The following is a 72,089-nucleotide window of genomic DNA, read 5'->3' as shown; positions in this document are numbered from 1 at the left end:
TTCACCTCTTGGCGGACTCACAGCACACTACTGACCCCCTGTGGCCATATTTCAAAGTGCCATCGTCAACTTAAATCCAGCTGCTTCTGTGGTCCAAACAGCAACTGCAGGAAAGGTCCCCTGAGTAACATGCTCCCTGTGCTCCTGTGTCATCACTGGGAAACTGGTTGTCATTGTACTGGCATGTGGAATCACTGAGCTAATAATCCCAGTTTTGCTCTGCTCGAAAGCCACAGTCCACAGCCTGATGATTTGCCCAATTCTACCCACAGCACGACATCTGTATTTTGTTTGATTATATTTCATTGAGCTCCTTTTATATTTGGGCCTTCCGACCAGAACTTTACTTTACTTATGTTGTCTCATTTAATCATTGCAATAATTGTGTTATACCCATTTTATAGTTGAGAAGTTTAAGTTCAAAGATCAATAATTCCCACCACCCCCCCTCAAGTGAGATGAATAAAAAGAGATTTTGAAAAAAGGAGTCAAATCTTCCTGCCCATTGTCAAGGTCTGCTAACATCTCCATGAAGGCTCCTATGACCATGGCCCACAGAAATCTCACCCCTTCTGGACTTTAGTACTTAGCATATTCTGCTTTGTATTATCTTTGTGGGTGTGGTAAAAACTTCGGGTGGTTGCTGGATGGGAGGGAATGTGGGTTTGTAAACCCAAAAGAGAAAATCTCTCCAGGGCTGGGATCTGCACATGTGCAAGGAGAGAACAACAGTGACAGCTGATACATAACAACAGCTGAGCCCGTGCTGGGGACAGAACCTCTCAAAATGCTCTACATGCTCTAATGATTACATCTTTATATCAACCCTGCAGTCTAGGTATTGTTAATATCTGTGTTTTACAGGTGACAAAACTAAAGCACTGAGAAGTTAAATAAGTTGTTGTTATGAGTTGAATTGTGTCTCCCGCAAATCCATATGTTGGAGTCCTACTCCCCAGCACCGCAGAATGTGATCTTATTTGGAAATAAGGTCATTGAAGATGTAGTTAGTTAAGAGAAGGTCATACTGCAGGATGGTGGGCCCCTAATCCAATAGGACCATGTCCTTATAAAAAGAATGCCATGTGAAGAGACAGACACATACACAGAGAGAATGCCATGTAAAGCCTAGATTTCTGTTGCCATGAGCCAAGAACATCAAAGATGGCCAGCAGTCACCAGAAGCTAGAGGAGGGGCCTCAAACAGATCCTCCCTCACGGCCCTCCTCGGGTACCAACTCTGCTGACACTTGAATTTCTAGCCTCCAGAACTGTGAGATGATACATTTCTGTTGTTCTAAGCCTCCCAGTTTATGGTACTTTGTTAGGCAGACCTAGGAAAATGGGACAGAGCTCGTTGGAGAGGGCAGGAGTTCCCCTCTGCTTCTCTCTCCTAGGGATCTGCCGCAGTCCAGCATTGCCTGGGCAGGTGGGGAAGTCGATCTGCCGGCAGGTTCAGAGCAGGCCCACGTGGCTCTCACGGGGAGCCATGTCCTCCACTTAGACTCCCATCGGTCATAAAGGTATCACTTTTGCTTCAATGTCTACCTTTCTGTTTCATTTTTTTAACTTGTTTAGAATTGGTACAAAAAAGATGGGCATTATCTCTGGAGGACCTCAACAACTGGCAGCCAGGATAGAATCTGCAGTCCATCATCAGAGACTCAAAGAATCTTTTTCCTCCTGCCAAATACTGTGCAGCCTCTACTGCCACTCCTAGGGTTGTCTGCAGAAAAGCATGTGGGCTTTACCTGGGTGTTTGTGAGAAATGGGCTGTATTGGCTCCACCCTACATTTACTGGAATGGAATCTGCATTCTAACAGGATCCCAGGGTGATTAATACACACATTAAAGTTTGAGTAGCCAGCTTCCAGAGAGCTAGCAGCAAATATTAACAAGAGCAAGTACTGCTCTCTCCCAATTCACTCTTACATTGTAAGTTCGATTTGTCATTGTTTTATTCATGTTTTATCATTTTAACTAACATTGATTATTTGGGGATAGTACCTTACAACAAATTTCTTCGCAGACATTCTCAATAGTAATAAAATTGTATCATTTTTGCAAGCACATAGCACAACTTACATTTTAAAAGGAGAAAATAAAATATTTTGATAAAAATTCTGTTTTACATATAGAAAAATAAATGAACTCTATTGAACAAATTCACGTCTATTTTCTAGAGTAGTGGAGTTCAGTATCTTGGTTTCCAATCAATAGTTTAGTTTTGCTCTAACATAGAGAACCATCAGAGCTCCTCTAAATGGAATAAAAACTTACGCGTGAATCTTTATGACAGTCTTGTTTACATTTTCGGCCAGAGGTTCACCACTTTTGACAGAAGAGGGTGAGAACCAAAGAAAGATGAGGCATTTATTTCTTTTTCTCAGTAGAAGTCAGCCTGAATTTTACTGCACACATGTAGAGATCATATTATTGGAAGATAATACAGTAATACTTCATGTTTGTGCCTTCCCATTTATTATCTTGTCTCGTTCTCGCACTAACTGTCAAGGTGGGTGACATTCAGCTTTTTCTACAGATGAACAGAGTCAGGCTAATGCGGTAACTTGCCAGAGATGCAAGGAGGCCAAAGCAAAACAAGGATGAGCAGTGCATTCTTCCAACTCCACGTCCACAGTTACCGCCAAACGGGACCTAGATGGGGTTCATCTGAATGTGCTCTGTTCTACTGAGCTAGAATCTGGATACCGATATATAAAGACTAAAATTGAGAGAAAAACTATCATGTGTTAGCACTGCTGCAATTGTTTTACCTTTGAAGATTTACTGAAAATGTACAAGTATTAACACATTTAATTCTCACAACAACTCAATAATCTAGTTAATTTTATTATTCCCCTTATATAGCCATATACTTTGGGTTCTAAGAAAGTTTATCAATATCACGTCAAAAAATTTGCTTCCATGAGATTTCAAAACTCGACTCTTATTACTCGAATAAGTACAGTTTTGGTTGTGAATGATTTCAGACATCAAATGACATACATCCAATGGTGTATAGGTAAATGTCTCAGTTTTCTGGGGAGAAAAGGCCCTAATTCGTAGACCTTGCCGATTTCTAGTATAATGCTTTCTCTCATGGCCAGTTTCAAGTTGACGTTACTAAACTTAGATAGGAAGAAATGAGGGCAGTCAGCTCTTGCAGACTGATCCTGACACTTGACTGGTCCAGAGCCAGCAATTAGCGGATCCAGACCCAGCAAATACGACCCATTATTTAGCAGGTATTCTTCACACTGCTTTGTTTTTAAGAATATGATACGAGAATTTTGACAAGTTTTTGAATTACTATTACTTTTTCCAAATGTTTTCCCAGAGTGAATTATACTAGGTCTCCAGACAGCAAGAAGACCCAGAAAGAGAACACTGTATGTAAGATATACAGTGATCCATAATTGTTGAATAAATGTCTGACTTTCTTTACATCTTGAAAGTCAGTATACTATAATCATAATTATATCCTAATTTAGATAATTATTTAAATAAATAAATGAATAGAAGAAATCCCACTTTCAAACCAACTGTGAAATCCAGTCTGACAATGAGGAAGCGTGGATTGGTATGAGGACCTCCTGAGACAGAGGCAATCATAAAATCCACTTGGCTTCCATTATTATTTAGTGTTGAGACAATGTCACATTACTTGCAAATGCTTTTTAACAACTTATTATTCTGGAGCACTTTATAACCAAGATTTTAGGGCATTTTAATTTAAAAAAAAGATTTTTATTTGAACACACTTAGTAGAATTTTAAATTTGGATGTCTAAATCAAAACCCATTCTTCTCAATTCTACCACCTCAAAAACATCCCACCTTCACTCTGGAGTATGAAATTCAAATAAGGACAATTCCACCTATCTGAAATGTGTTTCCACTTTATCTGTTAAATAAAGAGTTTACTATGTGGCCAATAACATAAAGGATTATAAAGAAAAGTAGATTAAATAATCTAATTTAAGAGCGCAAAATTTTTTTTCAGGTGCCAGAGGGGGAAAAAAAGTGCAGCTGTACTTATTACCTCTATCAATAAATTAGAAAGTGGAATTTGCCATTGAATTACAACATGTGTTAGAATCCAAAAAGACACCATAAAGTCCCACTGAACTTAGGAGCTAGAGTAATTAGGAAAGCTGATATTGAAACAAACAGGAAGAGATCCTCAGAGACCAATTCAAAGTGGTCGATATGTTTTTACAGAGTTATAAAATCATGCAGCATTCAGTTAGATTTCACTTTCATTCGTCTCCAGTGAAGCCATGTCCTAACCAGGAAATTCATATCCAGTAAAAGAAGCAGGGAAACACTACAAACTATTGATATTTAAATCAAATATGTGAAACTAGAATTTAAAAAATCAACTGTGGTAGACAAAGAAATGAGATAAAAATGATTCTAACTCTACATAATTGATCCTAAAAACTTTGGTACAGATTGCTATTGCCAAATTTCACAACATATGTATATGTATGAATAAACCACACTGGTGTCCACTTTCACTATTCAGTTGTAAAAGTAAGTAATAGTAACTGTCAATTCTCAATGAATTTGTCCACGTGAATTAGCCATTTCGGGAACTGTCATAGGAACACTTTAATCCCAGACTCATATTATTCTCTACTATTTTATATGTTATGAAACATCTTCTCACCATCCATTGTTATCCTCAAGAGAATAAATTAATTTAGACAGTAATCTAAGCCTGTGTTTCCCAAACTTCATTCCAAGCAATATTTATAAGATGTTCTATAAAAAAGAAGTTATCAAATAAAGTTGAATAGATATTGCCTGTAAGTTCTCTCTTGATGATTCACAATGTGCCTTAGGTTTCTAAATTTCTGAGAAGTCTGGCAGTAAAAAACTTTTTCGATCGTGGATGATTTTGTGCTTCTTGTGACTTTTTTCCATGTAATGTTTGTTAACACCCCATGGAATAAGTATTCACAGACACATTTTGGGAAAACTTCTATAAATAAAACAAAAGGGAGATAAACCAACAGATAATAAATTCCATATCTACACTTCAAAGCCAAACTGTAAAGTAACACGATCATGCACATCTCTGGGCCCTGGGGTTTGTTCAACTCATTCCCTACTTTTGCAGTCCTTTTCCCAGCACCTCGCCTCTCTTCTCCAGTTCTCCCTGCAGCCCCCTCAGTCACCTGTCAGCATTGTTTTTAAGGACAAAACTTCAAATGTCTTTGAGCTTTGATAAAAATCAGTCCTCTGTCTTTAGTCGGAAGTTAGCAGCACTTGAAAAATTACATGTGCCTAAGTAGGACAATATAGGAATATGTCTAAGAAAAATAGAGTAAAAACATACAAAGCGATTTTTTTAAAATGTCATTTTGGGTGGCAGGGGTATATAATGGTTTTTGATTAAGCAAATGCATTAGAACTATAACTTTTTCCCTGTAAAATTGCATTTGCTCAAAACACCATTAGGCCATTGTTGAGGCTGGTCAAGAAGTAGAAAGTAAAGTAGAAAAGAAAATGATGAGAGCTGGCCTGATGAGTTACCGAAAGTTTCTTCCTGACAGCAAAACAACAATGAAAATAATCTCATTTCAGAAAATACTGTGCATGGTGATGGCTGTTATCTAGACTTATTGTGGTGATCATTTTGCAATATGTACAAATATCGAATCATTATGTTATACACCTGAAACTATAATAAAACGTTACGTCAGTTATATTTCAATGGAAAAAAAGAAAAGAAAATACTAATAAAAAGTTGTACCTCCATATTTTCCCTCACAGTATCCAGGATTTTTAGACATAGGACTTCCAGGGTGGTAATCTCCAAGTTCATGGTGAAATTATGTTTAAGGTCTATCTCGTCCACTAGGGTCAAACCTTCCTAAGGGAAAGAACAATGTCTGTTTGCTGATCTCTGTGCCCTCAAGACCAGTACAGTGCCAGCACTTAGAATGAATCAATAAAACACTTGTGAAAGTTAGGAAAGGAGGAAGGGAGGAACGGAGGGAGGGAAGAAGAAAGGGAGGGACAGAGGGAGGGAGGAAAGGAAAGGAAAGAAGGGAGAAAGAAGGGAGGGATCTTTTCGAGGTTTGGCTGTTTTCCCAGAGTGACAATGGATGCCTGGTCTTCCAGTGGCCCCATAGATTAAGGATGTAATCTGTGGCCATGAGCTAGGAAATAATTAGGAGATCATTAACCCACATAGGCATTATATTGTGACACTATTTCCATGGGCACTGTATTCTAATCAGTCTCTACAATTGTGCACTCACATTTTCAGAGAAGAAAAAAAATTCTAGTTCTTATACTCAATGGACTCCTTCTGGATCTTATACCTGGATTGAGTCATGTGCTCATATGAGGTTCTATGAGGAGAGGAGTGAGATGAGCAGAATTGAAATTTGGTATTTTTATGTTGTTCACATGCAACTAAGAAATTAATATTTGATCTTTATGATTTTCACAGAAATCTCATTATGGTCTTAATAATCATGACATCCTTAAGGTCATACAAGCTCTTTATTGGCCTGGCCTGGGTGTTTCCTGTCAGTTAGCATTCAGTTAACAAGGTGCATTTTTAAAATTAGTGTTTGATTATCAGGGGAGAAGGGAAATAAAGGGAACCTAGTCATTCCGCTTCACACTTTCCCTCTCTTCCATTCAAACCATGACTAGGCGACCCAATAGAGCTGCCGTATATTTTCCACTGTGACTTAGCTGAATCTGCAGAGTGGAATTGAGGAGACATCCTAACAGGATACAAGGCTGAAAGCATCTAATCATCATTAACCTGCAGGCATGCTGCATGAGATCACTGATAAATTTTCATAAAACCACAAGAGCAAGTAGAAGATAACTATGTGCTTACTCTGGTCAATTTGAAGCAAGAAAAGTCACAAATTTACACACTTTTATTATAATGCTGGGCAGAATGTTAAAAAAATTGTGCTGCTTCAACAAAAGAGAAAAGGGCTCAGGTATTCTCATACTTCTTTTCTGAGCTAGATTTGAATGGGGCCATTCCACCTGATTGTAATTCCTGTAGGTAAGCAGATGGTCAGGCAGCACACCAGGAATTATAATAATCTATGTGGGATGTTCCTAAGACATGAGTTAATGCTTTCAAACCCATAAAACTTGGGATTTTATGGAGATGAACCACATTATAGAACAACATGCAAGCATGTGCTCATCAAAATTACCTCAACTGAACCAACAGCTCAGCTCATTTGCACCTCCTGACCTTCTGGAACTAACCTGTGGGATGCAGCCTCAAAGCAAGTTCTTCCTTTTAAGGATTAAAACTAGATATATAAAAATACACACAACTCACAGTGATAGCATGCATTTTCAGGTTCAGATTTCTTGATCTAACACAAACATGGGAAACAAGAAAAACTGAACTGCCAAAAACAAGAAGTTTTAATTATAATCCATTGCTTCCCTAAGATTCCAGGGGACACTACCAGAGATGACTAGGAAAGAGGTACAAGGGGGAAATAAATGGAAAAATGCACAATACCATTGGCTCTTCATATCCACAGTTTCCAAATCCATGGATTCAACCAACTGCTGATGGGAAATATTTCAGAAAAAATTGCAGAAATTTCCAAAAATCAAAACTTGAATTTGCCCCACATTGGCAACTCTTTACACAGCATGTACATTGTATTAGGTATTATAAGTAATCTAGAGATGATTTAAAGTATACAGAGGATGTGCATAGGTGTATGCAAATACCATGCCATTTTATATAAGGGACCTGAGCATTGTGGTTTTGGTATCCACGAGGGTCCTGAACCAATCCCCCCATGGATACTAAGGGCGGACTCTAGTAAACTGATCTCAGTGGATTATACAAAATTAATTGAGAGTCAGCTTTGGGGCAGTGAAAAGAAAGCACAGCTTGGAATCTAAAAAGCTAGGTGTGAATCGTGACTCAGACACTTATGAGCCAGTGGCATTAAGAGGTTATTTAACCGCTTTCTGCCTCAGTGTCCTCGTCCTTAAAATGGGGATAGCAATACCTACCTCACAGCACAGTTGTGAAATAACCTATATTAAGTACCTGGAACACAGTGCACAAACAATGAATGTCTTTCATGTTTCTTTCTTCTTATATTTTGCTCTTTTTAATAATAATATTTTTATTTTTAAAACATCTTACTGTTTTCTATGCACTTTTACATAGATTTTCTTAATCCATCTCACAGCAAAATATGATATACACATTAATTCTGTTTCACATATGAGAAAACTAAAGCTCATTCTGGAATGCAGGCTGTTTACTTCTAGTCCTGTGCTAATCCCTCTAGGATGAATATTGGGGTAGCTGAAATCATATGAGGAAAAAGGTCAAAACAGTGAGCAGTATGCAGCTTCATACCAAAAAAAGCAAATAACCCAATCCACAAATGGGTGGAAGACCTAAATAGACATTTCTCCAAAGAAGACATACAGATGGCCAACAAACACATGAAAAGATGCTCAACATCACTCATCATCAGAGAAATGCAAGTCAAAGCCACAATGAGGTATCACCTCACACCGATCAGAATGGCCATCATCACAAAATCTGGAAACAACAAATGTTGGAGAGGGTGTGGAGAAAAGGGAACTCTCCTGCACTGCTGGTGGTAATGTAAGTTGGTACAGCCACTACGGAAAACAGTTTGAAGTTTCCTTAAAAAACTACAAATAGAACTACCATATGATCCAGTAATCCCACTACTGGGCATATACCCAAAGAAAACCATAATCCCAAAAGAAACATGTACCATAATGTTTATTGCAGCACTATTTACAATAGCCAGGACATGGAAGCAACCTAATGCTCCATCAACAGATGAATGGATAAAGAAGATGTGGCATATATACACAATGGAATATTACTCAGCTATAAAAAGGAATGAGATGGAGCTATATGTAATGAGGTGGATAGACCTAGAGTCTGTTATACAGAGTGAAGTAAGTCAGAAAGAGAAAGACAAATATTGTATGCTAACTCACATATACGGAATCTAAAAATGGTACTGATGAACTCAGTGACAAGACAAGAACAAGGATGCAGATGCAGAGAATGAACTGGAGAACTCGAGGTTTGGGGGGGTGGGGGGTGAAGGGGAAGCTGAGACGAAGTGAGAGAGTAGCATAGACATATATATACTACCAACTGTAAAATAGATAGCCAGTGGGAAGTTGTTGTATAACAAAGGGAGTTCAACTCAAGGATGGATGATGCCTTAGAGGACTGGGATGGGGAGGGTGGGGGGGAGTCGAGGGAGGGAGGGAATATGGGGATATGTGTATAAATACAGATGATTGAACTTGGTGTACCTCAAAAAAAATAAAAATAAGAATAAACAGTGAGCAGATTCTAAGACCAAAATATAATAATCTAAGGTTTTTAGCGATTATTAGGTCAAACAGACAAAAGAATATCATGGCAACCTAGGTGACATTTATTTCATTTTTTACTATATAGTTGAGGCTATAGGAGACTAGGAATAAATATCTAATTAAGAATTATAGAGCACACAATATAGGATTTAGGAAGCTTGTGGGGAGCTGTGAAATGATTTGTTTAAAAATCCATTCTTGTTTGCAATTACTGTTAGCAGAAGTCGACAAATAATATACACACATATAAATTTATGACAGTTACTAAACTCTCTTGCCTTTCAAAGTTAACGTTAAATAGTAAGGATGCATCCTTTTTAGCAACTTAAAAAACAATAAAGTAATTCATAATATAGTTAAATACTACTGTGGAAATATCTTTTTTGTTTGTTTTTGTCTAGTTTTCATTTTATTACTGTAATTAACACACAAACGATCACTAGAAGTCTTCATTTAGAAATAGAGTTTTAGAACTATTTTATGAAAATTTCAGAAATAAAAAGATACAACAAAGAAGCAGAATTAAGGGTTCAACAAATTTTGGATAAGGACAGAAATAAAGGTTAGTATTTGGAAAAGGGCATACCCAGCACTGTGTCTGATGGATAGTAAGCTTTTTTCTGCCAAGGGAACAAGTGTTTTGGAGTTGGAAGAATAAAAGGCAGAGATAATGAAGCAACAAAAATTATATCTGAGAGAAGAGCAAGTAGCAAAGTAGGATCAGGGTAGCAGGTTCATGTTCTAACAGAGAGAAAAGAATACATCACTAATTTCTTGAACCCCACCGTATGAAAACCTGGCTGAATTGCTGTAAGGGATGCTGTGCCGTACCACTTGCATCCCCACTTCAGAATGAAGTCTTTCTTTTCCAGCTGCTAGAAGTGTTGGTTGTCACAGCTGAGTTCCTCCCAGGGAACTGTCCTTGGCTGAAGGCAGCTCCCTTACACAATGTTGTGCTCCCCTCTCCTGGAGCAGTTGGTATCCAGTGACTGATGGATGTAGGGGTACAAGGCCCAGGAGCCTCTTCCCTCAATTGGGACAACTCCTCCCAGCTCCAAAACCCCTCATAGGATTGGCTGGAGTCCCTCTTGCAACTACTATTTCACTGTTTAACCTCACCCCACCAACACTGCCTCCCTTTCCCTCTTACCAGTGTTGATCGTTGGAGATCTTACCTATTAACCACTGCCCATAAATCTCCATTTCAACGCTTTTCCAGGGGACCCAACCAAAGACAGTTGGTTACAGAAATGGTCCTAGGAATCAGACTCTAACTTGGGATTTTGGAGATAGGTTGCCTGCTGGCCAGTTGGCAGTGAGGACCCTATCAAGAGTCATATGTGGAAAACTGATAATATCCTGGCACATTGTAGCAGTCAATCGTCAAAATGTTCAGTGGTGGTGAACTGGATGGGATAACATGAAAGACAGTGCACAGGCTCAGGCATTTGAGAGGTACCATGGAGAGCACTGTTATCAGGACTATGGAATGGGGAAAACCTAGAGTATTCCGGGGGGACTGACTTCACTGCAGAAGTGACTGGGAATTCAAGCCACACTTAAGGATGAGTGTGTGTGTGTGTGTGAGAGAGAGACAGAGAGAGAGACAGAGAGAGAGACAGAGAGAGAGACAGAGAAAGAGAGACAGAGATGGGGAGGGGGTGGGGGGAGGCAGGGAGGGATGGTTACCAAAGAGACTTCCAGCCAAAAGGATCAGCATCTACAGAAGCTCTGATACAGAAAAGTGCCTGGCAGTGAGAGGAACTGGGAAATGAATCTCTAGAGAGTGGAAATGAAACAAGGGGAGGAATGGCACCTGGTGAGGCTGGAGGACTAGGCAGGGGCTAAGTCTCAGCTGTGGTAAAGACTGTTGTTATCTTAAGAGCAGTGATACATCATTGAAGGGTTTGACGAAAGAAAGCTAAAAGGTAATGTCCAAGCTCATGCTGCTCACCACACCACAGGCCAATAAATTGAGAGACAAGTTGTTGGGGCGAGGAATTGCAACTTTATTTGGAAAGCCAGCAGACTGAGAAGATGGTGGACCAGTGTCTCAAAGAACCATCTTGCCTAGGTTTGGTTGCTAGTTTCTTTTTACAGAACAAAGAGGACAAGGTGAGGAGGTATAGTAAAAAGAAAAAAAAAAGGGGGTGATAAATTGTTGCAAACATTTCCTGTTTCTTGCCAGACTCTGGAGGGGATGAGTTAATTTCTTCTCTCCTGCAGCCATTCACAGGTGGGCTTGGTCAACATGTTTCCTGTGAGCTAAACAAAGGTATTTTAGCTTAATGCTCAGCCAAGGGAGGCAGGGTTCCCAGAGATGGGCCATCATGTCTACTTTAAGCTACAGGCAACATCCCTTTAGTGATTAACTTGTAGCAAGAGCAATAGAATACAAAAGTTAAGTCAAACAAAATGATCCAATGTGGAGTCAGATTTGTTCTTCCCTATTACAATAAGATTTGCTTTTTAAAAAAATCTCTTTGGCCATGTGAACAGATTGGAGAGAGCAAAAATGGATATGAAGAAAGCAGGCTCTCAAAGGCCATTGGAGTGGCCCTTACGAGGATGAGGTGGCAATCAGTAGAACCTTGTTTACTCAGTGAACTATCAAAACACCTTCTCCATGATGAGAAGACCAGATGTATCTCCACTCACCGGTTGATGTCTATAGAAACAATTGGGTGATTTCCCTTTAGCTTAAGATTTTAATCTCTATTTGAACACTAGAATGTGGGCTCCACTGTAACAGGGACTTTGTCTGTTGTATCACTGCTATGTCCCCAGCTCCTAAAATAGGGCTCAGTACTTAGAAGGTGGTACTCAAGAAGTATTTGTTCAATAATTGAACAAATGGGTTTAATAGGAAATATTTGTAATGGGAGTGTAACAAGTTCCTATATTCATACCTTGATATGAATGATAAAAGTGAGCATAGGCTCAAAGGGGGCAGGGGAGAAGCAATGGATAAGGAGCTTGTAGCAACTTGCCTTCTTTACTCTATTTATATGGCTCTGTGAGTATGAGGCAAACAGCTAATACCTGTGGCTTAAAAATCTTAATGGGACTGGCTATAGATGTACTTCTGAGTCAAACTGTAACCTTGTGATGTTCTTTCAAAGTGAGAGCAACTGTCGTGTTTTGACATTATCTGGTCACTAAGCCTTGTTTTTCCTTTCCTGTTTTTTGGTGGGTTGTTTTGTTTTGGTTTTAATTTTGGAATTTTAGTGTTATCTTTGAATGTAATCTAAACCAACTATGAAACCCAAATGACTTCCAGTCCTTGCTTCCAACCGTGGGTCTGTAGAAGAGTCTTGACTCTTGACTGAAAGATAAATGGCAGCTGGGTTCCTTCTGGCAGCTGGGTTCCTTCCCCCGAGCACTGTTTTCAGGCTGAGACTGCAGCTGAGAGCGGCACTCGAGATCACTCTTCTCTTCCAAACCTTTCTGTACTGCTCAGAACCGAAAATCATTTTTATGTAGGAGCAGTAAGTGATCCCATATTGAGGAGACCTGTACAGGTGGATCTGTGCCCTCTGTCAGGGTTGTAAACTGGGACATTGCATATTCATATGTAGAGAGACCAGAACACCCAGACTCCGGAGCGTGAAAAACAGTGACATCCAGTGGCTGGCCGGCTGCATTTCCGGTGTGCGGTGCACACTGATTGGGAAGGACTGAGCGCACTCTGTACTCCAGATGCTGACTTCTGTTTTTGTCCTACCAAGCCTGCAAACCCTGTGAAACTCCAGGAAGATTCTGATTGCAGACCAGCCAGGTTCTACCAATAATATTTATCCTTCCACATCTTCTTTTTTTGTTTGTTTTTGTTTTTGTTTTTTTACTTTCAGGATTGGCACTCATCATTCCCTAGACTTGCCATGTCTTAAATTGTATCATAAAATTAAATAAATGTTAATGTTCAACCCTTGAGAAAATGTAAAATTCCAAAATTACATTTTTTTCCTAGTTTTGAAAATAAGCTTTGTCATTCATTCAGCAAATGTTTTTTGTGCACCTACTAGGTGCCAAGCAGTAAGTACAAGAGGCATTCTTACCCTCCTGGGGAAGACAGACAGTAATGTACACAAACATGTACACACACACAGACACACACATATAGAGATCCCATAATGTCTGGTCATGGTAAATGCTAAAAAGAAAAATGAAGCAACATAAGGGCATAGATCTTTATAAGAGAACTGCTGTTATTTTGGATGGTGATCATACAAGTTATCTCTGAGGACATTTGAGCTGAAATGTGAATTGAAGGGTCAGATCATGTATATATCAGCGGAAGAGCATTTCAAACACAGGAAAAGGCAAATGATAAAAAAAAAACTACTGTGCAAAATTCATATGCCAGAGAAAATTAAAAATTATGTCAGTGTTGAAATAAAAGTAATTATATATGAAAGCAATTTTTATTCTATTTTTAAAGATAAAAAGAACCTATAAGCCTAAGCTCAACTTTCTTATTTTATACAGGAGAGGGCAAAAGTTAATTACAGCCAATCTTTGAAATAGGAATTCAGACCAAAAGTAAAATAGCATTATATAATAACAAAATGCCACTATTTAAAATCTTTGTTTCAAGGTAGAGGCAAGGAGTCAGGAATGTGGATAGTCATATGCTTCATTCAGTCCCCTGCTCCAAGTTCGCTCAACAGGAACAATATCACTCAGACCTCCTAGGGCTCCCAGTGGTAGCCAAGATAGCTAAGGATATTATACACACACACACGCACGCGCGCGCGCACACACACACACACACACACACACACACACACACAGAGTGGAGAAAGCGTTTCAGGTTCATTATGGTATTTGATAAAGATACTTCAGGAAAGATAACCTTTTTCTTTTTATTTCCTCTTTTTTGAAGTATAATTTACACTTATCTCAAAGGGTACAGCTCGTTTACTTTTTTACATATGTTTGAGTTTTTACATATGTGGAAGTTTAACCACCACCGGGATCAAGATACCAAACAGTCCCAACTCCTCAGAAATCTCTTTGTCCCCTTCCCGCTTACCCCCAAAAGATAACCAGTATTTTGATTACTGTCACTATATATTTATTTAGCCAATGTTTTGAACTTTTAAAAAATTATTTATTTATTTACTTTTATTGGCTGCTTTGGGTCTTCATTGCTGCACGCAGGCTTTCTGTAGCTGCAGAGAGCGGGGGCTATTCTTCGTTGCAGTGTGCAGGCTTTTTATTGTGGTGGCTTCTTTTGTTGTGGCTCATGGGCTCTAGAGCACAGGCTCAGTAGTTGTGGTATACCAGCTTAGTTGCTCCTTGGCTTGTGGGATCTTCCCAGATCAGGACTCAAACCCGTGTCCCCTGCATTGGCAGGCAGATTCTTAACCACTGCACCACCAGGGAAGCCCTGAACTTATGCATGAAATCACACAGTATGTACTCTTTTTGCGTCTGGGCTCTTTTGTTCAACATTCCACCTGTGAGATTCATTCATGTAGCTGTAGGTAGCTGTAACCCATTTGTTTTCACTGCCGTCTAATGTTCCATTATATGAACATGCTGCAGTTTGTATGTTCTACTATTGACAAACTTTTGGGTTATTTCTCATTTGGGTGGGGTTAGTATGAATAAATCTGTTATTAACATTTTTGTACATGTTTTTTGGAGAAAATAAACATTCATTTTTGTTGAGTTTCTATCCAGGATTAAAATTACTGATTCAGAAACTAGGCCAGCTACTTAATTTGCAGGGCCCAATACAAAAGCTCAAAGCCCCTTATTCAAAAAGTGGGAGAAATGTGCTATTAAAGATAGTAAAATATAAAGCTTTTTCCTTTTACCCAAGTCTCTCTCAGCTGACAAGCTGTCGTAGTGTTCTTTTATTTGCTATTTAATGTCCTGTAATTAAAAAAAATAAAATGTTTAAATTTTAGCATAAATTTCACTATTCACCTCTATATTGTGCAATGGCTGTTTTAAATGGAAATATAAAAGCTTTTCGTTTGTATGCAGGATACTGAAATGACACAATTCATGCTTTGTAGCTTACACCTGCGTATGTATTTCATTCTTAACAAAACAGTGAAAGTGCTGTGGGAAACTAAGTTAAACATTTTTGTTTCGCTTCTTGGTGCATACCCATTACATCAACACTTCCTACCCTCAGCTTATTGGTGAGAAAGCAGGTTCAAAGGGGAAAAGAACTATGGTTTGCCCTGTCTTTCCTTTCCTTCCATGTTATCATTGCTAGCATATGTGTTTGGCTAACTCAGGGAAGTAACATGAGTAAGAAAGGATATGATAGAATTCTTTGGATTTTTGTGTGTTTCCTTTTTTTTAAATAAATTTATTTATTTATTTATTTATTTATTTATTTATTTATTTTATTGGCTGTGTTGGGTCTTTTTTGCTGTGTGCGGGCTTTCTTTTTAGTTGCTGTGAGTGGGGGCTACTCTTCGTTGTGGTGCGCAGGCTCCTCATTGCCGTGGCTTCTCTTGCTGTGGAGCAAGGGCTCTAGGTGCGTGGGCTTCAGCAGTTTCAGCACATGGGCTCAATAGTTGTGGCTCACAGGCTCTAAAGCGCAGGCTCAATAGTTGTGGCACACAGGCTTAGTTGCTCCACGGCATGTGGGATCTTCCTGGAGCAGGGCTCCAACCCGTGTCCCCTGCATTGGCAGGCGGATTCTCAACCACTGCGCCACCTAGGAAGCCCTGTGTGTTTCTTAAAACAACATTGTGTTCTTTCTTTTCAATGCCAGTTCTGGTTCTAGCAGAACCGAGGCTTCCCAGAGCAGTCATCATCCCCCACTTACCTCGTACACTTTTGAGTTTCATTGAACTCCCAGACGTTAGGTTTCCACCAGAATACTGTGCTCATGGGCATGGTGAATGCTACCCATGACTGGGGTACTGAGGAATAGCACAGTCACACTTCCATCCCTGCTCAGTTGCGTGCTCCGCAGGTTTGCAAGACCTCACTTACAAAAAACAAGTTTAAAGGGAAAATCAGTAAGAATTTCAAAATGCTAACAGCAAGGCATCAAATTGTGCATACAGCCCTTCTACGTTATGGGCCCTGAACATCTGCACAGGTCACCTGTCCATGGATGTGCCCATGAAATTTTCCGAAGTATCTTCACCAATTTAACTTTGCCACCAGTGATACATGAGATTTCTGGTTGCTCCAAGTCCTCATCAACACTTGGTATTATTTAACCATTATAATAGGAGTGTATTAGTATCTCGTAGTTTTAATTTGCATTTCCCTGATGACCTATGATGTTGAGAAGCCTATTTTTTATAAACTTATTTATTTATTTATTTATTTATTTATTGGCTCTGTTGGATCTTTGTTGCTGCACATGGGCTTTCTCTAGTTGCAGTGAGCAGGGGCTACTCTTCGTTGTGGTGCGTGGGCTTCTCATTGCTGTGGCTTCTCTTGCTGCAGGGCACAGGCTCTAGGCACACAGGCTTCGGTAGTTGTGGCACGTAGTCTCAATAGTTGTGGCTCATGGGCTCTAGAGCACAGGCTCAGTGGATGTGGATTCTTAACCACTGAGCCACCAAGGAAGCCTGAGAAGCCTATTTTTTTATTTTTATATCTTCTTTTGTGAAGTACCTGTTAAAACTTTTGCCCATTTTTATAGTGTTGTCTTTTTTTTTCTCATCAATTTGTGGGAGTTATTCATATTTTCTGCATTCTTTTGATGTATGTATGTATTACAAATATCTTCTGCTCTCTACTTATTCTTTCATTCTCTTAATGGTGTTTTTTGATGAACAGCAGTTGTTACTTTCAATTAATTCTAATTTATCAATTTGTAGCTGTATAATAAGTCCTAATATCTTTGTATAAGTTGTTTAGTTTTGTTCTTCTCCAAGATTTATCTTGGCTATTGTAGGCCCTTTTCAAATAAAAAACTCTGAAATGAACTTTGTGCTAACCTAACATTTTCAAAAGTTTTAAGATTTAAATTCCTTAAATCACCCAGCGGAAGTTTCAATGCTACAACCGAGTAAAGCCAGACTAACTCTGGATTTGGACCAAAGAGGTTTATTAATGTTGTGCTTTGTCTTTTCATACCAGAAAAAAAGAATCTTTAGCTTCTTTTCACATACTCTGGCTAATTAGCATGCCTGGCAGGTGCAACTACCAGCTGAATTATTACACCAACAGTTGTTGCATTGAGAACTTTTTTGATGATCATGAATGCCAAGGTCATTCAACATTTGCAAGGATTTTCATCTTCTTTATTACCACCATGCTTTATGGTACTGACTGAAGTAACTTCTGTGGCTTTTATAAACCCTTCCATAAGCCATTGTTTCTGTTAGGAGTACTGTTTCCATTTTCCATAGTTGTTCTCAACCTCAAAATATTGAGGTCAAAAAAAAATTACAAACCCCTTAGTTAAAAATATTCTTTTAACTAAGAAAAGATGACCAAAAAAGAATTACAAATCCCTTAGTTAAAAATATTCTTTGAGATAAATATCATATGATATCACATATGTAGAATCTAAAATATGATACAAATGAACTTATTTACAAAATGAAAACAGACTCACAGATATAGAAAATAAACTTATGGTCAGTAAAGGGGAAAGGGGATAGGGAAGGAATAAATTAGGAGTTTGGGATTAGTACATACAAGCTATTACATATAAAATAGATAAACAACAAGGTCCTACTGTATAGCACAGGGAACTATATTCACTATCTTGTAATAAACCATAATGGAAGAGAATATGAAAAAGAATATATATGTATATTATATATATATAATATGCAAATATCCGAATCATTTTCTGTACACCAGAAACTAGCAAAACATTGTAAATCAACTATACTTCAATTAAAAAAAAGTTCTTTGAAATTAAAGTTGTTTAATATCCAGAAAAAATATATATACATATATATCCAGAGTGTATGTACATGTGACATAATATTCTGCACAATACATGTTGTATATGATGCATATACAGTCTTCCAGTTTGCAGCTTGTGTCTTAACTCTCTTTTAGTGTCTTCTGATGAACAGAAATTCTTAATTTTAATGTAGTCCAAAGTGTCAGTCTTTTTGTTTCTAGTTAATGCTTTTTATATTTAAGAAAGGCTCTCTTACCCAAGGGTCATACCCAAAATCTTTCTAGTTTTGCCTTTACATTTAGCTCTTGGATTGGTTTGCTAGGGCTGCCATAGCCAAGGTGGCTAGTTCTGGAGGCTAGAAATCTGAAATCAATGTGTTGGCAGTTTGTTGCTTCTGATGCCTGTGAGGGGGAAACTGGTCTATGCCTCTTCCATAGTTTCTGGTGGTCTACCAGCAATCTTTGGTGTTGCTTGTCTCATAGGTGCATGACTCAATCTCTGCCTTTCTATTCACATGAAAGTCTCCATGTGTACGTGTTTGCATCCCAATTTCTCCTTTTTATAGGGACACCAGTCATATTGAATTAGACGCATCCTACTCCAATATGACCTCATCTGAACTAATTACATCTGCAACAACCCTATTTCCAAATCAGGTCTCTCCGAGGAACAGGAGGTCAGAACCTCAATATATAAATTTGAGGGGGAAAGACATCATTTAATCTAAAACAGCTCTTTAATGCATCTCAAATTGTTTTTCATGCAGTCTGAAGTAAGATAAATCTCCAATTTTCCAGGAAGCATTCACTGAAATCCCACTCTTTTCCCATGTATCTAAAATGTCATTATCAAATATCTATAAATGCTGGTCTCTATACAGGTATACCTTGTTTTATTAAGCTTCGCTTTATTGTGCTTTGAAAATATTGCATTTTTTACAGATTGAAGGTTTGTGGCAACCCTGCTTCGGGCAAGTCTATTGGTGCCATTTTTCCAATGTTTGCTCACTTCTTGTCTCTGTGTCAAATTTTGGTAATTTTAGCAATATCAAACTGGTTCTCCATTATTATATTTGTTATGGTGATCTGTGATCAGTGATCTTTGATGTTATTACTGCAATTGTTTTGGGGCACCAAAAGCTGTACCCATGTAAGACTTAGTAGATAAATGTTATGTGTGTTCTGACTACTCCACTGACCACTGTTTTACTGTGTGTCAAACTCTATCAAACAGCATTGTATGCTACAGAGAAATCGTTTGTGAAAGGAAGAGTCAATCGATGCAGCAAACTTCACTGTTGTCTTATTTTCAGAAATTGCCACAGCCACCCCAGCCTTCAGCAACCACTACCCTGATCAGCCAACAACCATCAAGATTGAGACAAGACCCTCCACTAGCAAAAAGATTATGAATCGCTGAGGGCTCAGATGATGGTTAGCATTTTTCAGCAATAAAGTATTTTTTAAGGTCTGTACATAGGTTTTTTTTAGACATAATGCTATTACACACTAAATAGACTACAGTATAGTGTAAACATAACTTTCTAAAACTATTTTAAAATTTTTATTTATTTATTTATTTATTGGCTTTGTTGGGTCTTCATTGCTGCATGCGGGCTTCCTCTAGTTGTGGTGCGTGGGGGTTACTGTTTGTTGCCTGTGCACGGGCTTCTCACTGCAGTGGCTTCTCTCGTTGCGGAGCACGGGTTCTAGGCACACGGACTTCAGTAGTTGTGGCTCGCAGGCTCTAGAGCACAGGCTCAGTAGTTGTGGGACAAGGGCTCCATGGCATGTGGGATCTTCCCAGAGCAAGGATCAAACCGGTATGCCCTGCATTGGAGGGCAGATTCTTAACCACTGCGCCACCAGGGAAGTCCCAACATAACTTTTTTTTTTTGGCACACGGGCTAAGTTGCTCCGCGGCATGTGGGATCTTCCTGGAGCTGGGATCGAACCCGTGATCTCTGCATTGGCAGGCGGATTCTTAACCACTGCACCACCTAGGAAGCCCCCAACATAACTTTTATATGCACTGGGAAACCAAAAAAATTTGTGGACTCGCTTTAAAGTGATACTCACTTTATTGCGCTGGTCTAGAACTAAACCTGCAAAATCTTTGAGGTATGCCTATATACTGTTTCATCGATCTTTTAGTCTTGCTGTAACTTTACAGTAAGTCTTGACATGTAGAACAGAAAGTCCTCCCATCTGAACTTTTTTTTAAAAATATCTTTATTTCTGGAACTTTGCAATTCCACACAAATTTTATAATCACCTTGTTAAGTTTCACAAAGGTCTGTTAAAATTTCGATCAGAATTGAATATATGGTCATTGAATATATGACCTAACTTTAACAGATATTGAGTCCTCAATCCATAACTGCAATCTGTATCTCCCCACCTTAAAAAAATTTATTCTTCAATGTCATTGATTGGAATGTCAAACATTTTCTTATGAAGGTTTCTCACATACTAGATATCTTTCATACTATTAAAAACAATATTTTTATTTAATTTTCTACCTGTTTAATGTTGTGTGCAGATGTGCAATTGCTTTTTGGATATTGAATTCATGTCTAGAAACTTTATAGACCCATATTAATATTTTTTAATTATTCATAGATATTTTTTCAATCCACAGGGTCCCTGGCCAATACTCCTTAAGATTGTCAAGGTCATGAAAACATGGAAATATTGAGAAACTATCACAGACCAGAGGAGACTGAGACATGGCAGTTGCAAGCAATGTGGTACCCTGGACTGGATCCTGGAATAGAAATGGAAAAACTAGAGAAATCCAAATAAAGTCTGGAGTTTACTTAAAAGTAATATGTAACTTTCTCAGTTTTGAAATTTTACCATGGTAATGTAATTGGATGAAGAGTATGTTGAAATTCTTTTTACCACCTTTGCAAATTTTCTGTACAAAAATATATAAAAACTAAAAAGATTATTTTTTAATGTGGTATTGGTGCAAAAATAGACAAATAGACCAATGAGAAGACCAGAGATTCAGAAGTTGACTGATACATAAATGGTCAATAGATTTTCAACAGAATGGCTGAAGCAATTTAATGTGGACTGAAAATCTTTTTAGCAAATGGTATAGAAATAACAGAACATCTCATGGGAAAAAGAATTAATCTCTACTTTTTCCTCATACCAAACACACACACACAAATAACTTACAGTGTATTGTAGATTTAATTGCAAAAGCTAAAAGTATAAGCTGGGAGATGAAACAATTTTAACTTTGAAATACACAAAAATTTCTTAGATGGGACTCCAAAACACAACCATAAAGGGAAAAAAATGAAAAATTGGACTTTATTGAAATTTAAAACTTTTGTTCTTGCAGACATCATTGTAAAAATTAAAAGACAAACCATGAACTGGGAGAAAATATCTGCAACCAATATACCTGACAAAGAACTTGTTTCCAGAATACATGAAGGACTTTTACAACTCCGTAATGGGAAATAACCCAAATATCTATCAACAAGAGAATGGGTAGATCAAATGAAGTATTCACACATTGCAACGTCAGGGAAATAATGCTCCATGAATATTTTTACGTTTCTGGACAGTTTGTCTCCTGAGCAAAGGAAATTGGCACGTCATAGAATGTCTACTCCTCCCAGACTCATTTGCTCCTCACGTTGCAAGGGTGTTCACCCTGGAGCCATACGTTCCCATTGAAAGGATAATAACACTTATCCCCCTCCCAGAGCCAAATGACTGCAGTCCAGGGTAGGGACTTTCCCCTTTGCCTTCCTGAGAGACTTCCTTTACTTTCCCAAGTGTTTGTTTACATTGGAGAGAGGGGTTGTCTCCCTTTTTCAGAAAGGAAGGTGGCAGCTAAGCAGTGTGTAGCCTATTTTAAAACTTCCTGACCCATAATTCGCAACTTCCTCTCCTCTATGCACAGGATAACTACCTAGCTCTCATCACATTACCCCAAAAGAGAGAGAAGAATAGAGCACGGAAAATGGATGCAATTATGCTGTGTGTAGTAATAATAACCCTGATCTCTGCCCTAGAAACCGCATGTTTGCTCTTGGCATAAAAATGAACAAATACAGATATTAAAAACTTATCACAGAACACTCCTAGCAATAAGAAAAAAAATTAAAACTACTGATACATGTTATAACATGAAAGAACCTTAAAGACATTGTGTGGAACAAAAGAAGACATATGCAAAAGGGTACCTGCTAGCTGGTTCCACTAATAGGAAGGGCAAGAAGAGTAAAAACTAATCAGAGGGTAATAGAAGTCACAATAGTAATTTCCTATGTTGGAGGGATATGAGAGAAGCACGTGGGAATTTTCTTGAGTGATGGAAATATTCTATATTTTGACCTGTAGTTGGTAACATGTTTGTGTATACATGAAAAATTTAAGATTACTGGGCTTTATGCACCTTATTTTATGTATGTTCTGACTTAATAAAAAAAAACTGAAAAAAAACACGCCTCAGCCGGTTGTTTTGTGGGAACTGGCAAACGATTCTAAAATTTATATGGAAATGCAAAAGGAAAAAAATAGCCACGTTACTCAAATAAGAGCAAAGTAGAAGGACTTGCTTTAACAACAAAAAGATAATTAAAATAGTGTGGTATTAGCATAGTAATAGACAATTAGACCAACAGAACAGAGTTTGGTTATCAACAGACCCATTCATGAAAGACAATTTATGAAGAGCTGTAAGGAAAGGATGATTTTTCAGTAAATAGTGCTGGGACAGTTGGACTCATATAAAAAATAAAACTTGAGTCCTTACTTTACATCATATACAAAAATCAATTCCAGGCAGATCATAATTTGAAATGTGAAAAATAAAACAATAAAGCTTTCAGGAGATATCTTAGAAGAATATCTTCATGCCCTTAGGGTAGGATAATATTTTTAAACAGTACACACACACACACACACACACACACACACAAAAACCAATAACCGAGGTACGCCGGGGGCTCGTTGCGGGGAGGGGTGGGGGCTGGGGGTCCAGCCTGGGACTGCAGCCTCATTAGCTGAAGAGACGGGGAGGACGCCCGCCGGGCAGTCGTGTGGCCTCAAGTCCCCCACCCTCTTGATGCTGTTCCTTCCTGCTTCCCGTCGGACTGTCAGTCCATGGGCCAGACGGGGCCTGCACGGGCGGCACTCCGGACCTTGGGGTCAGGGTGCTCTTGTGGTGAAACCGCCGGAGGAGCGGAGCCGGCTTTGGTGGCCAAAACTTAGAATGAGAAGATGAGAGGAGCGTGCAGACGCTGATCCATCCCTTAGCGCCCAGGGATATGCTCTTCAGAGGGCTAAGCACATGGACTGGAAATTGGAAGGGAGTGCTCAGAAAACAGAGTCACACAGGAGCAAGAAGGCACCCTAGAGGACACAGGTGAAGATGGAGTCTCTGAAAGCTTCCAGCTTCTACAGATTGATGTGGAATGCGAGCATTGAGAGGAGGAGACCCAGCCTACAGGCAGTGCAGTGTGGTGCTCGAAAAATGTCCAAAGAAAACAGAGACACTGGGAAAAGATAGTTGCAGCAAAGAAGAGTAAAAGAAAACAAGAAAAAGAAAGAAGGAAAGCCAACTGCGTAGAGAATTCAGGCATCTACCCCCAGCACAGCAAACATTTTCTGAGATCCTTAACCAAGGAAAGACTTTTGGAAGCCAAACATTTAGGACCAAGACTCTGTATCAATTTGAGTACGACCCATCACATGTCTAAGAAGGAATTAAGTAGACTGGCTGGACAGATCCGACGGTTGTATGGCTCAAATAAAAAGGCTGACAGGCCATTTTGGATCTGCCTCACTGGATTCACCACAGACAGTCCCCTGTATGAAGAGTGTTTGAGGATGAATGATGGATTTTCTAGTTATCTGCTAGACATAACAGAAGAAGACTGCTTTAGTTTATCTCCTCTGGAAACCCTTGTGTATCTGACTCCTGACTCAGAACATGCTCTTGAAGATGTTGATCTAAACAAAGTTTACGTACTTGGTGGACTTGTAGACGAAAGCATTCAGAAGAAGGTGACATTTCAAAGGGTCCAAGAACACTCTGTCAAGACTGCTCGCTTACCAATCCAGGAATACATGATCAGATGCCAGAATGGGAAAAACTATCATTCAGAGATATTGGCCATCAATCAAGTGTTTGATATCCTGTCCACTTACTTTGAGACTCAAAACTGGCCTGAAGCATTGAAGAAAGGAGTTTCTTCCAGAAAAGGCTATATTCTTCAGAACTCAGTGGAATAATGGACAGCCTGACTGCAGCTGCAGGAGGTGAAATTGCTGGAGTTGCCTTGACCTAAGAGCAGAGTAGAGAGGATGGTGGTGGTACTCATTTGCCTTTACTTGACATCTTGGCTGTTCACTGGGATAGGAGTTACTAACAGGGACCACATTTTATGCTCTTTTGTATCTCCCACAGTGCCTGGCTTACAGGAAGTGCCTAGATACATGTTGACTAACTAAAGAGTTTACATAACAATGAATTAGCCCTAAAACTAAAACTAAAAAAAAAAAAAAAAAAAACCCAATAACCATAAAAGAAAAGTTGGTAAATTAGACTTGATTACATTTAAGAACTTCTTTTATTACTCTATTAAAAGAGTGGCAAGGCAAGCCACAACAAGAGGGAAAATATTTGCAATATATATAACTGCAAAAGGCCTCATATTCAGAAGATGTAACAAATTCCTTCAAATCAATTAAAAATAAAATTAAAAGACACAATCTAATAGAAAAATAGGCAAGAACTTGAGCAGATTCATGACACAAGAGCTAATACCTATTATCCAAATGGCTAATAAACTTACAAAAAATTTCTTAACATCATTAATCATCAGAAAAATGCACATGAAAACCACAATGAGATAATTCTACATATCTTCTAAAATGACTAAAATTAGGAAGCCTGAAAATACCAAATATTAGCAAGAATGTGGAAAAAGAACTCTCATTACAGCCGATGGGGGTGTAAATTGTTACGACTACTTCAGAAATCAGGTTTGGCATTATTTAAGCTACTTAAGTTACTGAAGCTGAAATTAGGCATGTCTATGATCCAGCAATTACACTTCTGGGTGTGTATCTGGGTGTGTATATGTACACCTCAGCAAGAGACACACACGAGAATGTTCAAAGCAGCACTATTATTAGCTCCCAACCAGAAACAATTCAAATGTCATCAACAATAGAATAAATGAATAAATTGTGGTATAGTCATCCAATGAATAACTTCACAGCATGGCAAACAGCTACAGGCAACAACATGGATAACTCTCATAGCCTAATGTTGAGTGAGAAAAGCCAGGTACAATGGAATACACCCTGAGTGACTTGGGGGAGAAGAGAAAGGGTAGGAGAGGGGCCTCTGTCAGGTTAGAATTGTCCTGTTTCTTGACTTGAGTGATGCTTACCAAGGCTTTCATTTTGATACCTCACTGAGCTGTAACAACTACCTTTGTGCATTCTTCTGTATACATATTAGGCTTCACAATTACAAATTTTTTTAAATGCATGAACCACTTCTTAAAACAAAAACTAAAGTGTTGGAGGAAGATATGATGAGATAGGATTCCATAGGATTTTAAATATTAGATATTATTTGGATTTAAGCAGACAGCATAACAAAATTGCTAGTGGCCCCAAATAGCCACAGGGAATGGCGGAGATTAAAAGTCTTGTAGAAATCCTGTAAGTACCAGATGCTTATTATATTCCCAGAAATCTCCTTTTCTCGAATTTGCCCCCACCCCCGACCCTTTGCAGAGAACTTTATCTTGCCAGATCTCTCCCTCTAACTGCCACCTGTCCCCTAATCTTCAGGTTTACTTCTGGAGCAGTCATCTTAGTACATTCTGAGCCTGCCCTGTCCACACTTGAGTGTCCAGGAATGGGCGTCTCTTCCCACTCACAGGGTAGTTTACGATATGGAAATCACACCCATGCTGCATTTTCATAAATTAATATGTATACATCTTAATATGTGTGTTATTTTACAGTGCGCCCCTCAAATGTATTTGCTTCATTTTCTTATGTGTAAGAGGCACACAAGGAAGTCATTAAGAATCCAGACTTTGGAATTACATTAATGAGGATTCAGAACCTAGTTCTCTCCCTCATTAAGTGAACCACCTGTCTAAGCCTGTTTGCTCCTTTGGTAACTTGGGGTAACATGACTGACTCATAGAATTGTCGTAAGGACTAAAGAAGGTAATAAATGGTAAGTCCTCAGTGTGGTACCTGGCTTCAATTAAGAATGCAGTAACTTCAGGTGATGATGATGATGAAGATGATGAAGAAGATGATGATGATGAAGATGATGATGATGATTCCTGGAAACTACTTAGGAGTTAAACTGCAATAGTTTGTGGTATTAATGTCAGAGATGGGGTGGGAGGTATTGGCTTATGGCCTTTCTGATCAGAAAGCCCAGAAACCCATATATCAGGTGCTACAAAATTAAGACCCCAGTGTGAAAAGTCATGGCAAGAAGGGTTGTGATCTTTACAAGAGGAAGAAAACAATTTAAATGTGTTGAGTCATTTCAAAAATCTGCAGAAGGATATACCAGGATTTATTTTGACCTAAAAGGTTTAGACTGGGAGGGACTCAGACTGTCTCTTCCTGAAGTTCACAATGGTGGGAAGAGGGTAGAATTTAAAGGTACAAAGGAAACGCCCTAAGGTGAGTTCCAGGTCACAGGTAAAAAAAGTCATGACTGCACTCTAATTAAATGCATGGGAAACATGAACTGAATGCCTAGCAATTTCTCAAGTCACACTCATGCTACAAAAACCATAGGCAACCTGAGGCCAGAATGGTGAGTTTGTCCTCACAGGTATGAGACCGTGAAATTCTTTCTTTTTTTAAGAACTTTTTTTGAGATATCATTGACATACAATAAACTGCATATATTTAAAGTGTATAATTTGATATTTTTTTCTTATTAGTAATGTATATATGGCAATCCCAATCTCCCAATTCATCCCACCCCAATTCTGCCCCCCCACACTTTCCCCCCTTAGTGTTCATATGTTTGTTCTCTATACCTGTGTCTCTATTTCTGCCTTGCAAACCAGTTGATCTGTGCCATCTTTCTATACTCTGCATATATGCATTAATATATGATATTTTTCTCTTTCTGACTAACTTCATTTTCTATGACAGTCTCTAGGTCCTTCCATGCCTCTACAAATGCCCCAGTTTCATTCCTTTATATGGCTGAGTAATATTCCATTGTATATATGTACCACATCTTCTTTATCCATTCATCTGTTGAGACCATGAAATTCTGACTTGCTGTCTGACAAGTGCACAGGGGAAGCTGAGGGTGGGGGTGGTGGCTAAGGAGAAGCACAGAGAAGACTGTTGGCTTGCAAACAAGGGGCGCCCACTTAAGAGGGGAAAGGACTCCATATCCCAGGTACCCACCCCCCATTTCTGCTTCCTAGTGGGAGGAAACAATGAACTATTCCTGCTCAAGTTAAGAAGGGGTAAGATACTGTATAGCACAGGGAACTATAGTCAATATCCTGTGATAAACTGTAATGGGAAAGAATATGAAAAAGAATATGTATATGTATAATTGAATCACTTTGCTGTGCAGCAGAAATTAACACAACATTGTAAATCAGCTATACGTCAATGAAATTAAAAAAAAAAAAAAAAAGAAGGGTTAGGGGAAAGGAAAGGAGGGCTGTGTATATATCTGCCTTACCCCTTTAGGGCAATGAACAATTCACATTGGAACCAAAACACACACAGGTCTTAAGGTTTAGATCCAAAAAATGATAGGCTCAAAATACTTCTGTGGCAAATATACATCATATTTAACCCACTAGAATTGATAATAATGGTGCTAAACTAATATAATTTTAATTGAAATACAGTTGATTTACAATATTGTGTTAGTTTAAGATGTACAGCAAAGTGATTCAGTTATATACATATTTTTCAGATTCTTTTCCATTATAGATTATTACAAGATGTTGAATATAGTTCCCCGTGCTATACAATAAATCTTTGTTGCTTATCTGTTTTATGTATAGTAATTTGTATCTGCTAATCTCAAACTCCTAATTTTTCCCTCCCCACTCCCCTTTCCCCTTTGCTAACCATCAGTTGGTTTTCTGTGTCTGTGAGCCTTCAACACACTTCTTAATTTCAGCCCCGCCCTCCCATCAAGAAGAGCATAGGACCTAGAATCAAGCCTGTGTGGAAATCCCCGAGCCACTGCTCACAGGCTTGCGGGATTTCAGGCTGACGCCCCAACTCTCTGAGTGTCCCTTTTCCCATCTGTAAAATGGGACAATGCCTAATTGCAGGTGATGAGGATTAAATGGAATCAAATACAATGGACGGCAGAGTGACTGACAGTGTGTGGAGACATAAATATCCATTTCACTCTGCTTCCCGCACTGGACTCTGACCATCAGGCCTGAAGATCAGAATCACTATTCCCTGTGCGCGGCTCACTCCCGCTCTACTGGAGGGGGGTTTTCCCTGCAGTAGTAACCTCGTTGGGCGGGGGGGTGGAAAGTCACGGACTGTCAGAGCCGCGAGCCTGAGAGGCTGGGACTAGAAGTCGCGGGGCCCTCCCCTCGCCCTGGCACCCAGCCTGGGACGCGGGCGGGGCGCGGCCGCGACTCCGCCTCCAGGGGCGCCCCGCCGACCCGAGCGCGGCGCGCGGCGGGAGCCAGGACTCCGGGCGCCGAGGGGCGGCCGCGCTCGCAGCGCCCGCGGCCCGAGGGGGCGTCCGCCGCTGCCCGCAGCCCGCAGAGATGTGACCCAGGCCCGCCGCCCATGTGCGCCCCCCGACCCCCAGCGAAGGCGGCTGCCAGAGGGGCGCCGGCACCCGACCTTCCGGCCCTGCCGCCGCTGCTGCTGCTGCTGCTGCTGCTACTGGTGGCCGCGCCGACGGGACGGGCAGGTAGGAGGGACGCGCCCGGGCCCCGCCGACCGCCCGGCCCCGGTTGGGTTTCGGCCCGCCGGTCCCCGGGTTTCGCTTTCAAGCGCGCAGAGCGGGAGGAGCGCGGGTCCACGCCGGCAGCCCCGGAGTCCCAGGCAGAGACTCGCCGCTGCCCCGCGCGGACCGCGTTCAGGGTCAAGTTCGCGTGCTCCGCGCTTCACACTTTTCGTTGCGGGAGTTGCGGGTGGGATGGAGGAAGGTTGACGGCGCTTGGCGACAGGGATGCTTGTTGAACTCGCCCGCACGTCGCAGGCTCCCGCCACCCACGCCGTGGCCGCACCGACCTGCCTCCCTTCAACAGGGAGAACCTCAGGGAAGGAAGCGCTGTCTGCGCTTTAAAAAACCAGACTCCCTCAAAGAGTGGGCTCTGAGGGACCCGGAGTTAGAAAGGGGCGGCGTTTCTAAAGTAAGATCCCTTTTCTGGGCACGTCATTTTTTTCCTTTGCAGTTTTGATCATGTACCTTTACGTGCTCCTTGATTCTTCGGAAGTAACAAAACTTTGAACTAATCCATGACATAGGTAACTAAACGATTTTTGGGTTTAACTCTACAAGCTGGAATCCAGTAAACCAGAATGATTCATTAACCTGATTCTTTTTTTTTCCTTCTGAATTTCTGGTGTATGAGAAAAATAATTTTTTAAAGCAAGATATCTAGGACCCTCTTTTTTTTTTTTTTTTTTTTTAAGTTAATGCAGCACATCTTCCCACAATACCATGCCCTGTACAGATTTGGTCCAGGCTTCCATGTTTTTAACCCAGAGCTGAACAACAGTGAATGCAGGAAGAAAGTTATTCATGAAACTGCGCTGTCGGTAGTAATCAAAGAAAAAGTTACTAAAGTTCATATAGTTACAAAGGTGAGAATTGTTTGCATATAGATCTTGGAGAGATTTTTGAACAGTAGATGTTATACAAAAAAGTTTCTCTTCTAAATCCTAAAGTTACCAGAAATTGTAGTTATTTTGTCTTGTGATAAATATTCCTGAGTAAACCAAATGGGAAGGGACTAACCCTGACTTATCCAGATACTGAGCCTCAACAACAGATATGAATTTAGTTGTTTCTATTTATAATCAAAGAAGTAAAGCTTGCTCCTTAATTGGGTTGGGAGGCTGACATAAGAAGGTAATAATATTCTTGGCTTCAAAGCAAAATTGGGGAAAAAACAAACAGAAGGAACTCTTTTCTAACCCACAAGACCCAGGTACTTTCTTAGCTCTTCTTAAAGAGTTCCTGTCCTCTTTCCGGCCTCCAGGCACCCTGAGGGCTGCTGGGAAAACCAGGTGAGAAGGCATATGTGGTTACATGGATACCATACCTGCCTGTAACTAGAGAGCTATTCTGTCTTGCTGGGTCCACCATTATATCCGCTGAGCAATGTGAACTTTCTAAGAGTTCTATGATATTGCCACTCTCCAGTAGGTGAATGCTTTAATTCTTTGAACTTTTAGCACAAAAATTCGAAGTCACACAACTCTGTGATTGGATCGGGCTGTGCAATTCCAAACATTCAAAGAAAAAGAAAAAGAAAATCAATGCGGCATCAACATTTTAGGAAAGTTCTTGGTATTTCATTTCAGGTAAACTTTTAAAGGAATTCAAATGGTCTGTGCCACTCCCTCAAGGCAGAAGGGATACACTTCACTCTCTCAACTCTCCAGGGACAGAAGTTTCACTAGGAACTTTATCACTATGGCTTATCAAACTTGGCCCTATTAGCCAATTCCCATGTCTTATTCCTCAGTGAAGATAAAGAACCGTGGTCAGCATAGTATAAGCAAGCATTTAAAACCAGTAAGAGAGACGAATGAGCCTCCTAGACAGCTTCCTCCACAAGAGGGCAGACAGCAGTATCAAGCAGTATCAGCAGTATTTCATTTTGTGGAACTGAAAACCACAGCCACAGAAAGACAGAGAAAATGAAAAAGCAGAGAACTTTGTACCAGATGAAGGGACAGGATAAAGCCCCAGAAAAACAACTAAATGAAGAGGAGATAGGCACCCTTCCAGAAAAAGAATTCAGAATAATGATGGTGAAGATGATCCAGGACTTTGAAAAAAGACTGGATGCAAAGATCCAAAAGTTTACCAAAGACCTAGAAGAATTAAAGAGCAAACAAACAGAGATATGCAACACAATAACGGAAATGAAAAATACACTAGACGGAACCAATAGCAGATTAACTGAGGCAGAAGGGCGAATAAGTGACCTGGAAGACAGAATGGTGATCATCACTGATGCGGAAAAGAATAAGGAAAAAAAAAATGAAAAGAACTGAAGAAAGCCTAAGAGACCCCTGGGACAATGTTAAATGCACCAACATTCGCATTATAGGGGTCCCAGAAGGAGAAGAGAGAGAGAAAGGACCCGAGAAAATATTGGAAGAGATTATAGTTGAAAACTTCCCTACCATGGGAAAGGAAATAGCTCCTCAAGTCCAGGAAGCGCAGAGAGTCCCAGGCAGGATAAACCCAAGGAGAAACACGCCAAGACATATAGTAGTCAAATTGACAAAAATTAAAGATAGAGAAATATTATTAAAAGCAACAAGGGAAGAACAACAAATAACATACAAGGGAACTCCCATAAGGTTCACAGCTGATTTCTCAGCAGAAACTCTGCAAGCCAGAAGGGAGTGGCATGATATATTTAAAGTGATGAAAGGGAAGAACCTACAACCAAGAATACTCTACCCAGCAAGGATCTCATTCAGATTCGATGGAGAAATCAAAAGCTTTACAGACAAGCAACAGCTAAGAGAATTCAGCACCACCAAACTAGCCCTACAACAAATGCTAAAGGAACTTCTCTAAGCAGGAAACATAAGAGAAGAAAAGGACCTACAGAAACAACAACAAAACAATTAAGAAAATGGTAATAGGAACATACATATCGATAATTACCTTGAATGTAAATGGACTAAATGCACCAACCAAAAGACACAGACTGGCTGAATGGATACAAAAACAAGACCCATATATATGCTGTCTCCAAGAGACCCACTTCAGACCTAGGCACACATACAGACTGAAAGTGAGGGGATGGAAAAAGATATTCCATGCAAATGGAAATCAAAAGAAAGCTGGAGTGGGGATACTCATATCAGATAAAATAGACTTTAAAATAAAAAATGTTACAAGAGACAAGAAAAGACATTACATAAAGATCGAGGGATCAATCCAAGAAGAGGAGATAACAATTATAAATATGTATGCACCCAATATAGGAGGACCTCAATACATAAGGCAAATGCTAACAACTATGAAAGAGGAAATGCAACGCAGAAATAGAGACACAGGTGTAGAAAACAAACACATGGACACCAAGTGGGGAAAGCGGGGAGGGTTGGGGGGCAATGAATTGGGAGATTGGGATACCAAATTGTATGGTCTAAATATATGCTATTTATTGTCTGTTAACTGTATCTCAATAAAAGTTCTTAAAAATATTAAAAAATAAAAAAATTAAAATCCAGTAAGAGAGAGTGGGAGAAGATACTTCCCAAGATCATGTATCTCCTCTCCTTAAGCCCTTCAGAGGCTTCCACAGCTCATAGAATGATTCCAAATTCTCCTCCGTGGTCGTACGTGGCCCAGTCCTGCCTGTCCCTACAGCTGTACCTTACACCACTTAATTCCTGCTGTCCTGGCCTTTTTCCAGTTCCTATAGCAAACCAAACCTTTTTCCATCTCAGGGACTTCATACTTGCAATTCCTTTGTGCTGGAATGTTCCTACCCACTCTGTCCCCAGCTAACTCCTGTTCAGACTTGACATCTCACCTTCAATGTGCCTCCCTCAAGGAGAGCTTCCCAAAATCGCCAAAGAGGGAAAAAAAATAGCTTATCATGTCTGTGAACAAATGAGCCAAACTCTAGGTTTGGAGCTTTCAAATGCAGTCTAAATATTATAGCATCTCTGCTTATTAGAACTAATATGCTATAATTAACACAGTGAGGGCATTTGTTGAAGTGTCTCTCCTTTGATATAAACACAACAGCATAAGGTATTTTATTTCACTGAGAATTTATTTCAAGATATTTTTCAAACACACACAAATGATTACAGTGAACTAATTAAACTTGCTTCATTATTTTCTTCCTTTTAGCTTTTAATTTTGAACTAATTTGAGACTTACAGAGAAGCTATAGAAATAACAGAGCTCTCATAAATCCCTCACCTGGTCTCTCTTAATTTTAACGTTACAAACCCGTTGTACACTGTTCAGAACCAGGGAATTAACATTGTATAGTATTGATACTATTCACTAAACTATAGACTTTGTTCCAATTTCACTCTTTTTTCCACTAATTCATTCTCCTTTTCTGTTCCAGGATCCCCATTACATTTAGCTGCTATGTCTCCTTCCTCTCCTCCAATTTATGACAGTTCCCCAGCCTCTCTTTGCTTTCGTGTCCTTGACATTTTTGAAGAGTTCTTGTCACTCCTTCTTCAGAGTGTCCCTCAGTGTGGGTTCATTTGATGTTTCCTCTTGCTTAGAATGAGATATTCCTTTGGGCATTAATACCACAGAGATTATGTTGTTTTTCCCAGCGCATCATATCAAAGGGTTTATGACATTGTACCCCCCCTTAACTCCCCCCCCCACTTTCCCCACTTGGTGTCCATATGTTTGCTCTCTACATCTGTTTCTCTATTTCCACCTTGCAAACCGGTTGATCTGTACCATTTTTCTATATTCTGCATATGTGTGTTAATATATGATATTTGTTTTTCTCTTTATGACTCACTTCACTCTGTATGATAGTCTCTAGGTCCATCCATGTCTCTACTAATGTCCCAGTTTTGTTCCTTTTTATGGCTGAGTAATATTCCATTGTATATATGTACACATCTTTATCCATTCATCTGTTGATGGACATTTAGGTTGCTTCCATGTCCTGGCTATTGTAAATAGTGCTGCAGTGAACATTGGAGTGCATGTGTCTTTTTGAATGATGGTGTTCTCTGGGTATATGCCCAGGAGTGGGATTTCTGGGTCATATGGTAACTCTATTTTTAGTTTTACAAGGAACCTCCATACTGTCCTCCATAGTGACTGTATCAATTTACATTCCCACCAGCAGTGCAAGAGCATTCCCTTTTCTCCACACCCTCTCCAGCACTTACTGTTTGTAGATTTTCTGATGATGCCCATTCTCACTGGTGTGAGGTGATACCTCATTGTAGTTTTGATTTGCATTTCTCTAATAATTAGTGATGTTGAGCAGCTTTTCATGTGCCTCTTGGCCATCCATATGTCTTCTTTAGAGAAATACCTATTTAGGTCTTCTGCCCATTTTTGGATTGGGTTGTTTGTTTTTTTGATATTGAGCTGGATGAACTGTTTATATATTTTGGAGATTAATTCTTTGTCTGTTGATTCGTTTGCAAATATTTTCTCTCATTCTGAGGGTTGTCTTTTTGTCTTGCTAATAGTTTCCTTTGCTGTGCAGAAGCTTTGAAGTTTCATTAGGTCCCACTTATTTATTTTTGTTTTTATTTCTGCTGCTCTAGGAGGTGAATCAAAATAGATCTTGCTGTGATTTATGTCGAAGAGTGTTCTTCCTATGTTTTCCTCTAGGAGTTTTATAGTGTCTGGCCTTACATTTAGGTCTTTTATCCATTTTGAGTTTATTTCTGTGTATGGTGTTAGGGAGTGTTCTAATTTCATTCTTTTACATGTAGCTGTCCAGTTTTCCCAGCACCACTTATTGAAGAGGCTGTCTCAAACATTTTTTAATGAGGGAATACAAAAGCTTGTTGACAGATCGACGAAGTGTATTGAAAAGCAAGAAGATTATGTCAAAAAATGATTTATTTGTCTTTTCTAAAAGTTAATTTAAATTCTACAGCCAGAGTGTGGATAATTTTTGACTCATCCTCATATAATAGATTTACTTATTTGTTCATTTCTAGTTTAGAGTTTCAGAATTATTTACCCATGCTCCTATGAGACGGACATTTACTAACTAGATTATAGCACTTACAAACAGTTCGTTAGCTTTATAATACCCAGTCAAGATACTGTTGACCAAAGTTACTTAGATTAGACCGGTTTTCCTTCACCTTCTTTATGTGGTTAGGTTGTCCATTTGTAACAAGGTTAGGTTCATCTGTTATTGTTTGTATTTCATTTGGAGTTTCCCACATGCTAGTTGGTTTTAATTTTTTGTTCATTTGGGGGTATTTGAAGGGTATGTGAGACATTACTGTTTAAGAATCAGAGATGTACAAAATGGTACACTTAGAGAGGGGTTGCCTCCTCCTCATCCTTGCAACCTGGTTCCTATTCCTATTCCATGCCGCACCCATAGGTGACCAGTCTTCTTAGTCACTGGTTTATCCTTCCTGTATTTCTTTTGCACCAATGAACGGATATGTGTGTGTTTTCTCATATCCCCCTTCTTTCTTACGTGAAACCTAGCATGCTAGAAGTTCTCTTTTGCACTTTGCTTTTTCTCACTTAAAAGGATATGTCTTTTCTGCTTCACAAATCTCTAATCCTCAAAGGTAGGCCCTGACCGTACCAGCCAAATTTATTTCAAGGCTAAATCATTTCCAAATTTTGCTTCAACTTCGCATGAAGACACCTGGTTTTAAACATATTGTATGCTAATAGTCAAGAATCCTGTCTACATCTGGGGTCTCTACTGCAGCTAAAGCAGGATTTGTCCTCTCAAATGTTCTTTCATCAAACAAGCTTGTCCTCTTTTCCAGCTTCTCTCCCATTGCCTTTTGAGCAGACATGAGGGATTTCCCGTACATTTGCATGTACATTTATCATTTATTGTCTATTATATAGCTCCTTATTTATCAGCTCGAAGCCCATCCCCAGCATGTCTGGAGAACATCATATACCTGAGATCTGAGTGTGTGCCTGTAGGTCTCACCAGCCTCCCCCATTCAGAATATGTGCTCCTGCTACCTGTAACTGTTTATTCAGATTCTTATAGAACAAATTCAGTAAAGACAGGATTTACTCCCTAGAGAACAACGAAGGAGATCTGTTACCCGTAGGAGGTGGCGGGGTGTAGGAACAAGGTGGTAGGGATGAGGAACGAGCAACAGTTCTCTGTGTGCACCTTTCTATATAGGTCTGACTCTCAGAGCCATAGGTAGGACACGGATTTTGCATTTAAGGATAAACTTTGGGCAAAGACAATAAGCAGTAACATATTTTTAATTTTTAATATTAATCTATAAAATTAATATTTTAGTATAAACATTTCAGCATAAAACATTAACTACTTTTTAAGTGCTCAGCATAGTACTTTTCACAAATACCACTCAGTAAATTTGCATTTTTGGTTAAAAGACACCTTTCATTATATGCATGATACTTTTAAAATGACTTTCTACTTGCATCTTTTTCTTCATGTACGATTTTACCAGGTATCTTTGACATCTTTACTTCCATGATGATAAAAAAAAAAAGACTTCTAAGAGTTAACTGCAGCTTAAGGTAGTATATATTTTAAGAGATGAAATCATTTTATTCATCTTACGTATTCAATGATTGTGATGTTCTGACAGTGTATTTACTTTTTCTTGGTCCACATTTATGATTATTTGACTTAAAAACTGATACCAGATAAATGAGTTAAATCTCCATAATCTATCAGATGTGTCAATTCCATATAAAATTGGAGAATAAGAGAACTCTTGAAAATAAAAGAATGCTGGCTAGAGACAATAAAATTAAATACTTCCTCTGCTTTATTTTCAGAATTCCTTTTGATATAGAAAACTAGGCTTCAAAGGACCTTAAAATCCCATCTAACTGCTTCCCTTGGGAATTTTCCCTGCAACATAACTTCAAAGTCATTACCTATCTGCTGTTGGATCACCTCTCATCAAAGATTGAAACTCAGGGCTTCCTAGGTGGCGCAGTGGTTAAGAATCTGCCAATGCAGGGCACACCAGTTAGATCCCTGCTCCAGGAAGATCCCACATGCCGAGGAACAACTAAACCCGTGCGCCACAACTATTAAGCCTGCGCTTTAGAGCCTGTGAGCCACAACTATTGAGCCCCTGTGCCACAACTACTGAAGCCCATGTGCCTAGAGCCTGTGCTCCACAGCAAGAGAAGCCACAGCAATGAGGAGCCCATGCAGTACAATGAAGAGTAGCCTCCACTCACAGCAACTAGAGAAAGCCCACGTGCAGCAACGAAGACCCAACACAGCCAATAAATTAATTAATTAATTAATTTTAAAAAAAAGTTGAAACTCCCTACCTAATATCCAAGACAGGATGTCCTGTCTCTGTAGACTTCTAACTACTAGAATGTTCTTCCATGTAATGAACTGAAGTCTTGATCTCTTTCATCTTCTCCCATCATTGGTCCTTACTCTAAGCTGATGAAGTCACACAGAACAAGCTGCTCAGCTCACTGACTGCAACCATCACATTTCCTCTGTCTTCTTTCCTCTGAGCTAACCACCTCCCCATTTATGTCATGCCAGTTCCCTCTCTCTCCTGGTCTATTCTGTATGTGTGTGTTCCAGATTGTCTGTAAGCTCTCAGGCTGACACACTGTGGATCATGACGAGATGGCTGGTTTGCCACATTTTAAACACTACCCCTGGCATGTTGGTCCTTAAGTGATTCAGCATTGGTTCTTGGTGAACACAGGGTTCCTGACGTTTAAAAGGTACCCTCCCTTTTAATCTTTGTTGTCTACTCCTACTAGACAGAGACCTTGACCCCTCATTTAAACTCAGAATTTCATATTAATACAATTTCATTTTGTGGAGGCGATTTTCTTTCTCTTTGCTTCTTAGAGTATAGAGAATGAAAGTATGGCATAATGTTTTATCTAGAGCTTGCGATGTCTGTGACAGTGGACTTTAATGCAATTAAGGAGACTTTTCTGGAAAGGAAATTTTTATTGATTACAAATATTATCTATTCAAAATCAGTTCTGTTTTTTAAGTGCAGTGGTCACCACATTGCACGTTGAGACACCAAAATGGCTTCCACTCAGCTTCTCCCGTCACCTTACGCACTGTTTCATCAAATGCCACCTCCACCTCCAGGCACAGAGAATGCCCATACCTGTCCTATACATTTTTTTCAGGAAGTTTTCCTTATACTTCCTGAGTCTCAAGATGTGCGCCTTTAATTCAGCCCCCTGAAATTTCCATTCCATACAGTTACATTTTGTATTTTGAAGATATGAGATATTTTGGTGAGTGTATCCTCTTAGTTAAAGCACTTATTTACATTACTTCCCCCATTTAAATTTCCTCCTTTTCAACTTTGCAGATATTTTTTTTCTCGTACGTCAATCCCTTCATCCTTACTTTCAGGTAACTTGGCAGCCTTCAAAGCATTCATTCTTCTCTTAAATAAACATTGTGTTCATTTTTAAGGAAAGATGCAAGCAACAGACACCTACTATATTACCTTCCTAAGGCTGCCATAACAAAGTACCACAAACTGGGTAGCTTAAAATAACGAAGGTATTATCTCACAGTTCTGGAAGCTAGAGAAAGCCTGAAGTCAAGATGCTGGCCGAGTTGGTTCCTCTGAGGACTGTAGGGGAGCATCTGTCCCGTGCCTCTCTCCTTGCATCTGGTGGTTGCTGGCAGTCCTTGGCGTTCCTTGGCCTGCTGAGCATCATTCCATTCCTCTGCCTTCAGGCAGTGTTCTCTCTGTCTCTTCTTCACATACTCTTCCCTCTGTGCATGTCTCTCTGTGTCCAAAATTTCCGTTTTTATAAGGATACCAGTTATGTTGGATGGAAGCCCACCCTAATGACCTCTTTTTAACTTGATTACCTCTATAAAGACATTATATCTAATTAAGGTTACTTTATGAGGTCCTGGAGGCTAGGATGTCAACATATTTCTTTGTGGGGACATAGTTGAATTTATAACACCTACCATACCCTCAGAGACTTGTAGGGTGGTGAGCAGGACCCATGAGCTTGGCTTCTAAAGTGGAGAAAAGCTACCTTTTCAGCCCCACGCAGTTCTCCTTCTCAATGTGTTTCTTAGTCTGTGTCCACTGCCAGAGGGAAACTTTTGCAGAAGTCCTATGCCTGAAAGGCTCTCCGGAGAATGTAGAGGGCAGAGATGAATCTTCTCTTGTACTTTCCATAACATGAACATAAAAGATAGCCACCATTTTGCAATATGTACAAACATGGAATCATTACGTTGTATACCTGAAACTAATACAATGTTATACGTTAATTATACCTCAATTTTTTAAAAAGGAGAGAAACATGAGTGGGTGTGTAATAAAGATTGTGGATTTTAAATTTCTTCAGCAGAGGGGTTCACTCTCCTCAGACATCTACCTCCGTCTCTCTATGTGGTACTTTCACTGCGAAATCATCACTCTTGCTTCAGCACGGACCATTTTCATACTTCAGGCTATCCACGTGATTCCAAGTCAGCCCTCCTCCTCCATTTTAGATTAAAATATAAATATTGTAAAAGGTCCTCTAAATTATCCTACTAAATGCCTCACATTGTTATTTTTTATTTTTTATTTTTTTTATTTTTTGGCAAGGTTGGGTCTTCGTTGCTGCGCATGGTCTTCTCTAGTTGTGGCGAGCGGGGAGCTACTGTTCGTTGCGATGCGCGGGCTTCTCTTTGCAGTGGCGTCTCTTGTTGCGGAGCACAGGCTGTAGGCGCGCAGGCTTCAGTAGTTGCGGTGCTCGAGCTTAGTTGTTCCACAGCATGTGGGATCTTCCCGGACCAAGCATTGAACCTACATCCCCTGCATTGGCAGGAGGATTCTTAACCACTGCGCCACCAGGGAAGTCCTACATTGTTATTTTTTTAATTGGCTAATAGTTTTTAAGTGCAAAATAAAATATCACGTGTACCTTAGGAGCAAATAACTTAGGGGAATGAGATATTTGAGGTGATCAGATTTAATGAAAAAGAATTACCTTCATACCCTACACATTTATTTTGTTTTCATAAATTGAAATACAACTTCACAAACGTTCTTTTAAGCACTTTTCATTCATTCATTCACTCATTTATTCAGTATCATTCAATGATACACAACAGGAGCTGTTCTAGGTATTGAGGTGAACGAGAAAACAAGGTCTCTTTCTTTGTGGAGCTTTTAATCTCGGGTGATTACATTAAAGTATAAATGCCAGAATTGAGGAAACCAAGCTTCTTTAGAAGCACAGAACAAGGCAACTGATCTAATTTAGGAGTCAGGCGGGGCTTCCTATGAAAAGGGGAACTGAGATTTATGAGAATTGCCAATATACTTGTATTTTTCATTTAAAATACTATCAAGAAAATAAAGTTAAATCCAGCTTTAAGCATATTCTACCTGTAAATTACCAGGTAGTTAATATTCCTTTTCCCCACCTACATTTCTTTCTTATAAAACTACAAATCAACAAACAAAACCCAACAACAAGTACTAAAATCTTATGAAAAGGATGATTTTTCTGAGGGTGGCATTGCCAAGTGAGTAGGAGTAAGGAGCTTTTAGCTGTAGGACAGCCTGACCTCAAGGTCATTGACAGCCTCAACAGGTCACTATGGTGTGCGGCTCTGTGCAATACTGAATCCAACCACAGATAGTTATCAAGAGGCACCCATGTTACAGCTGTGGTTTTCTAGGAGGGCTGGTATCCTAGGTGCTCTTTCCCACTTCCTGAATTAGCACAGTCCTTTGAAGGCTCTGTTAGCTTTAATAGCAAGAGCAAAGGGAATGTCTTCATTGATCCATTCTCTGAGTTGATCCTGGAGATGTTCCGATGTTGTCAGTGCCTTTGACTCTTCGTGGGTGGCCTCTTCACTGTTGCTCTGCTTTAATCCTGACCAGTGTTTTTTAACATCTCTGAGGCAGGATAACCACCTCGGAGAGCTGATCTTCAGTCAGACCTGTGCAGCACATGGATCCCCTGTCCATTTTATTACATTTAGTTACACAACTTCATCGAGGCGTGATTCAACCCTGAAGAGGTGTGATCTGAGTCCCAGTCACCATCAAAAACATCATAGCATTGACCTGTCACTCTAGAGGAGTGCTAGCCTATTAAAAAATATTGCACCTTTCTGACAGTGTTTTTGATGGCTGCTGCACACGTCTGTCTTCATCTTGTTTGATTGCAAAGTCTGAGATGATAATTGAGATCACACTGTCAACCTCATTTGCCTCAAAATCCCAATCAACAGCCAACAGAAGTAAATACTGCTAATTACTTCCAGGCTCCCATAAATAATTACTTCCAAATCTCCACTAAGTAATTATTTTGAAGTCTCTCTTCCTTTTTCTATTAAATTTTTTTCTCACATTTTTATCTTGTTGATTTTCTCTTGGAAAATTTCAAGTGATGCAGATATTAATGGAAGAACTGCGTTACTTACGTGAGGATAAAAAGTACTGTGATTTATGAAAATGATTTGAAAAATAAGGTGGATGATGTATGTTGAGATTTAGTAAGCACCTATTGATGGAACTTGGAGTTCCCAACAGCTGTTCTTTCCAATACCTTAGTGGTTCCAAATAGTTTGTCTTTGACTCTGTTCTTTCTTTTATCTTTCCCTTTCTGAGGCAAGTTTTCAAGTGGTAGAGACTCCAACCCACATTTGAATCTACGCATACTTTTTTTACAGTTACTGTGAGATTCACTTTGGATAGATACTTTGGAGATCACAAAATGTGGAGAAAAATCAAGTCCCTGCCCTCAAAAAGCAAATTTCCGAAAGGAAAGGGAAGGGAAGAGAAGATATACGTACAAGAGATGACATAAGGAAGTGGGACCAATCTTCTAACAATGGGACCAACATATTCAGATTAATAATGGCATCTTCAAAATAGACATTTTAGGAGGCTGTGCACAAAAATCTCACACTGTATTTCCTAAACTCCTTTTTCTCAGAGTCCTGGACAGAACCTGCATGCATGACCTGCATGGCATCGGCCATTAAGTAGCAAACCTTCATCTTGGAGGTGTGGTTTCATTTTCAAAAGCATGCAAAGCCGCTTCCAATCAACTTGGGCGATCAAGCTAAGAAACACTATGTTGGGCAAAAACAAGGTGCGACTGTAAAAAAAAGGAGATGGAATTTTTTGCATGTTTAGAAGCTACCTCTGAAGACAATTATAGCTGAAAGGAAGCATGCCCACAACGCCAGAGCTGAGCAGTACCAGGGAATAATTATAAACCCTCCCAAGGGAAGTTCTCGGACCGTGCACACTTTCTGATGGGTAAATGCCAATATATTTATTTTAAGAAGTAGTCTCAACCTTAAAGCCCTACTTGCTCTCCAGCACCAACAGCACTATTTCAAAACATGTTTAAACACATAGATTTACTTATTGAGGTGTGGCTATAAAGAAATAGCACGCTTTTTATGTATGACTCATATATCGCTTATCCATATAAATGTTCACATACTTGGCAGGGAGAGCAGATACTGACGGATCGTGTCCCAGATTCAGAAAATGTCTGGTCTGTGAGAGCAGGGCCTTCTGTGTGTTTCTGTCCTCTGCTGCACCCTAGTAACGATCAGTTTCTGGTTCTAGTAGGTGCCCAGTAATGAGGCTGAATGAATGATGTGACTACGTACACTTCCGCCAGGAAGAGCTTCAGTGAAGGAGAAATACTTGGGTTTTCCTCACTGAATTCCATGTGTGCGCGCACACATATTTGTATTCACACTGAGAAAAGATGGGGGAAGCAGCGCACGAAGCATTTGCATTTTTAAGAATTGAACTCCTCATTGAAGTGCTTACATTTCTGCTTAGAAGCAATCCTCTGTAACATGCAAACTTTGTAACGATCGTACAATCTCTTCTTCCCGCAGCACTGCTCCTTGAAGCATTCCTGAAAGGCAGTAAGTGAGTGTCCTAGGAGAGAGCCCTGTTGTCCTCAGAGCACTTGGGCTCCAGCAGCCTCTGAATGGCTGGATAACCACAGGCAAATCCGTCCACCTCTCTGGGCCTCTGTTTAGCTGTAAAAGGAGAATAGTAACCGTGGAGGACAGTGCTGAGCTAATAATTACTGAGCTCTTTCTTTGTACCAGACGCTACGTTAGGAACCTTATTTAATCATCCCAACAAGCCTATGAGGCAGATAATATTATTGTTTTATTTTGCAAATGAGGAAGTTGAGTACAGAAGCTAAATAACTTACTTCAGCGCACACAGCTTAAGTAAGCAGTAAAACAGGGAGTAGGCCCCAGTGTGGCTCTAGAACTCTTGCTCTTACAACTTCTCTCTGACCTACTCACGTAAACAGTTATTCGAAGCCAATGAGATAAGGCAGGTGGCAGTGCCCTGTATAACATACTATACGTATACTGTTCTCTGTAATAATATTCTATTACAGGGAAACAGAGGCCGCACACAAGTACAGCAGCAAGTGGGCAGAGGGGTGATAAACAGTCGCAGGACTGGTAGAGGAAGACGATCAAGTTCAGAGGAGCTAACGTTAACTCCAAACTGTACTCTCTCCTTTATAGAAGACAGTTAAGTATATCTTCTCAGGTAAATAGTTCCTGAATCACATTTTAAGTGTTGTTTAGATGATTCGCTCTTTAAGGGCACTTGATATGTGATCGGGGGGAAAGAGAAGTTAATATCTTTTCAGGAGAAATACTTTATAATTGAAGACAAAAGAAAGCATGCCCTTCCTTTCAGCACGATGAAGTTAGAGCAATACTTCATCTGTTTAAAGGCAGTGACACTGTTTGGCTCTCCTTTGGTGGAGGTTCAGATGAGATATTTCCAATTTTTGCTTCCTGAAATTGATTAATCACCCTCTGGTGCTTTTTGTACATTAACTGCTTTTAACCCTGTTTCCCACAAGAGAAAACTCATTCAAGAGGTGATTCTTCTTTTCCTTTTTTGGTCTTACAAACACAGTAAGGTATTTTCCTATTTCGAAAGACACTTGGAAGATGTAGGAACCACTTGCCGTGGGCTGCTCTTCCTTCATTAAAAAGCATCTGTTGAGTATCTTCTGATGGTGCTAATCCCCTGTGTATAGTGTAAGCTTCCCAGGGTGATTTCAAGCTATCAAGGTTTGGTGGTTCAGGCTGTGTCACCCTCATCCCAGATCCCCGTGTGAATCCAGGTCCTGCCCTGCCGAGACCAGCTCGGCGACTCGAGGTGAGTGACGGGTGCCGCAAGCTTATGAAGAAGACACAGACACAGACTGAAGAGAAAAGTGGGACCGGGGGGCTCAAGACCTCTCGGATCAAGAGCCCCGCTGACTCATCCCAGGCTGCTTTTATTGAGTTCGTGGGCTAACATTCTCAGGTTACACTCATAAACAGTCAAAGGCCTCACATGATTGAGGCAATTATCTTTGTTTACTTCCTGGGTCTGAGTTGAGCAGGTGTGGATTTGAGCTGGGGGTGGAGAGCAAAACAGCCCTGGGGGCAGGAGACCTCTCTCAGATATTGGGGGTCTGTGCCCCACCCGTGTTGGCCCCTCTGCGACTGTGCCTGTCTTAGGTTGTTCCTCCCTTGAGGAATCTTACCCGTCTCTGGCTAACCAGTCATCCTCCAGGGCCAAACACGGTGATATAAGGAAGGTTCTATGCACCACCTCTGTTGGCCCCTCTGCGGCTGTGCCTGTCTTAGGTTGTTCCTCCTCTGAGGAATCTTACCCGTCTTTGGCTAACCAGCCATCCCTCAGGACCAAACAGGGTGATATTAGTCTCCACGCCCCGCACCCTCAGCTCCTCCACTGCTCAAGAATCCCATCGCTCGGCCCACATCAAAAAGGTTCCCGAATGTCTTCCCACACTGCCCTGTCTCCACGATTTATGTGAGCCCCGTGGTCCCTGGTTAGTTCAGGGTATTTATTTGCCAGCCACTGGGGATACAAAGACTCTTATAAGACATGGTGCCCAGCCTCAAACAGCTCAGAGCCTAGTGATTCCTTCACTGCTTCATCTTCAGAAAGACAAATGGGGCTGGAGGGCTGGAGACGTTCTCTGGGCAAAGCTGGGCAGGGCTTCCTCAATACGAAGGTTCCCTAGTTAGTTATGAGCTTGAGAAACTTGAATGGTCCCAAAGGGAAGTCCCCCACAGTGAACACGTTTGACTGTTCAGCCTCTTGCAGTCTGGTGGTTTTCCTCAGGAGTGAATGGATGTACTTTCCATAACGGGCACGTCGGAAAGCCTCAGCCCTAGAAGAGAGGGGTCTGGGTCATCACGAGACTGATTACCTTTGGTGAGTTCACGCTGAAAACCTCACCACTTTTTACTGGTGTTCATCAGGCACTAATTTATGCATAGACTTTTCCCACGGTGTAATGAAATGGAAATACATTTTACTGCCAGGCATGTAAGTAAAACTGCAACATACTTAGATGATGACCTTAGTATTATCTTTGAGGCCATTAAGAAAATGTCACGTACCATTTCATGGCACCTACAGAAAGATAACTTAAAGTAATTCTTGGAGCTAATGTAGCAGCCACATTTTACAAGACTCTACTAATGAAGTTGTCAAAGACTTGCCCATTTCAAATGCCATTTATCTATTCTCTTTCTACTAGAAGGACCCAAGAGGCAACACAGGACTTTTTCTTTATGGTGCTGCAACGTAGCTGAAGCTGGGCTAGAAGACTTTCTCAAAGACCAAGCTATAACGAGAGGAAAATAAACCCTGAGAGGGAACACAGGTCTAAATGATGTGACTTACAAGCTGTAGCTAACCCATCATTACTTCGGAGTTCATTAGGTGGAGTCCTTCTTGCTAACCCCTCACAGCTTTGTTAGGACACAAGCCATCTTTTTTGTTGTTGTTCATTGGTTAATTTTTTTCTTTTTTTAAATTGAGGTATAGTTAATGTACAATATTATGTAAATTACAGGTGTACGGTATAATGATTCACAATTTTTAAAGGTTATACTCCATTTATAGTTATAAAATATTGTCTGGGGACTTCCCTGGTGGCACAGTGGTTAAGAATCCGCCTGCCAATGCAGGAGACACGAGTTTGATCTCTGGTCTGGGAAGATCCCACATACCACGGAGCAACTAAGCCCATGCGCCACAACTACTGAGCCTGCGTGCTGCAACTACTGAAGCCCACGTGCCTACAGCCCATGCTCAGCAACAAGAGATGCCACCACAATGAGAAGTCCTTGCACCACAACGAAGAATAGCCCCCGCTCTCCAAAACTGGAGAAAGCCGGTGCACAGCAATGAAGACCCAATGCAGCCAAAAAAACAAAAAAAGACACACACACACATACACGCACATATATATATAGGCTATATTCCCTGTGTTGTGCAGTATATCCTTGTAGCTTATCTTATACATAACAATTTGTGCCTCTTATTCCCTACCCCTATATTGTCTTTCCCCGCCTCCCCACTGGTAACCACTGGTTTGCAGAAGCCATCTTAAACACCCGTAACCCAAGGGGGCCCCCCTCAAGTCTCCCTCTATTGCCCACCATCCAGACCCTGGTCATGGATGCTCAAAGGGAGCCCAGAGCTCTTGTTCCTTTCTGAGGTCTTCTGAGCTTCCTTTTCTCCTGAAAGACCAGCCTCCTACCCAGTGACTATCGTCAGGAATGCCCACCCCCTTCGGGGGATACCATGCATACCCTCCACAACATCACAACATAGTCATGGCATTAAAATCGTACAAGCCAACACTCGTTAAATGGAGGCACACACAGAAGATACCTATATAGGAGAAGGGTACCAAAATTATAAAGGCATAAAACCATAGAGCAAGTTAGGGTTTTGCAGGTACCTTGGTGTGACTAGTGAACGTAGTGCATTTGGCAGAATTGCAAAAAAGGAGAGGCCAGACCAGACCAGACCGTGGAGAAACTTGAGGACCAAACCAAAGTTATAATGTATAGCGCTCCCTGAAATAAAATTATATGTGCCAATCCAACAGCTTCATGATTTGAAATATAAAATGGATGGACTATCAGAGGATCAGAGCTGTACTTCCAGGCCATAAATCTGTGTGAACAAAAATGTATTTGTTACCCGCAAGTGGGCACATGACTCCTGATATCAACGTGGGTGTGACTTATTTGTGCTCTGGTGGTGATTAAATTATCTTATCAGTACTGGCAGGTTAGGAAAATGACTTATCTCAGTTGGAACATCTATTCAGGAGTGTTTTCTTTATGTTTTCCAAACTGGAAACAAACAGTGCCTACAACTTTGCAAAGGTGAAAATACCACAAGGAAAAACTAGTTATCAATTATTTTTTTATACATGTACTCTTTCTCCTCCTCAAAAACAAAGTGCTAAGTCTATTTTTGTTTTTTATTTTTTGGGGGGTACACCAAGTTCAATCATCTGTTTTTATACACATATTCCCGTATTCCCTCCCTTCCTTGACTCCCCCCACCTCGAGTCCCCTCCCCGCCCCAGTCCTCTAAGGCATCTTCCATCCTCGAGTTGGACTCCCTTTGTTATACGACAACTTCCCACTGACTATCTATTTTACAGTTGGTAGTATATATATGTCTGTGCTACTCTCTCGCTTCATCTCAGTTTCCCCTTCACCCCCTGCCCCCTCCCATACCTCGAGTTCTCCAGTCCATTCTCTGTATCTGCGTCCTTGTCACTGAGTTCATCAGTACCATTTTTAGATTCTGTATATGTGAGTTAGCATACAATATTTGTCCTTCTCTTTCTGACTTACTTCACTCTGTATGACAGATTGTAGTTCTATCCACCTCATTACATAAAGCTCCATCTCATCCCTTTTTATAGCTGAGTAATATTCCATTGTGTATATATGCCACATCTTCTTTATCCATTCATCTGTTGATGGGCATTTAGGTTGCTTCCACGTCCTGGCTATTGTAAATAGTGCTGCAATAAACATTATGGTACAAGTTTCTTTTGGGATTATGGTTTTCTTTGGGTATATGCCCAGTAGTGGGATTACTGGATCATATGGTAGTTCTATTTGTAGTTTTTTAAGGAACCTCCAAATTGTTTTCCATAGTGGCTGTACCAACTTACATTCCCACCAACAGTGCAGGAGAGTTCCCTTTTCTCCACACCCTCTCCAACATTTGTTGTTTCCAGATTTTGTGATGATGGCCATTCTGATCGGTGTGAGGTGATACCTCATTGTGGCTTTGACTTGCATTTCTCTGATGATGAGTGATGTTGGGCATCTTTTCATGTGTTTGTTGGCCATCTGTATGTCTTCTTTGGAGAAATGTCTATTTAGGTCTTCTGCCCATTTGTGGATTGGGTTATTTGCTTTTTTGGTATTAAGCTTCGTGAGCTGCTTGTATATTTTGGAGGTTAATCCTTTGTCCGTTGTTTCATAGGCAATTATTTTTTCCCATTCTGAGGGTTGCCTTTTAGTCTTGTTTATGGTTTCTTTTGCTGTGCAAAAGCTTTTAAGTTTCATGAGGTCCCATTTGTTTATTCTTGATTTTATTTCCATGATTCTAGGAGGTGGGTCAAAAAGGATGTTGCTTTGATGTATGTCATAGAGTGTTCTGCCTATGTTTTCCTCTAGGAGTTTTATAGTGTCTGGCCTTACATGTAGGTCTTTAATCCATTTGGAGTTTATTTTTGTGTATGGTGTTAGGAAGTGTTCTAATTTCATTCTTTTACATGTTGCTGTCCAAGCTAAGTCTATTTTTTAATCACTCTTTTGCGTCATCAAAAGGACAAATATTCCTTGATAAATCCTCATCTGTTGACTTAGCTTTCACACCACAGGAACTCTCTTACTGGTGAGACTCTCATAGCTCTGCTTTGTCAGGAGGTCCTGTTGTTTCTACTTTGAAAATAGAGCTCCCAGCTAACCCCACTGCAGCCTCCTTGTCCACAGCTAGCATCTCCGTGCAAGCTCAGCCTTCCTCACTGGGGTTGCTGCAATTACAGTCTTACAGGTCTCTCCAGTTTTATTCTTGCCCCCATCTAATCTTTTCTCCTCTCAGTAGTGAAGTAATCCATGTGAAAAACAAATAGGCTCATGGCTTCCACTGCCTAAAAGTCTTCAATACTTTTCTGCTGAATTTCAATTATAACCCAGCTTCCTTCCCAGGGTTTACAAAGACCAGGGTATCTAGCCCCTTTGAACTTCTTCAGTTACATCGCTTCCTTACTTTTTCTAGCCACACTGATCTTTTGACTGTTCCAAGGGCTCCATCTTTTAGCATGGGCTTTTTCCCATCTCAGGAGTCTCTGCCTGGAAACCTGCCCTCCCACCTCACAGCTGACTCCTAAGCCCCCATCTAAGTAGCTTCTGTGACCCACTACTCCAACCTTATTCCCGTCCATATCTGAGTCACCAAATTTGTAAGTCCGTGTTTGTTTGTTTGTTTGTTTGTTGACTTGTCAGTGGTGTCTTTCTTCCTACTAGTCTGGGATCTCCACAAGGGCAGGAACATATCTGTTTATTCACTATTATGTATCCACACAGTGGCACCTGTATTAGTTTCTTGGAGCTGCCGTAACAAATTACCACAAACTAGATGGCTTAAAACAAAAGAAATGTATTCTCTCATAGCTCTGGAAGCTAGAAGTATGAAACCAAGGTGTTGGCAGTGCCATGTTCCCTCTGAAGCTTTTGCAGAAGGCTTCTTCTTTGCTTTGTCCACCTTCTGGTGGTAGCCAGGCTTCTTGGCTTATAGATGCATCACGCCAACCTTCCATCTACAAATGGTGTTCTCCCTGTGTCTTCAGAATACCATTCACTGTGTCTTCGGATGGCTTTTATCATGGTAAGGCTTCCCCGGGAATAATACTTTGATTTATTGACAAGAGGATGTCCAAAACTGATATCTTTTCTGCCTAGGCAATCAGAAAGATAATGCCAATCTAAAGGAAGAATCTGAAGGACTAAAAGCTAGGATATTCTTTCCCCAGAAATACTATACAGAACAGCAACATCCATTTTAAAATGTATTTCTATTAAAGGTGTTTCCTACTCTGAATCCTTGTCCGCGCATTTACAGTGAGCTTAACTAAGCATTTAGCTTTTTTTTTTTTTAATTCAATCATTGCTGTGATCCTCACTTGCAATTAAAAGGCTAGTAAGTTTCCAGTCTTCTCATTGGGGGTTTTAATTTCTTTATAAAGATGAAATGGAACTATTAAAAAGAACATTTTTCAAAATTGTGAAAGCAGGAATCTTTTATAATATCATTGGGAGTGGAGGGGGCTGTTTTTTTCTTCCTCCATTTAATTTGCTTTTTTTAAGTGATTAATTTATCTTATTTTCTCCCAGTTTTAGTCTCTTTATTGTATATCTAGTACTATGTTACAAACTACCTCAGAACTTAGCAACTTAAAACAACAAATATTATGTCACAATTTCTGAGGGTCAGGGGTCCAGTAATGGCTTATGTGGTGGTTCTGGCTCAGGGTCTCTCATGAGAGTATAGCCAAGGGGTAGGCTGGGGCTGTAGTCATCTGAAGGCTTGACTGGGGCTGGAGGATACACTACTAAGATCACTAATGTGCCTGTTAGCAGGAGACTTCATTCAGTTCTTCACTAGCTGTTGGAAGCCTGTTATTACTTGCCACATGGTCCTCTTCAGAGGACTGTTTAAAAAAGGCAGCTGATTTTTCCCACAGTAAGTAATCCAAGAGAGAGAAAGCAAGATGGCAACCACGGTATCTTTTATAACCTAATCTTAGAAATGACGTACTATCACTTCTGTCCTATTCTATTGGTCACACAGACCAATCCAGATACAGTGTGGGCGGGGAATATACAGGCTGTGAATGCCAGGAGGAGGGGATTACGGAGGGCCATCTTGGAGGCTGGCTACCAAAATTGTGGCAAAACACATAATATACCCATAATGTAAACTTGAAGAGAAGGTATATATCCATTTCACAACGCTTATAATGAAATATGTTTTCTTTTCAAAAAATAGTAAGGTACGGTGAGAAAATTGTTTACTGTTTTAATATTGTCACATTATTAATTCCTTTTACTTAACCCATTATTCCTTTTATTTAAACTGTTAAAATGATTTTTTTTATCATTTCTCTGCAGAGGATTTCTATAAATTAATCCTCTAGGATACAGAGTTTGATAACATTTTGATAATTGATGTAGCATTTCTAGAGGATCATTTAAACAATTACAAAACACTAATCACAATTCTGTTGAATCAGTGAACATTAATGATTGACAGTACATTCCAGAGTGTAATTTATTTCAGAAAAGCAGAATTGCTTTGTTTCCTCATAAGGGTGCCCCCCCTCAAAATTAAATTAAAATGAGCAGTCCATTTACTTTATTCCAAGTTATTTCTTTAAAAATTTGGGTGTATGTTTTAGGCATTTTGAGAGTTCTGTTGTTTACTTATATTAAAAGACACACGGAAACCAATGTTGTAGAAGATAAACATTTGTATAGATAAACACTGAGAAAATATGCCTGGATTACACAATCTAAGATAACTTGTTTTTTTATTCTCCAAACTCAAATTGCCACAAATCAGAATATTCTATTTCCTTCTCAGTTAGTTCTGTGTAGCCATGTTTTGGTAATGTTTTCCATCCATGATATTATAATGTACAGTCTACTTTAATTTTAGTTTTTACAAGATGCTAACCACTCTTCACATGTTAATGTCATCTAAAAATATAGAACCAGTACTTCCTAGGTGGCGCAGTGGTTAAGAATCTGCCTGCCAATGCAGGGGACACAGGTTCGATCCCTGCCCCAGGAAGGTCCCACATGCCGCGGAGCAACTAAGCCAGTGTGCCACAACTACTAAGCCTGTGTTCTAGAGCCCGTGAGCCACAACTGTTGAGCCCGTGTGCTGCAACTACCGAAGCCCACGTGCCTAGAGCCCATGCTCCGAAACAAGAGAAGTCACCACAATGAGGAGTTCAGGCACCACAACGAAGAGTAGCCCTGACTCACCGCAACTAGAGAAAGCCCATGTGCAGCGACGAAGACCCAAACACAGCCAATAAATAAATAAATAAATAAATTTATTTATTTTAAAAAAATATATAGAACCACAGCATTTTAGATTTGGAAAGATCCTCAGAATCGTTTATGTTGACAGCATTCCCCACTTTTGAAGATTTGGGAAATACTATACTTCATGGTGCTGCTTCCCCATGTTCTCTGTTTTGTCTTAAAATATGATTAAAAGTTAGAACCTAGTGATTGCACAGAGCAGTATTAAATCATTAATAATTATTCATTATATAGAAGCTCCAGAAAAAACCAATACCAATTGATATGCAGTGGTTCCAAAGAGTTAGAAGAATAGAAATCAAAGACAGACATTGGGCAGGCTGCATCCTTTTCAGATCCTTTCTACACACACTCCAACACAGTGACCAGTTGACAGAGCTTTTCTTTAAATGTTTAACTTCCCTCTATAAAATAAAACTTAGGTATTAAAAAAAATGACCACGGTTAAAAGTAGGAAACATTACAAATATAGCACATGCTAACACATGCTCAAACACAAACTCAACCACTTATTGTAGTTTGGTCACTCTGCCACATGTTAAGCTTATTTTGGCTTAGAATCAGGATCATATTACATTACAAAGTTTAATTCTAAAGGAAAATTTTTTTTCTTTCTTTTCATTTGGCTTGTGGGATTACAATACATTGTATAGAGCTAATCTTAGCCAAGTAGTACCACAATCATAAAGCTAATTCCTTTCTCTGACATTAGTCTCAGTTAATTTATACAAGAATTATTGAACATTGACCAAGATTGGACCAGCCTTCATTGACTTAGCTAAATTTAATTTCTTGTTTGATTTGAAATATCAAAATTTGATATTTTCCAAATTCATTGACTAGAATATGCATATTCATGATGTTCTTCATAATATCTAATTGTTTATTACTCAGGACTTTGGAATCTCTCCAAAAGTTTAAATTAATATTTTGATTCTTACATATTACCACTGAATTTTTTCATTTATTGTATTTAAAGGATCGTCCTTCACGGAAGCAACCTAAATGTCCCTCAACAGATGAATGGGTAAAGAAGATGTGGCACATATATACAATGGGATATTACTCAGCCATAAAAGGGAATGAAACTGAGTTATTTGTAGTGAGGTGGATGGACCTAGAGTCTGTCATACAGAGTGAAGTAAGTCAGAAAGAGAAAACAAATACCGTATGCTTACACATACATATGGAATCTAAAACAACGGTACTGATGAACCTAGTGGCATGGCAAGAATAAAGATGCAGACGTAGAGAATGGACTTGAGGACACGGAGTGGGGGGAGGGGAAGCTGGGACAAAGTGAGAGTAGCATTGACATATATACACTACCAAATGTAAAATGGATGGCTTGTGGGAAGCTGCTGCATAGCACAGGGATCAACTCGATGCTTTGTGACGACCTAGAGGGGTGGGATAGGGAGGGTGGAAGGGAGGCTCAAGAGGGAGGGGATATGGGGATATATGTATGAATACAGCTGATTCACTTTGTTGTACAGCAGAAACTGGCACAACAGTGTAAAGCAATTATACTCCAATAAAAAAAATAAAGGATTGTCCTTGTTTTCTTTTACAGGAAACTAGTCTTCACTTTTCTTTCTTCCTTTTCTAATTTTTTGGTAGTTTCTCCATTTTTTTTTATCATTTCTGTACAGAGGATTTCTATAAATTAATCCTCTAGGATACAGTCTTTCTTAGAACACAGGTGAACACATCAGCATTTAATTAAATAAATTGTCTTCTTTCACTAGTTCCTGTCATAATTATTGCTTTATTATATAGTTTAGTAAAGCTAAACCCAGCTCCGGTCTCCAATCTCTGGCCTTTCAGTGATATCTATCCTAAGTTTTATTTCTATATCTAATAAATGGATTGTTTCAGTTATCTTCTGGTGCATAATCATACTTACTGGTTTAAAACAATCATTTTACAATTTCTCATAATTCTGAGGATTAAGCAGGGCTCAGCTGATGGTTCTTCTGCTGGTCTCTTTCAGAGCTTCTCATGCAGCTTCAGTCTGTGGTGCATGGGGCTGCAGTGTCCACAGTGGCTTCATTCTGGCCCCTTGGTTGGAAGACTGGGCTCAGCTGGGACGCTGGGACAGCTGAAACTCTCCCTCTTCACATGGCCTCTCCATATGGTTTGTCTAGCAGAGTAGCCCACTTTTTACATGGCAGCTCAGGGCTTTCAAAAGGGCAAAAGTGGAAGCTCATAGGCCTTGTTAAGGCTCAGTCCCAGAATCACTTCTGTTGGTTAAGAGGGCCATGAGGTCAGCCCATGTTCAATTTGGAAGGAAATACCCAGAGCATGAGTACTGAAAGGTATGGCTCATTGGGGGCCATATCTAGAGAACAGCTACCATATGTTAGGTCTTCCTCTCTCTCCATTAAGACCTCAATTCCTCTCTACTCCTTTTTCAGTTCCCTGTGTGTCTGGTGGTCTGCCTAAACCTACAAATATCACCTTCTTATCTATAAACATGAAGAATATTCTACAATGGAACCCACCACAGGGCCTACAAGGAGTGGAAGTTACTTATACTGTGCAGTATTTCATGTAAGTTGGTTCTTTTCCTTTGGCTAATTTGTAGCACAAGACTCAGATGCCTATTCATTGTGCAAAGATAAACCATCTATTGTATTAAATGAGTGAGGAAAAAGAAAGGTTTAGATATTTCACATTAAATTATCTTGTGTTTTATTAGATTAAATTAGACAGTTTCTTCGTGGAAACAGAGTATTGAGTGCTTAGGCAAGAGGAAGTTATTTAAATGGAGAAAAGAAGTTGGTCAAAATGTTATTCTATGGCTGAGCAAACAAGGAAATCCATCACCTCTGAAACATCTTAACATTAGAATTACAGGACATTTTTAAGTGAAACTGAGTGTAGAATTCTGTACAACTCGAAGTTTTTATGAATGATGGTAATGAATGGGGACTTCCCTGGTGGTGCAGTGGTTAAGAATCTGCCTGCCAGTACAGGGGACATGGGACGATCCCACATGCCTCGGAGCAAATAAGCCCATGCACCACAACTACTGAGCCTGTGCTGTAGAGCCCGTGAGCCACAACAGTTGAGCCCACGTGCCACAACTACTGAAGCCTACACGCCTAGAGCCCATTCTCCACAACAAGGGAAGCCACTGCAATGAGAAGCCCACGCACCACAGTGAAGAGTAGCCCCCGCTCGCCACAGCTAAAGACCGCGTGCAGCAACAAAGACCCAATGCAACCAATAAATTAATTAATTAATTATTTAAAAAGATAGTAATGAATGGACATTTTCAATTTTCACCTCTCCCTCAAAACTCATTGCAAGCAAGAAAGAATGCAAAGTGGGAAGCGGTTGTGTGATACAGCTCCTCACTCCTGTACCCACTCACCTAACATTCAATAAAGAGCCAGCTCCATTCCAAGAGTAGTTGTCCCAAAGGATCCAGCACACCCATCCCTAAGTCCTGAAAGGGAGAAAGACAAAAAAAGAACACAAGTTTAAAATTCTTGAAGGCTTTCTCAGGGAAGTAGGAGAAAAATTCAGACAAATAGTTATCCATAGTTTGAGTCCATAAACAGCATGGTCTCTAATGGTAAAGCTCAAAGAAGAGATGACAGTCAAAGAAGAGGTTCTAAGACAAGAGGAAGAACTTTTTTTAAAAGCAAGGTGGCAGAACTTAGGAAGAAGATGGAAAATAAACGTGATCTAGAGATGAAAAACCTATTATAGCTAACTGATAATAATTGAACAGGTAATAATGACTATCCGGAATTGCGTATCGAAAATGTATGCTCTCGAGGGAGGGTGGGGGGGGGAGTCGAGGGAGGGAGGGAATACGGGGATATGTGTATAAAAACAGATGATTGAACTTGGTGTACCCCCAAAAAAATAATAAAAAAAAGAAAAGAAAAGAAAATGTATGCTCTGTCTAGGAAAATTTAATGAAAATAATAGGAAGACACACCTGGTGAAGTTACTGAACTTTGAAAAAATGAAATGATTTATGACCATTAGAGCAAAAGCAATGATTTCTATCCGGCAACACTCAACTGATGACAGTGATACATCTTCTGAGGGAAAAATAGGTGTGACCTAAGACTCAACAAATGTATTTTCAAGCAGGTAGAACTTGGGATATCGCTCCCCTGAGACCTTCTTGTGGGGGTTGGGGGGCAGGGACACTAAAAATAATATCCAACTGAAAGAGGGATAAAAATGAACCTAAACAAACTTAGTAATGGCATGATTATGGCAAAAAAGACAGGTAGCATGCACTGAAACCATCTAAATGTAGAACTAAGACTAAATAGTGATGGGAAATGTGGTTACAGAACTTTCTTGCAAATGTTTGAACCTAAATAATAATATAACAAAGCAGAAGGTGGGGAAAAGCTATATGTGTAGTGACTTTCACAGCATGAAGCCATTATATGTGATCCAAAATGAAACTATGTCATCATTTTAATAACTAAACTCTCACTATCTTTCATACACAATTTTCTTAATTTAAAAGATTCTTTAATACTATCTCATGGTGATGAAACATTTGAACTGCAGTGAGCCCTTTCATTTCGTTTTAATTTCTTTTTCTTTAAAGTTCAAATCAAATTAAACTTACTACTTTTATTAAAATCAACAATAATCTAGTTTTTATCTATGTATTCAGCTACTGAATCATTCTTCTGGGTACACATAAGCACAACAAGATGTTCAGAGTCATGTGTACCAAATGTTTCAGGGTAATGGGCTTCAGGATAATTTATTTCTCTCTCAATTATATTTCTTCTGATTGTGTGAGTTTAAAAAAATGTACCGTATTTACAAAAAAGAATAAAATCATTTTTGTCTTTGAAAAAAATACTCTGACCATTAATTAAAGGCAGTGAAAGACTTTTGCTGCTATGCACAATGACCTCATTTATCTAGAACCTCATTCTCATTGCCAAAGAGTTTCTCAGGAGCCGGTATTTTGGGGAAGAGGCATCACTCTGCCTGGAGAAACAACTCATGAGTGTGCCCTTGCCTCCTTGTCCATTAGGTGGAGTAAGGAGCTTGCTCTGTCCTTTATGCGTTTATGTGATTCAGAAAAGGAGTAAAAAAAGAGAGTCATCACTGCTCTGTGAGAGCAGATAATTTAGATTATATAAATTTCAAAAAAGAATATTTGAAAAGAAACTTGCCGTGTTGGAGTTCTTACACGCCTGTGCGTGTGGACGGTGGGCGGGAATACACTACAGCATGTGTCACTGACAGGGCTCTACCCTCAGCTCCGAAGACAAATAGCCCTGTGAACCTGGCTGGGTAACCTGGGGCAGGTTACATATTATACTTTTTTACTTTTGAGTGAAGTTTCCTTCCAAGTAAACGATGAAATGTTAACAAAAGTTTAAATTATATCTATCCAAAGAATTTAACATGGAAAATATAGTGTAGCATTAAAAGCACAAGTCTGGGTTTCCTAGGTGGCGTAGTGGTTAAGAATCTGCCTGCCAATGCAGGGGATGTAGGTTCGATCCCTGGTCCGGGAAGATCCCACATGCTGCGGAGCAACTAAGCCCGTGAGCCACATGTGCCACAACTACTGAAGCCCACGTGCCTAGAGCCCGTGCTCCACAACAAGAGAAGCCACAGCAATGAGGAGCCCACGTACCACAATGAAGAGAGTAGCCCCTGCTCGCTGCAACTAGAGAAACCCCACGTGAAGCAGCGAAGACCCAACACAGCCAATAAGTAAATAAATTTATTTAAAAAAAAAAAACACATGCTTTAGCATCAGGGAAAAGTGGTTCAAATCCTAGATATGCCTGTTACTAGTCAGACTTACTTGGGCAACTCCCTTAATCTCATTGAGCCTCAATTTCTTCATCTGTAAAATGGGATGAGAATAATGGCACCTACCTCCTAGGGTTATTAGGATAATTAAATGAGATAAAGTTTTCAAATGCTAAGCACCGGTCCAAGCACATAATAGGCACTTGATAAATGTTTCCTGCTGTAACCAGAAATCAGAGACCACTGAGGGCCCCAGATGGGTTTTTGACATGCATAAACATCATTACTGCAGCATTTCTTGCATGATTCCTGTCTGTCAGCTTGTCATACTTACAAAGCATTTTGTCCAGAATTCGGTAAAGAGCATTTCTCCTTCACCGACATCTGTCATGGGAAGCAGCCCTGCCCTTGGCAGAGTAAAGAAGTTTGAGGAGAAAGGATCAAATAGGCGATGGCATTATTTTTCAAACCACGAGTCAAGACCTGTTGGTGGGCCATGAGATCAATTTTGAGGGACATAACTAGCATTTTTTTAAATGAGAAGGATTAGGGTGGTGTAGAGTGGATTAGAAAGGAAAATAACTGAGTCTTGGCATGTAGTAAAGTTTAGGTATGATCTTATCAAAGCTTTGTTTTAGTATTATCTTAGATACGTGTATGAATGGGGTCACAGTCTGAAATGTATTTCTTTCTGTGGCTTACAGTCAGTGAAAAGTTTGAAAGCCTCTCAGCATGGTGATTACTTGAATTGTAGAAATTGGTCAATAAGATCTAACCATATTTCTAACGTTTTCTGGTAGCTGTAATACTGATGACACAAGAGATACTTACTTTCAGGACTCTGTTGCCATATTCTGAAAAGGGAGGATACCCTTAAGCTTTGGCAACACTTGATAAAGTTGGCATTTCCTCCTTCTCAACGCAGTCTTCCCTTGACTCTTGTGATGTCTGTTTTTCCTTCTTCCTCTAGCTGCTATTTCTAAGTGCACTTTGTACCTCAGCTTTAAATCTCGATGCTCCTGGAATTTTATCCTAGGCATTGCTCTGTCTCCATGGATAATTTCATTCATGCCTGTGCCTTGAATGAGCAGCTTTATGCCACTGATGGCAAAATCCCTACCTCCCACTCACAGCTCTCTCCTGAGATCCAGCGCCTTCTGGGCATCCGCATTCAGATACCTTTTACATATTTTAACTCAACATGTCAAAAACTGAACTCATTATCCTTCCTTCCTCCCCACCCCCAACTCCCCATTTCCCAAGCCCACTCTTCTTCCGCATTCCTGATCTTGGTAAATGTCACCACCATTCCACCCAACTATCCCAGACAGAAAGAGACATCATCCTTAACACCTTTTCACTCGTCTCTTACATGCATGCACTCAGTCACCAAGTCCTGTCTCTTAATGTTTCTTCCTTTTGTCCTATCATTCGTTCCATTTGTGTAAGCCGCCTACATCTTCCACCTGGACCACTGCAGCATCATCTCAACTGCTGCCTAGTCTGCCTCTCTTGACCCATTACATTCTCTATGCAACCACCAGTTAGCTTTCTAAAAGCCCAACACACTTGCTTTAATCCTTTCAGTAGCCTCTCACGCAACCCTGTCTCTTTCACCTGGCTCATCCCGTGTCACTTAAACTCTCAATACCTCAGTCTCTTCCACCTGAAAAATGGTAAAATATTTCTCCCTCCCTATTTTCTATGGGTGTTATGCTTTTAATAAAGAAGAGGAAAAATCATTATGAACAACCTAGTTAATACCATCATCATTGCTATGATCATTGAAAAATACAGATTTTGGGATGCACTCCAACCTAGTGAATTTTCCCCAGAACCCTTGAGGGCAAGTATATTTTTAAATTTTATGAGAATGTCAAGAGGAATTCCCAAGAAAAAAAATGACTGATTTTTCTTAAAACAATCCATCCAAAAAAAAAAAAAAGGACTCATCAAATGGACCTTGGTATTCATGTGGGTGAAAAACTTACATACAAGAATTGATCACACAGTCTGTACAGTTTTTACTGTAGCCCAGAATAATAATAAAATAAAATGCTTTCAAAGTGTACTATCCACATTATAATTCACAGAAAAGAAAGGTGATTACAGAAACTCTGACTCATGTTCCTGACAGCTAATGAAAAAAATTGCCAGCAGCAAAAGTAGATTCTTTTTTATCTCAATGACAGGCACTTTTGTTGTTCTGAAGAGAAGGTCTTAAGTTCCATTCAGTTTTATATAATGAGTGACTTTTTCCTATTGTAAAGCATAGAGAGAACCTCATTGTTAATTCACAGTTTCCTTCTCAGCAGATATGGGCAAAAGAAATGGCTGAATAAATCCGAATGCAGAAATATCAGTAGGACCTACTGTGATCTCTCTGCTGAAACTTCTGACTACGAACATCAGTACTATGCCAAAGTTAAGGCCATTTGGGGAACAGATTGTTCCAAATGGGCAGAAACTGGACGATTCTATCCTTTTTTAGAAAGTAAGTAACACAGTTGTCTGTTAAATATGTATCAATATCAAGTTCATCTGACCCCCTAATGTAACAGTCTCTGCCTCGTAGACAGCCTTGTCCAGGCCAGTGCTCTGCACTCTGTCCATCAGGTGGAGTGACCAGCCCAAGGTACTTGACCTTGCTGCATCTCAGAATCTCATCTTTAGAACGAAAGGTTTGGCCAGGTGTTTCTAAGATTGCTCCCAGATCCAGAATTGACGCTAGATGCCAATATTATCCAATTTGATTTGGTTTTATTGTTTAGTTGAGATTACATAATTTGAGGAAGAACTGACAGCTTATTTTAATGTTGTGGGTTTATAAACTATTTGACATAGCCTGCAGGTTGGTTAAAGATTGTTCTGATCACCAAACTAAGTCTCTCGTTATGAACTTGGTTGTGTGATGCTAGAATTTCTAGGTGTAATAAGGCAACATTTTCCTGGTATTTGCTTTTTTAAAAGAAAAAAGATTGATTGATTGATTGATTGATTGATTGATTTTTGGCTGCGTTGGGTCTTTGTTGCTGTGCATGGGCTTTCTCTACTTGTGGCTAGTGGGGGCTACTCTTAGTTGCAGTGCACGGGCTTCTCATTGCGGTGGCTTCTCTTGTTGCAGAGCATGGGCTCTAGGCGTACGGGCTTCAGTAGTTGTAGCGCATAGGCTCAGTAGTTGTAACTCGCGGGCTCTAGAGCTCAGGCTCAGTAGTTGCTCTGCGGCATGCAGGATCTTCCCAGCCCAGGGATCAAACCCATGTCCCCTGCATTGGCAGGAGGATTCTTAACCACTGCACCACCAGGGAAGCCCTCCTGGTATTTGCTTTTGAAATTTTTCCATCCCTGATCTGTGACTGATTCAGCCATAGAGGACCCACTTAGAGCTGCCATGATGAAATTTACAAGTGCTCCCTAAGTTCTGGAGCTGGAGGCTTTCCCTTGCTGCCCTTCTAGATCAGAAGTCAGCAAACTGTGGCCTCGGACTAAGTGCAGCACCCCCTCCCCTTCTGTTTTTCTATAGGACAAGAGCTAAGAATGGTTTTTACATTTATATAAATGATGGTTGCAACAGAGATCACATGACCTGCAAAGCCTAAAATATTTACTGTCTGTACCTTTATGATAAAAGTTTGCTAATCTCTATTCTAGATTATTCTCCAAAGGTTACATCCCCAAAGGTCTTTAGCAATGCTTCACTTCTCCATTTCTGATTTTTACAAACACATTAAATCCTATTAATGTTATTTATCACCATTTCCGGTCCCAAGAATATTGCAAACACTTCTAATTATATTTACCATCATCTAGTACTGTTTATCCATGTGACTAAGTAAATTTGCTATTTTAACATTGTACCAGAGTGTGTGACATGATTGTTTCAAGATTTGGTATCACTTGGGCCCACATAGAGCATTCTGAGGCATCTTAAATAAGGGAGTGGTCTTTAGAGCATTGATCCCAGTAGGAGTATACTGTAGTTTCATCCAAGGTGATTTCTGCATCTGAACATGATAATTCCCTCTCCCCTCCCCTTTAAGCACAAATTGGCCCACCAGATGTTGCTCTGACTACTGATGAGAAATCCATTTCTATTGTTCTGACGGCTCCAAAGAAGTGGAAGAAAAATCCAGAAGAAAGCTCTATATCCATGCAACAGATATACTCTAATCTGAAGTATAATGTGTCCGTATATAATACTAAATCAAATAGAACGGTAAGCCTGAAATGCAATGGGGACCTATAATCTGTGTCCCTTTTTGCAGCTAATGCTGGAACATGGAGCCCTGATGCTTCATTTCTCGGCATGTGAATCTGGGAAGTTGTGATATTCAAAAGTGATGCCGTATAAGATACAGTTGAAGCTGATGTGTGGAAATTTAAAGAACTGCCTTCAAATTTCCTTTACGGAAAGTCTCTGCTATGATGTTGCTGTTGGCATGTAGAGCAATTGTCCACCTCACCTTGATGGAGAGTTTTTACTTGCTTAACATGTGTCAGTCACTCTCCAAGAAAGACAAAATATTAACAAGAACACAGGGCAAAGTGGAATAAGAGATCCCTCCTTATGTCATTATTTAAAATTCTTCCCACAATGTGTCCAGTCCCTGACCACGCTGAAGGAAAAGGGTATTTTAAAGCTGTTGCTGGAACGAAAGCTCATAGTGGTAGTAAAGGACGAGATGGTCTTTTATTTCCTTCTGTAGTTACTTGTCTGGGGTGGTGCTGGAAGTCTTTGGCTCTAACTGCTGTTCGCCATTCCCTGTCCTAGTGGTCGCAGTGTGTGACAGACCACACGCTGGTGTTCAGCTGGCTCGAGCCAGACACTCTGTACTGCGTCCTCGTGAAGTCCTTCGTCCCAGGCCCTTCTCGCCACTCTCAGCCTTCTGAGAAGCAGTGTGTCAGTACTTTGAAAGGTAAGCCTCAAAAATCTCAGCTGGTCTGAGGAAGGAAATCTGCTAAAACTAGAAGGAAGGATGGGGGTGTAGACAAGGTTTTGACAAATCCGTGTCGACCAGAAACAGGCTGAAGCGAAGGCAGAAACCACCATCACCAGAAATGCACTGAGCAGCCTGGGACCCTGCCGTTGAACTTGGCTCACGGTAGGAAGTGTTTTCACCTCCTGGGGAGCTCTCAGCACCAGTCCTGGCATCCACTGCCAACAAGGCTCCACCTTAAGAAATAAGAGTTATAGGAATTTTTACACACATGGTTTTTCTTCTTTAAAACTAGAATCAGTGTGATGAGTAGAAGTCCTGTGGTCTCTCAGAACATTGGATGACTTTATTCCTAGAAACAAAGCAGTATCCTAAAAACACTTTAAGACAGAGTCTTTTGCTCTCCCTCAGGAATACAAATTACAGGAGCTGCAAGTATGTTCAGACATCAGTCACTGGCTGTGCCAGGGTCTGGGATCAGCAAATCGGTTATTACTCCCTCACTTTTACAGTTGCTTCTCTCTCTTTCCTTTTATTTGTCTCCTTCTGAACTTGGCCGCCAAGGAAGTGTGGTTGAGAGTCGTGTTCGTGTCAGCAGACTAGACTTAGGAGCTTGGCATTTGTTTAATTGTTCTTGCCTGAGGGTGGTAACACCTTGAACTCAAAACCTAAAAATTGAAAATAAATCCTAAAGTTTACCTTCATTGAACGGCTCTTCATCCATTCTTCTTCTGTTCCTCTCTTCCATACGTGCTGGCCTTCCAAATGTCACAGCCATTTTCCCCAAGCCTTGATTCCATCACCAGCTATGGGATCGGAATGGTGACAGAACCCCTGTTTTCCTCTCCCCTCAAGCCTCCCACATTTAGAGGTGAAACGGTCCCAAGGACTAAAAAGGGAATTTTGTGAATACATATCGAAAGTAAAAAGCTTTATTTTTGAATCTCCACCATTATGCTACCTTTCCCTTTAAAATGAAGGGTTCTTTACCATATGTCAAATAAAATTAAAGTGAGAAGCAAGAAAAAGGCAAAACAAAGCAGACTGAGGAAATCATTTTTGTATTTGGAAAAGTGCTCTGTTTACTAACTGCTTGATCAGTGGCCAAACGGTAAGAATGAATTCCCAGTGGAGGTCGTTTAAGCCATTGGCAGAACTAAAGCAACTAAAGCGCAGATTAAATTAAATACTTCCCAGTTAGCAGATGGAGCCGACTTTCTCACTAGTCCTGGAAAGGTAACAAAATTACAAGGTACCCTTGCAGGTTCTGACCTTTTCTGTGATATCCCAGCTGTTAGATCACCCCAGATACCTTTCCAGGACACCGCAATGAGGGTCTACTTTTTCAAAAACTCACTATGACCTCTTTGGGGACTGTTCTTTGAAATATTTCTGCTCTCCACAATCCCCCAATTCCTAAAATACAGATACAGGTTATTAGTTGATTGTTGTAAACATGTGCTGGTGTATACTAAGTGCCGTCAGTCATGGTTGTCATGGCTCTGTTTAATCAGGGCAAGTCCAGTCCAGAGACCAGGGATTGTATTAAGAGGACTGGCCTGCGTTGTAGCCTGAAGTAGGGGCAGGGGAAGCTCAGCCACCTGCAACATCTACATTTTTGGCACCTTTCTACGTGGAGCCTGTTGACAGATGACATCGTCAGGATGGGAGAGCCTGCAGCTGGATCCCCACACTTGGACTTTTCCCACTGACTGTTGTTGACCAGGAGTCCATGATGTTTCAGTTTCCACTCTTTAACTAGACAGTTAACCAGACAGTGACTTGGCTGCTTTCTGCCAGGACTGGGCATCAAGAGCATTCAACATCGGCATGGATTAGAATGCTCCCACGACACTCCTGCTGATTGTATTAGTATGTAAAGAATGTGCTAGAAGGTTTGTCATTTGTGTAAAGCTGCTCCTTTTTCTACTGCTGTAGTAGTCAGAGTTCTCCACAGAACACAATATACATAATCTTTATATATAAATGTACACACACACACACACACACATCGAGATGGAGATTTATTTTAAGGATTTAGCACATACGATTTTGGAGGCTGCTAAGTTCAAAATCTGTAAGGCAGGCCAGCAGAGGGGAGACCTAAGGAAGAATTTATGTTGCAGTTGTTGTCTGAAGGTGATCAGCTGGCAGAATTGTCTCTTCTGGAGGTGATCAGTTCTATTTCTATCAAAGCCTTCAACTGATTAAATGAGGCCCACCCCACATTATAGACGGTAATCTGGCTTTACTCGTGTCTACTAATATAAATGCTAATCTCATCTAAAAATGCTTTCACAGAAACATTTAGAATAATGTTGGACCAAATAACTGGGTACTGTGGCCTAGCCAGATTGACACATAAAATTAACCTTCACAACTTCCAAGTACTCCATAGGAGCTTAACAAATAGAAATTAGTCACCATGAGCCCTATCTATCAACCATATAGTCTGATCCATGGTGATCCAAGGCTGCTTTTCCTAAAACTACTCACCAGATCTTTTCATTCCTCTATGGACTTTTAAACTCTTCGTGAACCTACGGCACAGCAGGACCTGGAAGGGAGTTACTGCCGTTCTCAGCACATACCAGCTCAGCCGCCTCCCTACACACATCCCCAAGCTCCAGACCTACCAGAAAGCCTGGCCAACTGTGTAAGGATGGTTCTGTTTGTCACACAGAAGGTGACACCATACATTCGTATCCTCTCCTGAATGTATGGAAAAGGTGGAGTCGAATGAGGGGCATGGAAATGCGTGGCAGCTTAATGGGATCTTCACGAGAGGGTTTTGTTGTTTGCTTTGAAGGGCTATGAGTTGCCTGAGTATCAGATGCACTTAACCTTCAAATGTAAGAACCAGCATGTATCTCATAGCCAGACATAAAATGCTGGAATATCTGCTGACTCCGGTTGTTAAGGCGTGCTTGCTGTAAAAGTTGGAGACAAGTCCAGATGATTCGTTAAGCCCTCTATTGTCAGAGAGACTAAGAATTCTCAGATCCCTTTAAAACATTTAGCTCAAGCTTCTCAGTTTATAAGTGAGAAAACCGCATTCCTAAATGTAACTGATCTCTCCAAAGCCTCTTGACATTACCAGTGTTTTCCCACCACACCAAATCACAGCTGTCTACCCCACCCCACTATTTTTTTACAGATCAAACATCAGCATTGAAGGTTAAAATCATCTTCTGGTATATTTTGCCCATATCTATTACTGTGTGTATTTTTTCTGTGATGGGCTACTCCATGTACAGATATACCCACGTCAGCAAAGAGAAATACCCAGCAAATCTGGTGAGTGCTTAGCGTGGTGGGAGGCATTGGAACACACCTCCGGGAAGATAGAAAAGGAGGTCCTAGAACAGATACCATTCCTTTTACGGGCAGAGTGAGTTTCAAGTTAAAGAGTTAATGCATTTAAAACACTTTCTGTACTAGAATAACTCATTAACATAACCAAAGAGAAAGATTTAACTTTGACAAAGATTTTATATTTACTGAGCAGGTTGGACTAGGTCTTGAGGGACATAGATAAATTGTTAAGATCCATGCCCCTCCGGAGCCTTGTCTAGTTGGGGACTAGAATTTTTAAATGATATGTGAAGACTGAGTTCTGCGGACTCTTGAGGGTACAGGAAGGGCACTGGCACCCTACATGGAGGATCAGGAAGAGTTTCATGCCTGGGCTTGGTTATGAAAGTTGAGTAAGAGTTAGGGCACCTACTGCAGGCAGAAGAAACAGCAGGGGCAAACATGGGTGGATGTTTGGGAAACCACATAGTATTGCTAAACCGTAAGCTTCTTGATGAGGAGCTATGAAAGAAGAGACTGGAGGGTGGGGGTGGGGGGGTAAGGCCAGGTAACGGGAGAATTGGGGTGTTACTCTGAGGAGCTCCGGCTTCATTGTGTTTTCAAAACTCTGTAGGGTTTTGAGTGGGATCATCATGGCCAGTAGCCCCGTGGATGACTTATTGATTAATACATAGTAAACTACAATTAATAAAGCCATTTCAAAAACTGTCTCAGTCTTCACCATTCCTGACACAGCAGAAATTTGATTTTACAGAATTAAAGAAAACGAGGCTCAAGAATGTAAATAACCCCTCTGAATTTTCTCAGCCAGTTAGAGGAAGGGGCAGTCACACCCTGAGCCTTGGACTGGGTCGGGACCACCCAGGGAACCACTTTTCACTGCCATGTACATTTTGTGCGTCTTGGGTCCCTTGCCTCCAGGTGAGGGAGGTTTCCTACGTGTTCCAGACATAACTTTCACTTCCATGAGTTGATAAGAATAGGCCTTTACAACTATCTGGGGATGGTATAAATTCTAACAGCTGTTTTTAACGTCTCTCTAAAGTGAAACAATGAGAACCATTCTCTTTTCTCCTTATAGATTTTGATTTATGGAAATGAATTTGACAAAAGATTCTTTGTACCTGCTGAAAAAATTGTGATTAACTTTATCACCCTCAGTATTTTGGAGGATTCTAAAACTTCTCAAAAGGATATGAGTGTAATGGAAAAAAGCAATGATGTATCAGACCTGAATGAGCCCAGTGAGGACCAGGAGCCCCACTGGGAGGAAATGGAGGTGAAACACTTGGGGTATGCTTCACACGTGGTGGACATTGTATGTGACTCTGAGAAAAGCATCAAAGGGACTTCCTTAACCCAGCAAGAGCCACCCAGCCGAACAATGCCCACAGATAAAACAGTCATCGAATATGAATATGATGTAAGAACTAGTGTCATTTCTTTGGGGCCTGGAGATCAGGAGTTCAATTTGCAGGAGGAGGTGTCCCTACAAGGAAAGTTATTTGATCAACAGACAACTTTAGCAGACTTGGGTCCACAAACACGGCTGTATTCATATACTCCTCAGCTCAGAAACTTGGACCACCTGCCGCAGGGGCACGTGGACACAGAGGAGGAGCCAGAGGAAGAGCCATCGATCACACTGGTCGATTGGGACCCTCAGACTGGCAGGCTGTGTCTACCTTCATTATCCAGCTTTGAACACAGCTCAGAGGGATGTGGGCATCCTGAGTCTGAGAGGCTCCGGGAGGAGGGTCTCTTGTCTAGACTCTACCAGGACCAGCCTCCAGACAAGGCACCGGAGAAAAATGAAGCGTATCTCATGCAGTTTATGGAGGAATGGGGATTATATGTACAAATGGAAGACTAACTTTCAAACTTCCCTTAGCCAGACCTCTACGGTTACAGAACACGTGAGTACAAACAGATAAGTGACCGAACAATAAAGAACCTGAGACAGATGTTTGCTCAGATTTCTGTATCAGTGAGAATTACTTCTTTCTTCTATTTTCATAGTACTTGTTTGGTTCTGCCTCATATGGGCGGTTGAGTCGTGCATGTGGGTCTCCCGCACTGATGGTGGGCACCCAGAGGGCAGTGGCTGACCCTCTTGGTACTCAGTAAGTATTCAAAAATGTTGGCCAAATTGGATGCGGAGTTTATTCGGGTGGATGTACTGTGGCCTCTTTATTTATGATTTTCTAACAAGCACTTGTACAGTTATTTTCTGGGCCCTTACCAAGTATATAGCACTGTAAAAAATACTTCATGAAGTATGGTATAAGTGCTACTTTTTTAGAATTTGGTTTATTGCCATAATGATGAGAAACTTAAAACATGCAAGTACCACTAAGTGGGTGGGAAGAGGTCGCATGTAAAGACCTAACCCACTATTCAGCATAATAATCCATGTTCAGAGTGAATAACTCAGGCAGATCTCTTGATGTCATATGCTTTGGGCTACTTTAAGTTGCCAAAGTAATACTTTAGGAGAAGTTCTGGAGTGTAAACATAAATTGTTTATAAACAGTTGTTATTAGTTTATAGCCAGAAAATGTCCTCTCAATATTTAGTAGAGGGTTTTTAGTAGGGAATTAACCTGAAAAAAATGCCACATTTTATAATAGAATATTACGTTTATTTCTGGAAATGTGTTTTTTAAAAGATATTTATATAGTCTATAAACTACAACACGTTTAGGAGCTATATCACTGTTACTATTATCATATTATATATTCTATTTGAATGAGCATTGCCTTAGAGACTCCTTGCAATGTGTGTGAATGAATATCCCTTATCTACATAATCTTAAAATCAGTAAATAAAGACATACACAAGAAATAAGTTGGGTTTATATGTAAGGGAGAGTGTATTTGACAAGATTTACTGTGAGAATGAAAGTATATCATAAAACAATACCACCCTAGTTACATTCCAGTAACCATTCCCACCTCCTTCACCATTTGCTTAGAAAATTAAATTTGATAGTCACACTGTATTAAAATATGACAGAATCTGTTAAGTTGAACCACATAAAATTGTTGATATTTGACTGTTTTTGACCTGCAGAGACAGCAATTTCATATGATTTACCTTAGCATATGTTTGTTTTAATCATGAACTCATGATCCATTGATGCTCTTTCAGGAAAACAGATATCATTCATGTTGTCTTATTTATATTCTTGGCACAGACAGACAACCCTGGTAGGAGAGATGGATTCTGAAGTCACGGTCTTTTGAGATTGTCCACAAATCCAAACAGCTTCTGATCTAGTGATTTAATTTAGAGCATGATTCTATTAACCAGAGTGTTCTGTTTTTCTCAGTCTTTATAAAAATGATTCTGCTAGTTTTGAAAAACAAATTTATTATTAAATAAAAATGTAAGAGAGAGTATATTAAAAACTTGATATAATTTTCTATGGAAATGAACGTATATCATAAAACAATGCTACCCTGAGACTTCCCTGGTGGTCCAGGTGTTTAGACTTCACCTCCCAATGCAGGGGGGTGCAGGTTCAATCCTTGGTCAGGGAGCTGGGATCCCACATACCTCGTGGCCAAAAAACCAAAACATAAAAGCAGAAGCCATGTTGTAACAAATTCAATAAAGACTTTAAAAATGGTCCACATCAAAAAAGAACTAAAAACACAAACAAAACAAAACAAATACTACCCTAGTTAAATTCCACTAACTATTCCCGTCTCCTTCACCATTGGCTTCAAAACAGCCAATTTTGAAGAACAAATTTATTGCTACTATAAAGGAAGTTCAGGAGTGGGAAAGAATGAGTCACTATTAAGAGCAGGAAGAAAAATACAGTGATTGATGATTGTTTGGCTTATTCATTTCATTCACAAAATACTTACTGAGCATCTACTGTGTCCTACAGTGTCCTCACTGTAGGGAGGATAACAACAGCCTTAGAGTTACTTTGAGGATGGAAAAGTGTTAGAACACAGAAGGCACTTAGAGCTGTGCCTAGCACACAGTGAGTGCTCTGTGTTTGTCACCATCATTGTTAACTGCCAGAGATGTGCTTAGCACCAGGAAGAGAAGCCATTCAGACATATGACTATTTTGATTCAAAGGCAGAGTTTGCCTCACTTTATTTCTCTTCTCTAAAAGTAGGTAGTGTGCTTCCTACTTCATGCCTTCAGATTGAAATCCCTCTGTGGTTTTGTATAAGGGAATCTAATTCTGAGTTGCTTTCACATCTCTTGTCATTCTAAGCATATCCGAAGTATTGAGTCTTTGTAAAATTATGTTTCTTCAGTACTTTGCAACATACATACATACACATATATATATATATTCAAATGTGAGCATACGATAGATATGTCTTGTGGGGAAAAGATGACACCTTCTTCGATGCTGTATACGTATGTGGGTGGGAGCCATCATGCTTCCTGTTACCTCTGTGGCCAGAGCCTCAGCAGCGCTGAGAAGTCATCCTCTGGGGCCTCATCAGATTCCATCGCTAGGCCTGAGGTCCTAGTGGAGCTGGGAAGTTGAGGTTTCAGAATCTTGGACCAACACCTTCATCCTTTCACTAGCTATTCATCAGTTCTAGGATTTTACATACCGCTTCCACATTAGGTGAGGTTTCCTCCTGAGAATGTCTGCTAGTTGTTCTATGTCCAGATCCCACAAATTCTAAACCGGGTGAATAAAAATACCCCCACTACAAAGTGAGTGAAACCTAATGTCACATCTTGCACATGGGAAGGAAGTAGGTGAAGAGGGACATTTGCCCCCTCATCCTGCAATGTGGGAAAGGTCGGGTGCCTGTAGGCTGCGCTGAACTCAAAGGAAATCAGAAAAACTATTTGTATAGCCCAGAGCACAAGACCGTGCAGCATGGCACATCTAATGAGAACATCAAATACAGCGCTCCATCAGCATGGACCAGTGCACCTGGGTCATAAATCAAATGCTTTCTGGCCCACACACTGCCATCCCCACATCTTGAGATGAATTTTTGCTAAATTATCTTGGGAAGAACTTTTTCTACTTCCTTTGTGGTTTCCCACATTATATCTTCCATAAATCTTCTATCTGTGATTTTTTCAAAGACTTTGCTCAAAAACATGTGCCTATAATTTTTTAATAAATAGTGCAGTAAATTAGAAGTTTGGGATTAACAGATACACACAACTATATATAAAATAGATAATCAACAAGGACCTACTGCATAGCACAGGGAACTGTACTTAATATTCTACAATAACCTATATGGGGAGAGAATCTGAAAAAGAAAGGATATAGTGTATGTATAACTGAATTAGTTTGCAGTACACCTTAAGCTAACACAACACTATAAATCAGCTATACCCCAATATAAAATAACAATTAAATTAAAAAATAAATTTAAGAAATGGGACGCTTGGCAATATCTCGAGACATTTTTGGTTGTCACAACTCTAGGGAGAGGGTGCTGCTGCCATTTAGTGGGGAGAGGCCAAGAATACTCTTCCACATCCTACGATGCCCAGGGCATGCCCCCGTAACAGAGTTATCTGGTCAAAAATGTCAATAGTACCTGCATTGATAAACCCTGATGTAGAATTTCCCAGACATTTTCAATGCATTTATGTCTATATTTCTCCCCAAAAGGGAGATCGTATTGAACTCTTTTATAACTTGCTCTTTTCACTCACTCAAAAATATATAACTCTCTTAACTATACTTAGATTAACTTTATGAAGCACTAATCTTATTCAAACTAGAGCTATTGAAATGACAGTTGATGAGTTATTTTTTCTAAACTTAATGCTTTAAATTTTTTTTAGTCAAACAGCAACCAAAAGTTGGCATTATTAAGAGCAGAGTGATGTGACTCCTTTAAAGATAACTGAACTTCTCCAAAATGTTATTTCCTGGAAATCACTGCCTCTGCAGAGTGGCTGGATGACTATTGGATGGT

At 40.1% G+C, this 72,089-nt stretch overlaps 1 protein-coding gene and 1 pseudogene across 16 annotated transcripts; both read left to right on the top strand.

Moving 5' to 3' along the window:
• Window positions 1–23,572: 23,572 nt before the first annotated feature.
• On the top strand, window positions 23,573–24,620 carry LOC130855811 (tRNA methyltransferase 10 homolog B-like; annotated as a pseudogene).
• A 4,238-nt stretch (window positions 24,621–28,858) lies between these two features.
• IL20RA (interleukin 20 receptor subunit alpha) lies at window positions 28,859–68,133 on the top strand. Of its 16 annotated transcripts, none has more exons than XM_057740199.1 (11): window positions 29,060–29,197; window positions 42,110–42,268; window positions 45,743–45,927; window positions 54,136–54,279; window positions 54,560–54,695; window positions 60,218–60,399; window positions 61,946–62,121; window positions 62,677–62,821; window positions 65,394–65,498; window positions 66,000–66,139; window positions 67,239–68,133. In XM_057740199.1, the coding sequence occupies exons 4-11, from the start codon at window positions 54,144–54,146 to the stop codon at window positions 68,028–68,030; spliced, it is 1,812 nt and encodes a 603-aa protein (XP_057596182.1). In that variant the 5' UTR covers window positions 29,060–29,197; window positions 42,110–42,268; window positions 45,743–45,927; window positions 54,136–54,143; the 3' UTR covers window positions 68,031–68,133. The 16 variants fall into 16 exon arrangements, with proteins under 16 accessions (XP_057596187.1, XP_057596190.1, XP_057596174.1 ...); XM_057740196.1 differs by having other exon boundaries at window positions 42,110–42,438; XM_057740195.1 differs by lacking the exon at window positions 45,743–45,927 and having other exon boundaries at window positions 42,110–42,438.
• Window positions 68,134–72,089: the final 3,956 nt, after the last annotated feature.

This window comes from Hippopotamus amphibius, chromosome 6 (genome assembly GCF_030028045.1).
Source record: "Hippopotamus amphibius kiboko isolate mHipAmp2 chromosome 6, mHipAmp2.hap2, whole genome shotgun sequence".
NCBI lineage: Eukaryota > Metazoa > Chordata > Mammalia > Artiodactyla > Hippopotamidae > Hippopotamus > Hippopotamus amphibius.
The sequence above is the reverse complement of the archived record's forward strand: the minus strand, read 5'-3'. Positions and strand labels throughout refer to the sequence as shown.

Bases quoted from the DNA above. Each gene is read 5' to 3' on its own strand.
- IL20RA (XM_057740204.1), top strand. From the start codon at position 29,071: ATGTGCGCCCCCCGACCCCCAGCGAAGGCGGCTGCCAGAGGGGCGCCG. The intron at 54,280-54,559 runs GTTTGTCTAGCA...CTCCTTTTTCAG, and splicing joins TCACATGGCCTCTCCATATG to TTCCCTGTGTGTCTGGTGGT. The intron at 62,122-62,676 runs GTAAGCCTGAAA...TCCCTGTCCTAG, and splicing joins ATACTAAATCAAATAGAACG to TGGTCGCAGTGTGTGACAGA.